The sequence below is a fragment of the Acipenser ruthenus genome, chromosome 52 (assembly GCF_902713425.1).
Source record: "Acipenser ruthenus chromosome 52, fAciRut3.2 maternal haplotype, whole genome shotgun sequence".
NCBI classification, from domain to species: Eukaryota; Metazoa; Chordata; class Actinopteri; order Acipenseriformes; family Acipenseridae; genus Acipenser; species Acipenser ruthenus.
The window spans coordinates 125,523-197,611 of NC_081240.1; the positions used below are offsets into that span (position 1 = coordinate 125,523).

General features: G+C 46.0%; 2 protein-coding genes across 2 annotated transcripts in view; one reads left to right on the forward strand and one right to left on the reverse strand.

Annotated features, from left to right (window-relative positions):
• Nucleotides 1-8,299, forward strand: part of LOC117418846 (adenylosuccinate lyase) — a 14,856-nt gene extending 6,557 nt beyond the window's left edge. Inside the window, exons 6-13 of the mRNA XM_059016130.1 lie at nt 236-282; nt 773-863; nt 2,146-2,215; nt 3,934-4,081; nt 4,823-4,913; nt 6,068-6,157; nt 7,278-7,454; nt 8,161-8,299. Coding sequence (XP_058872113.1) covers nt 236-282; nt 773-863; nt 2,146-2,215; nt 3,934-4,081; nt 4,823-4,913; nt 6,068-6,157; nt 7,278-7,454; nt 8,161-8,247 — 801 coding nt within the window. The 3' untranslated portion in view covers nt 8,248-8,299. The remainder of the gene's footprint in view (nt 1-235; nt 283-772; nt 864-2,145; nt 2,216-3,933; nt 4,082-4,822; nt 4,914-6,067; nt 6,158-7,277; nt 7,455-8,160) is intronic.
• Nucleotides 8,300-27,567: 19,268 nt separating this feature from the next.
• LOC117969738 (voltage-dependent calcium channel gamma-2 subunit) lies at nt 27,568-55,420 on the reverse strand. Its single transcript, XM_059016090.1, has 5 exons — nt 55,364-55,420; nt 47,542-47,704; nt 42,795-42,878; nt 33,025-33,165; nt 27,568-29,695 (listed from the first exon to the last, which is right to left on the reverse strand). Exons 1-5 carry the CDS (start codon nt 55,418-55,420, stop codon nt 29,160-29,162), a joined length of 981 nt encoding a protein of 326 aa, XP_058872073.1. The 3' UTR covers nt 27,568-29,159.
• Nucleotides 55,421-72,089: the final 16,669 nt, after the last annotated feature.

Genomic DNA, 72,089 nt, shown 5'->3' on the forward strand with positions numbered 1-72,089 from the left:
TAGTGTGGCTTAGCAGTTGGAGAAAGACTGAGAGGTTGGCACATTGTGGCCTAGTGGTTGGGGCTGAGCAGCTGGGAATAAGGGAGGCAGTGTGGCCCAGTTGTTAGAGCTGATGGACTGGGACAGAGGGAGGCAGTGTGGTCCAGCGGTTGGCGAAGGACTGAGGTGGGAGCATTGCAGCCTATTGGTCAATCTGTCACATTTTATCTTCAAATATCTTATTTTTGTTTTTAAGGTTGAAGAGCTTGACAGACTGGTAACAGAAATGGCTGGATTCAAACAGTACGTGTTTTCTTTTTTGTTTATTTGGAGAGGTGGGGCAGTTGAACAGTCAATAAAGCGAGGGATATTTTGTAAGACTAGGGGGAGCCTTGCACGGCTAGGAGCGATGCGAGTCGTGTTTCCTGTTTGGAGCGAGGAACAGGTCTAATGAACCTTGACTGGCAAAGCGTGATGTGTTTTGAAAGGCCCGCTGCACTGCGGATCACGTCCATCGTTCCCTGGAATATTAAAGAAACAGTCGTGTGCAAATGTATCGGAACACCTCATTCATATCCTTCATAATCCTACCTGCATGAAATTGAGATTTCCACATGCACAGCAGAAGCAGTCGGGTGTTGTGATGAGTTTGCACACGTGTGTGTTTTTCCGAGTACCTGCTGTGTAAACGCACTGATCTGAGAGACGTTGAATGTAAAGTGACGTTCGGTGTTTTCGCAGGGAGTCATGTTTCTTCGCTTGGGTAACAGTATGCTGTCATCACTCTCTGCAGGGCGTACCTGGTGACCGGACAGACGTACAGCCGCAAGGTGGACATCGACTCCCTGTCTGTGCTGTCCAGCCTGGGGGCCACCGTGCACAAGGTGAGTGACCCAGACAGCTTCATGTTCGCATTCAAGGGCTCCCTGTCTGCGCTGTCCAGCAGTGATCCAGACAGCTTCATATTCACATTCAAACATCCACATGCCCATTCTCTCCAGGGAGGCGTCGCTATACGATTCCTTCAGACAGGAGATCTGGAGGAGCTGCAATCACAGCTATACGATTCCTTCAGACAGGATCGGAGATCTGGAGGAGCTGCAATCGCAGCTATACGATTCCTTCAGACAGGAGATCTGGAGGAGCTGCAATCACAGCTATACGATTCCTTCAGACAGGAGATCTGGAGGAGCTGCAATCGCAGCTATACGATTCCTTCAGACAGGAGATCTGGAGGAGCTGCAATCGCAGCTATACGATTCCTTCAGACAGGAGATTTGGAGGAGCTGCAATCGCAGCTATACGATTCCTTCAGACAGGAGATCTGGAGGAGCTGCAATCGCAGCTATACGATTCCTTCAGACAGGAGATCTGGAGGAGCTGCAATCGCAGCTATACGATTCCTTCAGACAGGAGATTTGGAGGAGCTGCAATCGCAGCTATACGATTCCTTCAGACAGGAGATTTGGAGGAGCTGCAATCGCAGCTATACGATTCCTTCAGACAGGAGATCTGGAGGAGCTGCAATCGCAGCTATACGATTCCTTCAGACAGGAGATCTGGAGGAGCTGCAATCACAGCTATACGATTCCTTCAGACAGGATCGGAGATCTGGAGGGGCTGGAATCACAGCTTGGGTTGTCTAGAACTACCCTTCTATTTATACTGAAAACACACTTTAAAATAACATGGCATCCCTGAACTCTATTCCCTTTTCTCTGTTCTTACGAAATAAACCAATTTCCGTGGCAGCAGGTCATTGTGCTTCTCAGCCGGCCATCGCTGTACGATACACACCACAGTTTAAACACAGGTCAGTACATGCGCGTTCTCTAGCCACAGCTCAATATAACACACGCGTCGCGACCATGTCTTTTGAACGGGTCCTTCGTACGGTCATGTCCTCTTGGCATGTTTATCTTCTACACCTCGTTCACTGAGCGCATCACTCAAACGCCCACGTTTTCCTAATCGCACTCGGAGCTGTGCAGCTCTCTCACTGCAGTGGCTGGTCCACTTGCTGCACACGATCATCACATTTCCTCTACGTTATGTAACCCATTGCTGCTGGTACGGCTGTGCCGCCAGCGTAAGGGCTTTTGTGTCTGTTCGAGCCGTCCTGTGTTGCCTTTTTTGAATTGCATCTCCTTCCTCTTTCCTCCACAGATCTGCACCGATATCCGTCTGCTGGCCAACCTGAAGGAGCTGGAGGAGCCCTTTGAGAAGGACCAGATTGGTGAGGGAGTCATTCAGGACTAGCCTTCTCAATCATACAGAGTCTGAGCCCTTTGAGAAGGACCAGATTGGTGAGGGAGTCATTCAGGGCTAGCCGCCTCATTCATACAGAGAATGAGCCCTTTGAGAAGGACCAGATTGGTGAGGGAGTCCTTCAGGACTAGCCTTCTCATTAATACAGAGTCTGAGCCCTTTGAGAAGGACCAGATTGGTGAGGGAGTCCTTCAGGACTAGCCTTCTCATTAATACAGAGTCTGAGCCCTTTGAGAAGGACCAGATTGGTGAGGGAGTCCTTCAGGACTAGCCTTCTCATTAATACAGAGAATGAGCCCTTTGAGAAGGACCAGATTGGTGAGGGAGTCCTTCAGGACTAGCCTTCTCATTCATACAGAGTCTGAGCCCTTTGAGAAGGACCAGATTGGTGAGGGAGTCATTCAGGACTAGCCTTCTCATTAATACAGAGAATGAGAAAGTTTCCAAACGAGAGGAGGCCCCATTCGGACCATCTTGCTTGTTTGGTTGTTAGTAGCTTATTGATCCCAGAATCTCATCAAGCAGCTTCTTGAAGGATCCCAGGGTGTCGGCTTCAACAACATTACTGGGGAGTTGGTTCCAGACCCTCACAATTCTCTGTGTAAAAAAGTGCCTCCTATTTTCTGTTCTGAATGCCCCTTTATCTAATCTCCATTTGTGACCCCTGGTCCTTGTTTCTTTTTTCAGGTTGAAAAAGTCCCCTGGGTTGACATTGTCTATACCTTTTAGGATTTTGAATGCTTGAATCAGATCACCGCGTAGTCTTCTTTGTTCAAGACTGAACAGATTCAATTCTTTTAGCCTGTCTGCATACGACATGCCTTTTAAACCCAGGATAATTCTGGTCGCTCTTCTTTGCACTCTTTCTAGAGCAGCAATATCTTTTTTTGTAACGAGGCGACCAGAACTGAACACAATATTCATAGGTGAGGTCTTACTAATGCATTACTTCCAATCAACATTACTTCCCTTGATTTAAATTCAACACAATATATCCGAGCATCTTGCATAGAGGTCTTACCTTGCAGGTTGTATAGTGACCATCGTGGGTCTGCAGGTTTTGAGGTCACTTCGCGGGTCACTTGGGTGGTCTGTGAATCGATTCCTCTTGTCTTGTGCTCCGCAACTCACGTTGCACTTGAGAAAAAAAAGCTTTGCAAATCTGCCTTAATTTATTTTTCTTACCTGAAACCGTTTGCAAGTCCAGTTTAGAGAAGGGGATGGATTTTAAAGGACAGTGAACAGCTGGTTTAAGAGCCCAATTCAATTATTTTAAAATCCAAGAACACTTGATTTTAGATTCAGATTTGTCAAAGACTTCATTGGTAACAGCCAGGTAGGTCAGTCCCAGGACTGGCGTGTGTTTTTAATGGACAGGGTTTAAGAATGAAATCTCTTCTGCCTAGATGATAGAGGGACTTCATCGAAGTGCCTCATGATCCAGATCAAATGAACCCAAGTCCCCGTCCTATCCTGTGATTCGGGGCTCTTGTTGTGCTAAGAGGGACGATGGATCTAAAGGCTGCTTCTGTCTCACAAACTCTGTTAAGTTCCTGAAAACAGAAAAGGCTCCACATGCGTTATTATTGCAATTCCCCCCCAAACCCTTTTCCAGCTGTTGGTTAAATGATCTGGTCCTGAGATTAGAAGACAGCGTTGACTGATTTTTAACCCCTCGTGTCCCAGGCTCCAGCGCCATGGCGTACAAACGCAACCCCATGCGCTCGGAGCGCTGCTGCAGCCTGGCCCGCCACCTCATCACCCTGATCATGGACCCGCTGCAGACCGCCGCTGTGCAGTGGTTTGAGAGGACGCTGGATGACAGCGCCAACAGGTACCAGATACATCTGCCATTGGTTTAATCAGCACAGGCACATCTCCGTGGTACAGCACTAATACAGTGAGAGAGAGAGAGAGAGAGCAAGGGAATCCATGCTCCATGAAATAACAGTAAAATAATTCCAAACAATTACTGTACAGCCAGAAATCTGTAAGTGTGGAGTAGTGGTTAGGGCTCTGGACTCTTGACCGGAGGGTCGTGGGTTCAATCCCAGGTGGGGGGGACACTGCTGTTGTACCCTTGAGCAAGGTACTTTACCTAGATTGCTCCAGTAAAAACCCAACTGTATAAATGGGGAGTTGTATGTAAAAATTATATCTTGTAACAATTGTAAGTCGCCCTGGATAAGGGCGTCTGCTAAGAAATAAATAATAATAATAATAATTTATTAACCCTCCCCCCCCCCCCCCCCACTCATTTGCATCTATTAAACCAGTTTGTGCTTTTTAATCAGGCATCTTAATCTACTTCTAAAAAGCCTCCTGCGTTTCGCCGTTTGTTACAATGTGTTCTTTTTCTCTTACAATTTAAGATTGATTGCATATTAAAGTCATCAGTTAAGTTAGATAGTCTCTGACTTGCGTATTTTGACAGTGCTCCAGTGGTTTGATCTCGCAGGCACGGCAGATCGAACCGGACGCAGCGGGGGGGGGGGGTTTGAATAATCTCTCCATCCCGAAGGGAAGGAGCTTGCACGGTCCGGCTGAGTGTAACTCTCCTCTCCTCTCCTCTCAGGAGGGTTTCCTTGCCCGAAGCGTTCCTCACGGCGGATATCATCCTGAGCACGCTCCAGAACATCTCCGAGGGGCTGGTCGTCTACCCCAAGGTGAGAGGCTCTTCCCTGCTCGCTGCACACCCCCCCCCCCCCCCCCCGATAGAGTGAACTCCTGTTGCTTCATGAAGGCGAACGAAACCTGTTTAGTAATGTTATGTTATCGTATTGTGCTCCAGAGAAACAGTTTGCTTTAAAATAGGACTGTGTGTGTGTGTCCTGGGCTTCCAGTGAAATCTCGCTCTCTCTCGCTCTCTCTCGCTCTCTCTCGCTCTCTCTCGCTCTCTCTCGCTCTCTCTCGCTCGCTCTCGCTCGCTCTCTCTCGCTCTCTCTCGCTCTCTCGCTCTCTCGCTCTCTCGCTCTCTCTCTCTCCCTCTTTCTCTCCTCCCTCCCTCTCTCTCTCCTCCCTCTCTCTCTCGCTCTCTCGCTCTCCCTCCCTCCCTCCCTCTCTCTCTCCCTCCCTCCCTCCCTCTCTCTCTCCCTCCCTCCCTCCCTCTCTCTCTCCCTCCCTCCCTCTTTCTCTCTCCCTCCCTCCCTCTTTCTCTCTCCCTCCCTCCCTCTTTCTCTCTCCCTCCCTCCCTCTTTCTCTCTCCCTCCCTCCCTCTTTCTCTCTCCCTCCCTCTTTCTCTTTCTCTCCCTCCCTCTTTCTCTCTCCCTCCCTCCCTCTTTCTCTCTCCCTACCTCCCTCTTTCTCTCCCTCCCTCTTTCTCTCTCCCTCCCTCCCTCTTTCTCTCTCCCTCCCTCCCTCTTTCTCTCTCCCTCCCTCCCTCTTTCTCTTTCTCTCCCTCCCTCTTTCTCTCTCCCTCCCTCCCTCTTTCTCTTTCTCTCCCTCCCTCTTTCTCTTTCTCTCCCTCCCTCCCTCCCTCTCTTTCTCTCCCTCCCTCCCTCCCTTCCTCCCTCCCTCTCCCTCCCTCTCTCCCTTCCTCCCTCCCTCCCTCTTTCTCTTTCTCTCTCTTCCTCCCTCTCTCTTTCTCTCCCTCTCTCCCTCCCTCCCGCTCTCACTCTCTTTCTCTTGCTCTCTTTCTCGCCCTCTCCCTTTCCTCTCTCTGTCCCTCTCCCTCTCTCACTCTCTCTCTGTCTCTCTCGTGCTCTGTCTCTCTTCCCCTCTCTCTATCTCTTCCCCTCTCTCTCTCTCTCTCTTCCCCTCTCTCTCTCTCTCTCTCTCTCTCTCTTCCTCTCTCTCTCTCTCTCTCTCTCTTGTGTTGCAGGTGATTGAGAGACACATCCGTCTTGAGCTGCCCTTCATGGCCACTGAGAACATCATCATGGCCATGGTGAAGGCAGGAGGCAGCCGACAGGTGGGTGGCTCCTCCAGCGCGGGGCTGATTGTATGTGTGTGTGTGTGTCGCTGCTCATCTCCAGTGTGTTTTACAGGATTGTATGGGTGTGTGTGTGTGTGTCGCTGCTCATCTCCAGTGTGTTTTACAGGATTGTATGGGTGTGTGTGTGTGTGTCGCTGCTCATCTCCAGTGTGTTTTACAGGATTGTATGGGTGTGTGTGTGTGTGTCGCTGCTCATCTCCAGTGTGTTTTACAGGATTGTATGGGTGTGTGTGTGTGTGTCGCTGCTCATCTCCGGTGTGTTTTACAGGATTGTATGGGTGTGTGTGTGTGTGTCGCTGCTCATCTCCAGTGTGTTTTACAGGATTGTATGGGTGTGTGTGTGTGTGTCGCTGCTCATCTCCGGTGTGTTTTACAGGATTGTATGGGTGTGTGTGTGTGTCGCTGCTCATCTCCAGTGTGTTTTGCAGGATTGTATGGGTGTGTGTGTGTCGCTGCTCATCTCCAGTGTGTTTTACAGGATTGTATGGGTGTGTGTGTGTGTCGCTGCTCATCTCCGGTGTGTTTTACAGGATTGTATGGGTGTGTGTGTGTGTCGCTGCTCATCTCCAGTGTGTTTTACAGGATTGTATGGGTGTGTGTGTGTCGCTGCTCCTCTCCAGTGTGTTTTACAGGATTGTATGGGTGTGTGTGTGTGTCGCTGCTCATCTCCAGTGTGTTTTACAGGATTGTATGGGTGTGTGTGTGTGTCGCTGCTCATCTCCAGTGTGTTTTACAGGATTGTATGGGTGTGTGTGTGTGTGTGTCGCTGCTCATCTCCAGTGTGTTTTACAGGATTGTATGGGTGTGTGTGTGTGTGTGTCGCTGCTCATCTCCAGTGTGTTTTACAGGATTGTATGTGTGTGTGTGTGTCGCTGCTCATCTCCAGTGTGTTTTGCAGGATTGTATGGGTGTGTGTGTGTCGCTGCTCATCTCCAGTGTGTTTTGCAGGATTGTATGGGTGTGTGTGTGTCGCTGCTCATCTCCAGTGTGTTTTACAGGATTGTATGGGTGTGTGTGTGTCGCTGCTCATCTCCAGTGTGTTTTACAGGATTGTGTGGGTGTGTGTGTGTCGCTGCTCATCTCCAGTGTTTTACAGGATTGTCATGAGAAGGTTCGTGTCCTGTCCCAGCTGGCGGCCGCTGTGGTCAAACAGGAGGGCGGAGACAATGACCTCATCGCCCGAATTCAGGCTGACCCCTACTTCACTCCCATCCTGGGACAGCTCGACTCCCTCCTGGACCCCAAAACCTTCACTGGACGAGCCCCCCAACAGGTAATGCTCCCACTGGAACCAAAGGCCTGCCTCCATCCCAGTCCGTTGGCTCTAACCCCTGGAGCCACACTGCTTCCCTTCCTCCCTCTCTCCCTCCCTCCCTGTCTATCCCTCCCTGTCTCTCCCTCCCTCCCAGTCTCTCCCTCCATCCCTCTGTCTCTCCCTCCGTCCCTCCCAGTCTCCATCCCTGTCCCTCCCTCCCTCCCTCCCTCCCAGTCTATCCCTCCCTCCCTCCCTCCCTCCCAGTCTATCCCTCCCTCCCAGTCTGTCCCTCCATCCCTCTGTCTCTCCCTCCCTGTCTCTCCCTCCGTCCCTCCCAGTCTCCATCCCTGTCTCTCCCTCTGTCCCTCCATCCCTCTGTCTCTCCCTCCCTGTCTCTCCCTCCGTCCCTCCCAGTCTCCATCCCTGTCTCTCCCTCTGTCCCTCCCTCCCTCCCTCCCAGTCTATCCCTCCCTCTCTCCCAGTCTCTCCCTCCATCCCTCTGTCTCTCCCTCCCTGTCTCTCCTTCCCAGTCTCCATCCCTGTCTCTCCCTCTGTCTCTCCCTCCCTCCCAGTCTCTCCCTCCCTCCCAGTCTCTCCTCAGTTCTAACCCCTGCAGCCACACTGCTTCCCTCCCTCCCAGTCCTCTACTGTAACCACTGGGGCCTCACCTGGACTCTCTGTCCTGGGATCAGTCCTAAAAGCCTTTCCCCTCTCCCTCTCCCAGGTTAAAAAGTTCCTGTCCGTGGAAGTGCGCCCCCTGCTGTTGCCGTTTGAGAGCGAGATGAATGTGAAGATCGAGCTGGAAATCTGAACGCACTGGAGTTTTGTTTTCACAATAAAAGCTTCCTGGATGACCAGTCGAAGTGCGAGGCCGTGTGATTTGTGTTGTATGAAGCAGGAAAGACATGCTGTCCCCTTTATTTAGGATCTAGAAACACTTTAGGAGATTTTATCAAGGAGCACCTCCACACAGGCCATGTCCTTTATTTAAATACAGCCCATGAATTGACGTTTAATAGAGGCAGGGACGTTTGGTTTTGGTTTAGCTGTTTAGTTGTCAATCAACCAATTAATTGTAAAAAAATAAAACAGAAATCAATACCGAAGAGATACTTGTTTTTACATTTCTCATCAATCCCATGATTGGAGCCGCTTTTTAAAAGTAACCAAAAATCTAACTTTTGAATTATTTAATGACAAAATGTCACATATTTGTATCACAATTGTTGTTTGAGGGATTTGCCGATGTTCTCCTGAAATTTTACATGGTGTATCTTATTACTGTGTATTTACATTGTAGTAAATGCATGTCTACTCGCATAATTACAATGTTATTACACAGAGCTGCAATGTACTTGCTGTGTAAATCCTTTAGCAGGATAAATGGAAGCGCACAGTCCTGTCAGAAAGGGGTTAGGGTTCTATCATTTGCACATTAAATACATTTTAAATACATTTTCCTTTGTGCGAGGGGTCAGGGACCTAGAGGCCCCCAGCGGGGTCCAGGGGCATTTCATCGACACCCTTCATCTGTCAGTGAAGTCAATTTTACACCTAAAAAGATGACAGTGTTAATAAGTGGGGAGCCGGGTTCATGAACAATCACACTGTTAGTTGGATGGGGGAATGTAAATACACATGTAAAGAATTATGTGAGGACTGGTTTAGGCTACCAGTAATCTGTGTAATAATTAGAACTAATCGGAGCACATGCTAAACTGGAAAATGCTGCCAATCTCACTGCTGGGTAGATTGAAATCATTTGGAAGGTGTGTGAACGATGCATCAGCTGCAGAGTCACTTACAACTACGTCTCACCCGAAAGACGGAGCACAAGGAGGTGAAGCGACTCGCTCAGGGTCACACAGTGAGTCAGTGGCTGAGGTGGGATTTGAACCGGGGACCTCCTGGTTACAAGCCCTTTTCTTTAACCACTGGACCACACAGCCATCAATAAAATGTGTGACAGTGTTTATCAAAAAAAGTTAGGATTATACAATGATTATTTAAAACCGGAGAACAGAGATATATCATCGAGAGAGACAAATAACAAGGCGTTGACGTCACAAATAACAAGGCGTTGACGTCACAAATAACAAGGCGTTGACGTCACAAATTCACTGTAAGGAAGACCATCCTTCCTAATAATAATAATAATAATAATAATAATAATAACTGTCGTCATAATCTTTGTTAGATAGCGTCTTTCATTATAAGGATCTTAAAAGCTCTTACAAAGAAAAAGCCGTAAAAAAAGACCATGCAACTGCAGATCACAAATAAAAACTAACAGCCAAACACGTGTGTCCTTTTTAGATGCAATACAGTGTCACAGATCACTGAAATAAGAAACAAGCAAACAGAATGCTTAATTAAAAACAATACAACTCAGATAAACTAGTAGATCGCAAATAAAAAATAACGATAATATCGATGATGGAGGCAGTTTTGGAAGAAAAAACAAGGTCAGCTGTTATGTTAATTTTTATTTAGTTTATTTTAGAAATGTCTTAACCGACTCAGCACGTTATTATCAAGTGATAACATTCTTTACAAAAAAAATAAAATCGCCCAAAACAGTTATCATGTCAATTTCAGTTCACGCTGCCTACTGTTCAAGATCTATAACAATGACCAGAGTTTGGAAAAATGGTGTTTCGCCAAAAACAGTGGCTAGACTGAGTCCACCCTTCCAAAAACGTGAGTGGACCGCGTCCACCCCCCAGTCTAGCACTAAAATGCATATATGCACCAGCTTTACTTTAGACCTGGGCAAAGGTGTATTAGTTTGATATATTTTTAAGTGTTTTGCACTGCGTATTCCATATACATATAAGCATTTCAAAATGCATGTTTGGCTTGTATAATCTAGTTTAAATAAAATAAAAAACAGACAACTCTTCTCATTTTAGGGAGGGAAAACAGCGTTCTTAAATTTGCTATCGTGGCAGCATGGCGCAGTTCATTAGGCGTCCACGAGGTGGCAGCGCTGCACTGCTTTCGAATCTAGCATTATAACAAGGACGCTTTTGACGCAATCGGCCTCTGAGCTCCGCCAGAATGAGAATCCTTCAGATCAGAGACTGGAAAGCAAGGGTGTGTTCTAAAGCATTGGAGAAAGCCCTGTATTCAATTACGCATGCGCATTACATGTATTCCTTCTGTGGTGTCCAATGATTTTCTCTCTCCTATATAAGATTTTCAGTGATGTTAAAATCTTCAGTTAAATTAGTCAATCACTCATTTATTTTTGACGCTTTTCCGAGATCTTCAGTTCTGGTGGTTTGATTTTGCATGCACAATTCGAACTCCAGAAGCCCTGGGGAGTTCTGATAGATTTGCACACTGCTGCTCTGTAGCTGATGATAGATAATGCAACATGAACGACAGACTGTATCAAGCGCTCTAAATACTGCGGGTCCCTCTAATTACCGGGCGTCGCTCTTCCCCGACACAGCCTGCGTTTGATCCCGGCTCCGTCGAGGCACCGTGACAGTCCTGTATTGATCCCTCCCCCTCTCTCGTTCTGATTCTGTACTGAAATCGCAACGACGATCATTTTTCCGGACCCCTCTCCTCTCCCTCCGTTATCAATCAGTCTCTGCAGCGGCTGCCCTGTCAGAGTGCTGATAATGAACAGCCCTTTTCAATCACGCTGTCTCTGCTCGTTTCTTTTCTGAACCGCAGTGTTTTTTTTAGCTCTCGTTGCGGGGAATGAAGAGAGGGCTGCCAGAGGCACTGACTCCACCTCCAGCTCCAGGGCTGGGTGGCACGCTCGGAATCATTGTCATTATTAATTTCTTAGCAGACGCCCTTATCCAGGGCGACTTACAATTGTTACAAGATATCACATTATTTTTACATACAATTCCCCATTTATACAGTTGGGTTTTTGCTGGAGCAATCTAGGTAAAGTACCTTGCTCAAGGGTACAGCAGCAGTGTCCTCCACCTGGGATTGAACCCACGACCGTCCGGTCAAGAGTCCAGAGCCCCTGACCACTATTCCACACTGCTGCCCACAGCGTTGAGGCTGGCAGTGTTTGAGAAGCTCTGTTGAAACCCATGATGTATTTGAACCAGATTAAAAAAAACCTTCCTGTGTAACGATGCACACAAGCATCCTGGAGTGATCCAAGCACTGAATCAGGGGCTGCTCTTCAGGGATTGAACCCAGGTCAGTTCCCTCGCTGTGCGCAGACAGGGGCTGCTCTTCAGGGATTGAACCCAGGTCAGTTCCCTCGCTGTGCACAGAAAGGGTCTGCTCTTCAGGGATTGAACCCAGGTCAGTTCCCTCGCTGTGCACAGACAGGGGCTGCTCTTCAGGGATTGAACCCAGGTCAGTTCCCTCGCTGCGCACAGACAGGGGCTGCTTTTCAAGGATTGAACCCAGGTCAGTTCCCTCGCTGTGCACAGACAGGGGCTGCTCTTCAGGGATTGAACCCAGGTCAGTTCCTTCGCTGTGCGCAGACAGGGGCTGATCTTCAGGGATTGAACCCAGGTCAGTTCCCTCGCTGTGCACAGACAGGGGCTGCTCTTCAGGGATTGAACCCAGGTCAGTTCCCTCGCTGTGCACAGACAGGGGCTGATCTTCAGGGATTGAACCCAGGTCAGTTCCCTCGCTGTGCGCAGACAGGGGCTGCTCTTCAGGGATTGAACCCAGGTCAGTTCCCTCACTGTGCGCAGACAGGGGCTGCTCTTCAGGGATTGAACCCAGGTCAGTTCCCTCGCTGTGCACAGACAGGGGCTGATCTTCAGGGATTGAACCCAGGTCAGTTCCCTCGCTGTGCACAGACAGGGACTGATCTTCAGGGATTGAACCCAGGTCAGTTCCCTCGCTGTGCACAGACAGGGGCTGCTCTTCAGGGATTGAACCCAGGTCAGTTCCCTCACTGTGCGCAGACAGGGGCTGCTCTTCAGGGATTGAACCCAGGTCAGTTCCCTCGCTGTGCACAGACAGGGACTGATCTTCAGGGATTGAACCCAGGTCAGTTCCCTCGCTGCACACAGACAGGGGCTGATCTTCAGGGATTGAACCCAGGTCAGTTCCCTCGCTGCGCACAGACAGGGGCTGATCTTCAGGAATTGAACCCAGGTCAGTTCCCTCGTGGTGCACAGACAGGGACTGATCTTCAGGGATTGAACCCAGGTCAGTTCCCTCGCTGCACACAGACAGGGGCTGATCTTCAGGGATTGAACCCAGGTCAGTTCCCTCGCTGCGCACAGACAGGGGCTGATCTTCAGGAATTGAACCCAGGTCAGTTCCCTCGTGGTGCACAGACAGGGTCTGCTCTTCAGGGATTGAACCCAGGTCAGTTCCCTCGTGGTGCACAGACAGGGGCTGCTCTTCAGGGATTGAACCCAGGTTGGGGGACAGGCTGCAGTGTAATCAGCAGAGTCCTGGGGGACAGGCTGCAGTGTAATCAGCAGAGTCCTGGGGGACAGGCTGCAGTGTAATCAGCAGAGTCCTGGGGGACAGGCTGCAGTGTAATCAGCACAGTCCTGGGGGACAGGCTGCAGTGTAATCAGCACAGTCCTGGGGGACAGGCTCAGCCTCAGCTCTGAGATTGCAATCCATCCCAGTTAGACTGCTTCTCAACCAGGTTCCATAGCAGGAGGAGGGGTGCTCAGCATTGTAAAGTTGGTCGCTTTTCTGGAAGGAGAATCCGCCCCTAACCAACACATCATCCCCCTACCTCAAAAATTAAAACTATGTGAGTAGGTTTTTTCCTTCCCTGAGTGCTCAGCGGTTCATATTTAGTTCTACATAAGAAACATAAGAACATAAGAAAGTTTCCAAACGAGAGGAGGCCCCATTCGGCCCATCTTGCTCGTTTGGTTGTTAGTATCTTATTGATCCCAGAATCTCATCAAGCAGCTTCTTGAAGGATCCCAGGGTGTCGGCTTCAACAACATTACTGGGGAGTTGGTTCCAGACCCTCACAATTCTCTGTGTAAAAAAGTGCCTCCTATTTTCTGTTCTGAATGCCCCTTTATCTAATCTCCATTTGTGGTCCTTGGTCCTTGTTTCTTTTTTCAGGTCAAAGAAGTCCCCTGGGTCGACATTGTCTATGCCTTTTAGGATTTTGAATGCTTGAATCAGATCGCCGCGTAGTCTTCTTTGTTCAAGACTGAACAGATTCAATTCTTTTAGCCTGTCTGCATACGACATGCCTTTTAAACCCGGGATAATTCTGGTCGCTCTTCTTTGCACTCTTTCTAGAGCAGCAATATCCTTTTTTTGTAACGAGGCGACCAGAACTGAACACAATATTCTAGGTGAGGTCTTACTAATGCATTGTAAAGTTTTAACATTGCTTCCCTTGATTTAAATTCAACCCTTCTCATAATATATCCCTAAATCATCTCATGATAAATCATCTGCAATTGCATCAATAAATCATTCGTTGCAGATTCTCTGAGCTGAATTCACATTGCAGACGCTCTGCGTGGTAAACTCAGCATTCACCCTGCACACACAGGTATGCCCAGAGATGCACAGCACACCGCCTGCCTGTCTGTGTCAGTGCTTCATTGTGCATGCAGACTGTGTGGCCTGGATGCAGACAGTTTCAAATGTACTGACGAGGTTTGGTGCTTTGAGTGTAAACTGCTGTCCTGCCCTTGGATTGAACATTCATTTAGCAGCACCAAGGAGTGCACTCTGCATGGTAGGATCCCAACCCCTCCTTACTGCTGCCGTACCCCCTCCCCTCACCCCTCGCCCCTCGCCCCTCGCCCCTCACCCCTCACCCCTCACCCCTCACCCCTCGCCCCTCACCCCTCGTCCCTCACCCCTCGTCCCTCAACCCTCACCCCTCGTCCCTCACCCCTCACCCCTCGTCCCTCACCCCTCGTCCCTCACCCCTCACCCCTCATCCCTCGTCCCTCGCCCCTCGTCCCTCACCCCTCACCCCTCACCCCTCACCCCTCACCCCTCACCCCTCACCCCTCGTCCCTCACCCCTCGTCCCTAAACCCTCACCCCTCGTCCCCCTCTCCTCACCCCTCACCCCTCGTCCCTCACCCCTCACCCCTCACCCCTCATCCCTCGTCCCTCGCCCCTCGCCCCTCGCCCCTCGCCCCTCGCCCCTCGTCCCTCGTCCCTCTCCCCTCGCCCCTCGCCCCTCGCCCCTCGTCCCTCACCCCTCGTCCCTCGCCCCTCGCCCCTCGCCCCTCGCCCCTCGTCCCTCACCCCTCGTCCCTCACCCCTCGCCCCTCAAGCCTCACCCCTCACCCCTCACTCCTGATGCTCTGCCTCTTTGTCTCTTTGTTCTGTTTAATTTAAACAAAGTGCCTCCACCAGCACTTAAACCGCAAGCTCGCGCACACAGCGATACCTGTCCAAAATGGGCTCCCTGCCAGCCCTGCAGCTCAGTGTTGAGGGATGGAGGGCGTGGCTCGTGTTCTTCAATGGGGTCGGGGGTGGGGGTGTCTATTTTAGACACAGCAGCACACAGCCCTGCAGCTCAGTGTTGAGGGATGGAGGGCGTGGCTCGTGTTCTTCAATGGGGTCGGGGGTGAGGATGTCTATTTTAGACACAGCAGCACACAGCCCTGCAGCTCAGTGTTGAGGGATGGAGGGCGTGGCTCGTGTTCTTCAATGGGGTCGGGGGTGAGGATGTCTATTTTAGACACAGCAGCACACAGCCCTGCAGCTCAGTGTTGAGGGATGGAGGGCGTGGCTCGTGTTCTTCAATGGGGTCGGGGGTGAGGATGTCTATTTTAGACACAGCAGCACACAGCCCTGCAGCTCAGTGTTGAGGGATGGAGGGCGTGGCTCGTGTTCTTCAATGGGGTCGGGGGTGAGGATGTCTATTTTAGACACAGCAGCACACAGCCCTGCAGCTCAGTGTTGAGGGATGGAGGGCGTGGCTCGTGTTCTTCAATGGGGTCGGGGGTGGGGATGTCTATTTTAGACACAGCAGCACACAGCCCTGCAGCTCAGTGTTGAGGGATGGAGGGCGTGGCTCGTGTTCTTCAATGGGGTCGGGGGTGAGGATGTCTATTTTAGACACAGCAGCACACAGCCCTGCAGCTCAGTGTTGAGGGATGGAGGGCGTGGCTCGTGTTCTTCAATGGGGTCGGGGGTGGGGATGTCTATTTTAGACACAGCAGCACACAGCCCTGCAGCTCAGTGTTGAGGGATGGAGGGCGTGGCTCGTGTTCTTCAATGGGGTCGGGGGTGAGGATGTATTTTAGACACAGCAGCACACAGCCCTGCAGCTCAGTGTTGAGGGATGGAGGGCGTGGCTCGTGTTCTTCAATGGGGTCGGGGTGAGGATGTCACCTGATCAAATCCAATAGCTCGTATCTTATTAGTCCTTCGATTAACAATACAATATTCTATCTCACCTCAATCCATTCCGTCCTCGCTGTGCACCAGAGTCCGCCTCCTCCTCCCCAGCCTCCACTTGCTTTTTGGATTCATCTAATGGGGAGGGCAGCTATCCTGCCTCCCTGCCCACGGCTTCCCTTCCTCTCTGTGAGTTCATTCATGGGCAGGGGTACCTCGAAAGGCAACGCCAAGGAATGTAATGTAAAATATGTAGAATGCAGTTGTGTTGTCTAGTCTATGTTTTAATAAATAATCTATCGCATGAGTTTCCTGACCAAACACTCCTTCCTGATTTGTGAATCTCAGAGCAGGTTCTTGTCCTATACAGGGGCTGTATAAGAACCTCAATGATCCCTATACAGGAGCTCTATAAGAACCTCAATGATTCCTATACAGGAGCTCTATAAAAACCTCAATGATTCCTATACAGGAGCTCTATAAGAACCTCAATGATCCATATACATGAGCTCTATAAGAACCTCAATGATTCCTATACAGGAGCTCTATAAGAAACTCAATGATCCCTATACAGGGGCTCTATACAGGAGCTCTATAAGAACCTCAATGGTTCCTATACAGGAGCTCTATAAGAACCTCAGTGATTCCTATACAGGAGCTCTATAAGAACTTAAATGATTCCTATACAGGAGCTCTGTAAGAACCTCAATGATCCCTATACAGGAGCTCTATAAGAACCTCAGTGATTCCTATACAGGAGCTCTATAAGAACCTAAATGATCCCTATACAGGAGCTCTATAAGAACCTCAATGATTCCTATACAGGAGCTCTATAAGAAACTCAATGATCCCTATACAGGGGCTCTATACAGGAGCTCTATAAGAACCTCAATGGTTCCTATACAGGAGCTCTATAAGAACCTCAGTGATTCCTATACAGGAGCTCTATAAGAACCTCAATGATCCCTATACAGGAGCTCTATAAGAAACTCAATGATCCCTATACAGGGGCTCTATACAGGAGCTCTATAAGAACCTCAATGGTTCCTATACAGGAGCTCTATAAGAACCTCAATGATTCCTATACAGGAGCTCTATAAGAAACTCAATGATCCCTATACAGGGGCTCTATACAGGAGCTCTATAAGAACCTCAATGGTTCCTATACAGGAGCTCTATAAGAACCTCAGTGATTCCTATACAGGAGCTCTATAAGAACCTCAATGATCCCTATACAGGAGCTCTATAAGAACCTCAATGATCCCTATACAGGAGCTCTAGAAGAACCTCAATGATCCCTATACAGGAGCTCTATACAGGAGCTCTATAAGAAACTCAATGATTCCTATACAGGAGCTCTATAAGAACCTCAGTGATTCCTATACAGGAGCTCTATAAGAACCTCAATGATCCCTATACAGGAGCTCTATAAGAACCTCAATGATCCCTATACAGGAGCTCTATAAGAACCTCAATGATCCCTATACAGGAGCTCTATAAGAACCTCAATGATCCCTATACAGGAGCTCTAGAAGAACCTCAATGATCCCTATACAGGAGCTCTATACAGGAGCTCTATAAGAAACTCAATGATTCCTATACAGGAGCTCTATAAGAACCACAATGATTTCTATACAGGAGCTCTGTAAGAACCTCAATGCTTTGCAAAAGACTGCCGATCTCAATGAGGTGTGGACAGCTGTCCTCCGCATGATTACCTGCTAGTTAAGGAATGACATGTAGGTCATTTTTGCCGTTATAAATGTGAACATGTAGGCGTCTATCTGAATTATACACTTGGCAGGCTCCTGCAAAACCTGGTTTAAAATAGATTCTCCTTGAGCAGCCTGCCCTGTGGTGTTTATTGGAGATCAAGGAGAAAGGCTGATTTATGGGGTCCATGTGCTGCACAATCCTTCCCCTTCCTCTCGTCCCAGCTCAGCACTCCCGGAGAGGAGCAAGGATCGCTGGAGCAGAGATGCAACATCGCCCAGTCTCAGCCAGTCATTCATAAGAACATAAGAACATAGAAAGTTTCCAAACGAGAGGAGGCCCCATTCGGCCCATCTTGCTCGTTTGGTTGTTAGTAGCTTATTGATCCCAGAATCTCATCAAGCAGCTTCTTGAAGGATCCCAGGGTGTCAGCTTCAACAACATTACTGGGGAGTTGGTTCCAGACCCTCACAATTTTTTTATACACTATTTTCTGTTCTGAATGCCCCTTTATCTAATCTCCATTTGTGACCCCTGGTCCATGTTTCTTTTTTCAGGTTGAAAAAGTCCCCTGGGTCAACATTGTCTATACCTTTTAGGATTTTGAATGCTTGAATCAGATCGCCGTGTAGTCTTCTTTGTTCAAGACTGAACAGATTCAATTCTTTGAGCCTGTCTGCATACGACATGCCTTTTAAACCCGGGATAATTCTGGTCGCTCTTCTTTGCACTCTTTCTAGAGCAGCAATATCCTTTTTGTAACGAGGTGACCAGAACTGAACACAATATTCTAGGTGAGGTCTTCCTAATGCATTGTAAAGTTTTAACATTACTTCCCTTGATTTAAATTCATCACAATATATCCGAGCATCTTGCTGGCCTTTTTTATAGCTTCCCCACATTGTCTAGATGAAGACATTTCTGAGTCAACATAAACTCCTAGGTCTTTTTCATAGATTCCTTCTTCAATTTCAGTGTCTCCCATATAATATTTATAATGCACATTTTTATTGCAATATCTGTGTCAATACTGTCTGCGGGTTTAATGTCAATTTGCAGGTCTGACCCGTGGAATGTGGGTCACTTGGGTGGTCTGCACAATTCTCATTGCCTCCCTCCCAGTCCCTCAGCTCAAACCACTAGACCACACTACCTCCCAGTCTTTTAACTCTATCAGGTAGTGCTATGCAGCCTGAACTCTAACCACTGGGCCACACTGCTTCCCTTTCCAGCCCACAGCTCTAATGGTCAAGCCTGTCTGCCTCCAAGTGAAAAGTCTGATGCTAATTAAAATGCGAGGGAGCCCGTCGCTGCTACAAATTGAAAACATATTGATTTTACTCCTGTTTCCTTTTCGTCGCATAGATTCAGGGCTCTGGGGGTCTGTAAGCTGCTTGGTCCATCACACAGCCTGGGTGGGGGGGGGCAGATTCCATTAAAATCACAGCCTACATGCCGGGAAATTTAATGAATTAACTAATCGCTGAGGAAGATAAAAAAATAATGAGCCAAGTGCTTGAACTGTTTCTGTAAATATTTTTGCATGATATAACCCTAACCCTGTCCATAACTCTAACACTAACCCTAACATAGCAGTGTGGAGTAGTGGTTAGGGCTCTGAACTCTTGACCGGAGGGTCGTGGGTTCAATCCCAGGTGGGGGGGGACACTGCTGCTGTACCCTTGAGCAAGGTACTTTACCTAGATTGCTCCAGTAAAAACCCAACTGTTTAAATGGGGAATTGTATGTAAAAAATAAAGTGATATCTTGTAACAATTGTAAGTCGCCCTGGATAAGGGCGTCTGCTAAGAAATAAATAAAAATAATAATATATCATGCAAGATGCACACAGCTGGTTTCACAACGCTGGGGTCAGTCCTCATGAAGAAGGTGCGATTGTGTGGAACAGATGTGTGGAATTCGACTATCTGAAGATTTCGACTGCCTTAGTCATTTATTTCAGAGCGTTTCAGCTGAGCAGAAACAAAACACTGTGTTCACTTTTCTTTCACAAGAAAAATTAATGATGTGTAATTGCACATGTATTTACTAAGTAACTAATGTGCAAATACACAGTAATTACAGACGCAAGGGAAAGAGTTACCTTTTTATGTGTAATTAGTAATTTGATTAACTTATCTTTAATCAAAGTCAAAAACAGAAAGAGAGACCTCAAATGGTTTTGTAAAGGATTTTATTTATAAACACATGAAAAGATGTTCAGGCTGCAGTTACGCAGTTGATCCTGCAGAGGGAGCGCACTCCGATCGGTTCTGGATGCTCGTGTGTTAAAACTCAGGGCTTCATATGCATGAGCTCTGATGGGGGGGGGGGCACGACTTACAGCGGGTTTGTGAATGTGAGAAAGGAGAGCCCTGATTGGCTGGCGGTGTTCTGAGGATTTCTAACACTGAGGGGCTGGCTGGCTGGCTGGCTGGCAGTGTGAGATGCTTGTCAGCCTCACAGAAGAGGCGGTTCCTGCTGCTGTGAGATCACTTTAATTAGTGGCTGCCTGCTGATGTGCTTCCCTGACACTGCAGTGCCTGCCTGTGCAGAACATGATCAGAACAGCAGCAGCATCGTGGGGTACCAGGAACCGAACAGCAGCCCACGAGAGCGGCAGCATCGTGGGGTACCAGGAACCGAACAGCAGCCCACGAGAGCGGCAGCATCGTGGGGTACCAGGAACCGAACAGCAGCCCACGAGAGCAGCAGCATCGTGGGGTACCAGGAACCGAACAGCAGCCCACGAGAGCAGCAGCATCGTGGGGGTACCAGGAACCGAACAGCAGCCCACGAGAGCAGCAGCATCGTGGGGTACCAGGAACCGAACAGCAGCTCACGAGAGCAGCAGCATCGTGGGGTACCAGGAACCGAAAAGCAGCCCACGAGAGCAGCAGCATCGTGGGGTACCAGGAACCGAAAAAGCAGCCCACGAGAGCAGCAGCATCGTGGGGTACCAGGAACCGAACAGCAGCCCACGAGAGCAGCAGCATCGTGGGGTACCAGGAACCGAACAGCAGCCCACGAGAGCAGCAGCATCGTGGGGGTACCAGGAACCGAACAGCAGCCCACGAGAGCAGCAGCATCGTGGGGTACCAGGAACCGAACAGCAGCCCACGAGAGCAGCAGCATCGTGGGGGTACCAGGAAACCGAACAGCAGCCCACGAGAGCAGCAGCATCGTGGGGTACCAGGAACCGAACAGCAGCCCACGAGAGCAGCAGCATCGTGGGGTACCAGGAACCGAACAGCAGCTCACGAGAGCAGCAGCATCGTGGGGTACCAGGAACCGAACAGCAGCCCACGAGAGCAACAGCATCGTGGGGTACCAGGAACCGAACAGCAGCCCACGAGAGCAGCAGCATCGTGGGGTACCAGGAACCGAACAGCAGCCCACGAGAGCAGCAGCATCGTGGGGTACCAGGAACCGAACAGCAGCCCACGAGAGCAGCAGCGTCGTGGGGGTACCAGCAACCGAACAGCAGCCCACGAGAGCAGCAGCATCGTGGGGTACCAGGAACTGAACAGCAGCCCATGAGAGCAGCAGCATCGTGGGGTACCAGGAACAGAACAGCAGCCCACGAGAGCTCAGTTAGCCCTGGACAAGGGCGTCTGCTAAGAAATAAATAAATAAATAAATAAATAAATAAATAATAATAATAATAATAATTCTACAAAGCCTTCATTCTGAGCTGTGTGATCCCATTTTTTTTTTTATTTTTTTTTTTTTATTGAAACACTTTTTTTATTTTTATTTAGAGTGCCCAATTATTTTACCCCCGATTTTCTCCCCAATTTTTTCTCCTTGGACCCTTTGTCATCATATACTGAACTTTCAAATGTACCTTTGTATTTTTTTTTTCAATGCGATTAATTGTATTGTTTTACAAACACATGAAAAGATGTTCAGGCTGCAGTTACGCAGTTGATCCTGCAGAGGGAGCGCATTCCGATCGGTTCTGGATGCTCGTGTGTTAAAACTGAGGGCTTCATATGCATGAGCTCTGATGGGGGGGGGGGGGGCACGACTTACAGCGGGTTTGTGAATGTGGGAAAGGAGAGCCCTGATTGGCTGCCGGTGTTCTGAGGATACCAGCACTGTATGTGATACACCGGCGGTACCCCCCCCCCCCCCCCCCCCCCCCTCCCTCGCTGTGTCCGCGATCAAACGATTCTGGAGCTCGCTGTCAGAGCTCTGATGTGCTGCAGGGGAGAGAAGATCACCCGCTGGGAGCAACAGATACAGCGAATAAAAAAAAAGTCAATGATTTGAGAGAGAGAGAGAGAGAGAGAGAGAGAGAGAGAGGAGAGAGAGAGAGAGAGAGAGAGAGAGAGAGAGAGAGGAGAGAGTGTACAAGATGCATTACTTGTAGCCACTGTATATATATATATATATATATATATATATATATATATATATATATATATATATATATATATATAATTTAATTTAATTATTTTCTTTGATTATTATTTATTTATTTTATCAATAACAGTACTATTTTCCCATCAATTTTATCACTTTTTTTTTACTGTACTTTATAAATCAGTTTGTAATAATTATATATATATATAATTATTATTATTTATTTCTTAGCAGACGCCCTTATCCAGGGCGACTTACAATTGTTACAAGATATCACATTATTTTTACATACAATTCCCCATTTATACAGTTGGTTTTTACTGGAGCAATCTAGGTAAAGTACCTTGCTCAAGGGTACAGCAGCAGTGTCCCCCACCTGGGATTGAACCCACGACCCTCCGGTCAAGAGTCCAGAGCCCTGACCGCTACTCCACACTGTTGCCCTCATATATATATATATATGTATTGTATAATTGCTTTGGCAACACCTGCTATTGTAAGTCATGCTAATAAAGCACCATTGAATTGAATTGAATTGAATTGAGAGAGAGAGAGAGAGAGAGAGAGAGAGAGAGAGAGGAGAGAGAGAGAGAGAGAGAGAGAGAGAGAGAGAGAGAGAGAGAGAGAGAGAGAGAGAGAGAGAGCAGCAATGGAGGACATGAGAGTGGGAAAGGGGGAGGGAGAGAGTGAGAGAGAGAGATAGGGGGGCTGGGAGGAAGAGGAAAGGAACACAAACAGAGGGAGAGAAAGAGAGAAAGGGTTTGAGCAGGAAAGGCAAATCGAGGACAACAGAGAGAGAGGGAGAGAAAAGAAGGATGATAATGATGAATGGAGAGAAAGAGAGGAAGCACACAGGAGGTCAAGGAGGGTGGGGGTAGGTGGAGAGAGAGAGAGAGAGAGAGAGAGAGAGAGAGAGAGAGAGAGAGAGAGAGAGAGAGAGAGGAGAGAGAGAGAGAGAGAGAGAGAGAGAGAGAGAGAGAGAGAGAGAGAGAGAGAGAGAGAGAGAGTGAGGTGGGTTAAGAGAAGAAGGGAAAGGTTATGAGTTCAGATTCATCAATGTATCTTGAACTGACAATGTCAAAACAAAACAGCTTTCAAATGTTAAACAGTTTTGGAAGCTGTTTGATTTTCGTGAATGTTTTTGGATGCCTTTATGCTGGACGAGTCGTTGGTGGACAATAGATTTTGCGTGCCACTGAAATACCAAAATAAAGCTGTTTCTAAAAGCATTCATTTTTAATCAGATGTTATAGTTGGTGTCTTTTTTTAAAAAAAGACTGGACAATTAATTAACGAGTAAATAATAAAGACCAGCACATATCTAATTATCTTTTATAGATTAAACAAATTCAATTTGCTAACTAATCGATTCATATCTTCTATCTCTCTCGTTGTCTTGTTTATGAAAACTGTTTCAGAGAATAATATAGTTGTGTTCTTTGTACATTGTAATTGTCTTTCTATTATTTTCCCAAGACCCACTTGTACCTCAGGCCTCAGTCTCAATGGGTACATCTCCTGGTTAAGTAAATACATACATGAGAGAACACCGAGGGCTAGCGAGGGTGTGTCAATACTTCTGGGCCAAGCTGTGTAAAAGATCTCAGTGCAAATGCAGAATCACACTGCAGAGGGTCTCTGACTGGAGTGTAGTCCTACCTCACTCAGCTTGAACTGAGCAAAACATGTAAAATGGCTGCTGCTGCTGCAGGGGGTGCTGGGAAATGAAGTTTTTATTACATTTTTTAAAACATCCTGTGTAGTATGAGGCCCTTTCGGTACAGCTTCAATCGCTCGGGTTTTTAGAAACGTTTCCTAACACCTCGTTAGTAAAACAGCATTCTAACACGTTCTGTTATCAAGATCATTAGGCAACAGTTTCTCTAATGGTTAAGTGTCTTTAATTACTGTGTATTTACATTGTAGTTATTTAATAAATACATGTGTACTTACACATAACTGCAATGTTAGAATGCATAGTTACAAAGTTTGTATTTTTTGTTACCAGTTTGTATTTATGTAGTAAATACAGCTATGGCCAAAAGTTTTGCATGTATATTAACATAATTGTATAGATCTTTTATTTAAAATTCTCTCTGCCTCGCTTCTCCCACGCAACTCCACTGGCTCCCGATCACCGCTCGCATCCAGTTCAAGACTCTTGTACTAGCCTACAGATGCCTTGACCAGACTGCACCCAGCTACCTCCAGACCCTCATCTCTCCCTACACCCCCACTCGACCTCTCCGCTCCTCCTGCACTAGAAGACTGGCTCTACCTCCGCTACGCTCCCCTGCCTCCAGAGCCCGCTCCTTCTCCACCCTCACCCAGGTGGAATGACCTTCCTACAGATGTCAGGACTGTCCAGTCCCTGACCACCTTCCGGCGCCTCCTCAAGACTCACCTCTTCAAACAGCACCTGTAGAAACTCCTCTTTTCCCTCTGGACACTTTATCACTCTTCCTTAAATGCGATTTGCTTGCTCTTATCTGCTCCCTATTTTACTGCTACAAAATGATATCGCAAAAGTTGACTGGAAGCCATAATAGTGGTACAGTATTTCAGGTTAGATTTTTAATCACATTTTTAAAGTTTTGTCAGTTTTTTCATATATATGGAAAACTACAAAGCAGTGTATAATGTAATATGAAATATGTTAACGTAACATAATTCTATAGGGTGATACAAAAGGTAGTAAGACCTCACCTAGAATATTGTGTTCAGTTCTGGTCGCCTCGTTACAAAAAGGATATTGCTGCTCCAGAAAGAGTGCAAAGAAGAGCGACCAGAATTATCCCGGGTTTAAAAGGCATGTCGTATGCAGACAGGCTAAAAGAATTGAATCTGTTCAGTCTTGAACAAAGAAGACTACGCGGCGATCTGATTCAAGCATTCAAAATCCTAAAAGGTACAGACAATGTCGACCCAGGGGACTTTTTCAACCTGAAAAAAGAAACCAGGGGTCACAAATGGAGATTAGATAAAGGGGCATTCAGAAAATAGGAGGTGCTTTTTTTACACAGAGAATTGTGAGGGTCTGGAACCAACTCCCCAGTAATGTTGTTGAAGCCGACACCCTGGGATCCTTCAAGAAGCTGCTTGATGAGATTCTGGGATCAATAAGCTACTAACAACCAAACAAGCAAGATGGGCTGAATGGGGCCTCCTCTCGTTTGGAAACTTTCTTATGTTCTTAAAACCAGCTGTATAAAGATCTTAAAAGGTTTGGTGTTGATCATCTGGGCACAGTCACTAAAACACTAGAGTGGAGGTGATGGGATGGGTTTAAATAAACACATTCGATTTCCCTGTAAGACTGGGTAGATTCTTGGCTGTACAGGTATTTGTAAAGATTGATAGGATTCCCTTCCTCTTGGTGTTGTTCAGCTTTGCACTGTAGATCACAGCTGATGAAGATCTCTGAATGCTGGAAGTGCTTTCATGGAGATCTCAGAGAGGAGCAGGGCAGTGACACTGAGGGGTCCTTACAGTACAGCCGACCTGTGGCTCGCTGCCATTCAAAGGAACGCATGTTATACCAAACATGTGGTTTCATTTGATAGCGGTTGGTACTACACCGAGAAAAGAAAGTTCTCAGTTTGTTTCCCTTGCTTTCCAGGAAATACGCTCCTGATTCACTTCCTAGGTCCTTTCAACCCAGTAAAGGCGAGTCCCTGCTGGTCCCCAGCAGGCACTGTGATGTGTAACCGAGGAGGATTTTGACAGACTCACCTGTGATGAAGACTGCAGGCAGGAAGCTGGGCTCCAGAACGCTCGGGCCTGTGGGCTCCGGCTATCCTGTACTGAAAGTCCTGTACAAATCCCCTGTATGCATGCAGGCAGCTGATTACAGGGAACCCAGCACATGTGTAACATGTTGTCTTATGGGAAATGCAATAAAGAAAGTCAGTTTATTTCACTGGAAATAAACACGATTCTGAACCTGGGCCTGCCATCACCGGGGGGAACCGTTGCCGGGGGGAACCGTCACCGTAGCTACACCCTGACCCCTTTACCTTTGCAGCTGGTAATACAGTAATCTAGATATACATAGAGACTAAACTGCAGACCCCACGCGTTTAGAATTGGAAACAGGAGCTTCTAAAACTGAACCAGACACCAGACACCCATTTGTTGTGTAAAAACACTAACTACTCTTTGGCGTTGTGCCGGGTCGCTGGTTCGAGCCCAGCCTCCGTCCCATCACAAGTTCTCTTTCCCTTCACGGTTTAACATCTCTCTGAGGCAAATCCTACCATGTCTTGTTTCTACGGCAACACCGCTTTGACGCACGCGCTCAGTAGAGTGTCTAAACGCTGACCGCTGTAGTGTGCGCGAGACTGGGCTCATTTATATTTTAAACTTTTCACAGCTGTTCGTTGATGAACCTGCTTTTAATACGGGGTCTCTGCAAGTTGCTGTTTCTGACCTGTTTAAAATGATCCGAGCTGGATTAGCTGTGCGCTATCCCTGGTCACACAGATGAGAAGACGCACCTTCACACCCTTCTCCAGGTTCAGGTGTTTCATAGTGGGGTGCGGAGCTGCTGTGCAGGGAAAGGAACTAGACTGAGCACATGAATATACAACCGAAAACAGGTAATCTTGTTACAAGATATCATATTATTTTTACATACAATTCCCCATTTATACAGTTGGGTTTTTACTGGAGTAATCTAGGTTACTCTAGTAATCCAGGGCAGCAGTGTCGAGTAGTGGTTAGGGCTCTGGACTCTTGACCGGAGGGTTGTGGGTTCAATCCCCAGTGGGGGACACTGCTGCTGTACCCTTGAGCAAGGTACTTTACCTAGATTGCTCCAGTAAAAAAACCCAACTGTATAAATGGGGAATTGTATGTAAAATAATGTGATATCTGTATAATGTGAAATAATGTATAATGTGATATCTTGTAACAATTGTAAGTCGCCCTGGATAAGGGCGTCTGCTAAGAAATAAATAATAATAATAATAATAATAGGCAAAGTACCTTGCTCAAGGGTACAGCAGCAGTGTGTCCCCCCCACCTGGGATTGAACCCACGACCCTCCGGTCAAGGGTCCAGAGCCCTGACCGCTACTCCACACTGCTGCCCAGTGTTCTGCTCCACACAACTTCAAACCTTTTTTTTTAAATAGCCTACTTACTGTCACAGTTCAGACAATAGTGGTTGATATAGAAAATATGGTAACACATTACATTAAGTGTGTCTAATTACTGTGTATTTACAAAGTAGTATTTCTTCTTGGAGACTCAAATTGTCAATAAAAATTGACCGTGTGTCACTAACTGATAGTTGTCAAGTCACAATTTTTCTTCGTGCCTGTGTGTGGGTTCAGCCAATGATTTTGCATTTTCTGATCTCACCTGATTTCACGCTCATTGTTAAATTAAGTATGGCTACAGGTGGACGCATGAGGGAATTCTGCAAACATTTTCAAAAGAAACATTACAATTACTCTCTGAGTCACACTCGCGTTTTACTGTGTCAACTGGCAAATTGCTAGTGTGTCGCTGGTTATAGGATAGAGCTAAATAACACCCTTTAAAAGAACAGGACTCAGACACAGTCTCTATAAAAAATAACACCCTTTAAAAGAACAGGACTCAGACACAGTCTCTATAAAAAATAACACCCTTTAAAAGAACAGGACTCAGACACAGTCTCTATAAAAAATAACACCCTTTAAAAGAACAGGACTCAGACACAGTCTCTATAAAAAATAACACCCTTTAAAAGAACAGGACTCAGACACAGTCTTTATAAAAAAAAAACTTTATTTTATGCCCTGGAAATTGTCATTCTTTGTTTTTAAATCTTTTTGTTTCAAATTGTAACAGTCTGAAAAAAAAAAAACACATATGAGCAAAATAAATAAACCAACAGAATGAATTTGTTTTTTATGAAACTGACGAGAGTGAGATATCTCCATCTGAATGTCTTCCTCAGGTCTCTCCTTTCCTCTAAACCAGACACTTCCCTCAATAAAGGTCTTGCAGTAAAATTACCGCACCCTTAAAGCCACTTTAAATTTAAAAGACAAAACCGTTCCTGTGCCTCGTGCGGTTCCTAACTTCGAAAAAGCTTTCTGAAGTTCCACAAACTTTAATTCTGAGTTCATTTACCTTTGCTTATCTTTTTAGCTTAAATCCGGACATAGGTGGCAATACTTTCGCTGCCTCACAGGGCTGTCCGTGAGAACCGTTCTATAGAACCGCTTTTCAAAAAGAACCCAAAACCTGATTAGCTTTCCTGTCCCGCAGTTCTCTGACTCTCACAAAGCCTCTGGTTTGTATTGATTGATTCTTTCGATTTGAAAGATCCCCTCTCTCTCTCGTTCTCATCCAGCTCAGAGTGTCTCATTCTGGTCTTGTCTTATGGTGACGATCTCATTAAAGTGAAAATAATCGAAAACAGAAGCGAACCGATGAAGAAACAGATCGAAACAAACACTGAGGCGGCATATCATTTCTGAAATATATCCCAAGCACAACAGAAAACCGTTTCTCCATCCTTTAGCTTGAAATTCCTTTTTAATTAGTTTCTTCAAGAGCAGAGCGGCTGAATTTTTTATTTTTTAGCATGCATGTAAATTCTTTTGTGATTTTTTTATTTTTTTTGAGTCCGAAAACTGTTCCTGTAGATCAGGTAAACAGCCTCTCTCTCTTTGAAAAAAAAAAAACAAGGTCCTTTTAAAAGAATAGAATTTGTCGTTTCGTTGTTAAGTTCTAAATAATAATACTCTGTTGAATCTTCACAGTTTGAGTTCCTGCATCTCCGGTGAGAAGCGTGTTGGTTTTTGTTTCATGTTTCCTCCCCTTCCTGATGTTTTTTATTGAAAGTCTTGCTTAGTTTTTTTTTTTGCAGTGTGAGCCCCCAAAGCATCAACTTCCCATCTCCGAAATTCCATTCCACAGTTAGATGCAGGAAAAATAAAACAAGGGACTAAACAAAAGCCTTGATCTCCCCCCCCCCCTCCCCTCTCCCCCCCCCCGAAACTTTTCCACCCCCACGGAAATCATGAATAAAAAACTTTTCTTCTTTGTCAGAAAAAAAGTTGAGGTTTCAAGACAAGAATTCATAAAGACTTCCGACAGCCTGCCATCTATCTTAGTCATCAATAATATCATTTATTATCATTAATATCTTTTTTTTACAAACATTTTCTTATTAAATAACAGTAGATGGGATTTCATGCATGTTTAAATCCTTATCTCTTGAAATACTTCAGCTCGGTTGGATTCCACGTGGGACCTTCGCCTCTCTCTCTCTCTCTCGCGCTCTCTCTCTCTCTCTCTCTCTCCGCTGGGATCGCGGTGTGACCGCGCGGCCTGGCTCTCTCGCTCTCTCCTCACACTGGAGTGGTGCGTCGGTTCGCCGTGTTCGTGTGCAGAGACTCTTTCAAGTCCTTTTGGATGCAGTTGTGCACCTGCAGGAAGTTGTGGTCCCGCTCCGAGTTGTACGTTGCTGTCGGAGTGGAGGTGGATTTCAGGGGGTCTCGGGTCAGGGTGTACATGGAGATTTCGGTGGAAGGGAGGGTGTTGAAGCCCTTGAGGCCGACGGGGGAGGCGTCCCGGGAGCGCGAGGGCTCGGTGGAGCGGGAGCTGGAGCGGCTGCGGCGACGGTAACGGTAGCGATAGCTCGGGATGCGGGTGATGGCGGAGGACTGCAGGTAGTCCGTGGCTCTCGTCCCGGCTCTCAGCTGCTTGTGTCGGTCGATGAACATGTGCACGGCCAGCACGCCCACCATCTCGGCGATGATGAAGGACAGCGCCCCGAAGTAGAAGGACCAGCCGTACGAGTAGCTGTTCTTCTTGGAGTCGCTCTTGGAGGGGTCCCCCGCGTTGGCCGATATGTACACGATGATCCCAATGATGTTGCTCAGTCCTGCGGAGACACAAAGAGAGAGAGAGAGAAGGAAAGGGGTTTGTGGAGAGCTTTTGTGCATGACAAGTCAAACCTGTGTGACAGACCGCTGCATGAGGGATCACGTCTACCTTCCGCGAGCACAGACTGAACCCCAGTCCCTCAGTCCTCCTGAACCCCCGTTGCTAGTTGAGTGAAACGCTCCGTTTTCCATGCCATGCGAGTTTGACGGGTGTTGGCGGTTATTTCCCAGCAAGCTTTGCAGCGAAAGTCTCGTTCATTGGCTTACCGAAAGGATGGACCCTACTGCTTTGCTTCTGATAATCCGGACAATTCTTTTGTTACTAAAATAACGACACGAGAATATTAAAAGAGAGAAACCTGCTCATCCCGGTTGAGAATTAAATATTCACGTCCCATTCGTCACTTGATTGGTCAGTGATGTGCTTCCACCCATCCTGCTAGGGCAGCAGTGTGGAGTAGTGGTTAGGGCTCTGGACTCTTGATCGGAGGGTTGTGGGTTCAATCCCAGGTGGGGGGACACTGCTGCTGTACCCTTGAGCAAGGTACTTTACCTAGATTGCTCCAGTAAAAACCCAACTGTATAAATGGGTAATTGTATGTAAAAATAATGTGATATCTGTATAATGTGAAATAATGTATAATGTATAATGTGATCTCTTGTAACAATTGTAAGTCGCCCTGGATAAGTGCGTCTGCTAAGAAATAAATAATAATAATATGGGAAATGGTCAGAAAAAAAAATCAGGGGCAGCTCGGATTGGCACCCAATGAGGGTCGGCCGAATGAATGAGCAACGTCAGGGGCAGAAGGGTTTTCAACCCAGTTGAGGTGTGCACGGGCAGCAGTGTGGAGTAGTAGTTAGGGTTCTGGACTCTTGACCGGAGGGTTGTGGGTTCAATCCCAGGTGGGGGACACTGCTGCTGTACCCTTGAGCAAGGTACTTTACCTAGATTGCTCCAGTAAAAACCCAACTGTATAAATGGGTAATTGTATGTAAAAATAATGTGATATCTTGTAACAATTGTAAGTCGCCCTGGATAAGGGCGTCTGCTAAGAAATAAATTTATGGAAACGAGGTATTACTGTCGACAGTGGCCTGATGAATTTGAATGCGATCCAGTGTAAGTATGTCACTTTGATAAAGGCTACCATGTGACCTGACTCTGGGGTAATTCTGCAGGCGAGAGCGGACACTGTGTTTTCACCAGCTATGAATCAATATGTAATAACCTTGATATCACACTGACGTGGGCTCCGTTTGCATCCCGGAGGACTTTCTGCAGAACGTTTTCTACTGTTTGTGTGACTTTAACTTGCTGTTCTGTTTCTACAGAAAACAATAAATCAGGTCACTCCCTCTTATTAAAACCGATCCACTGACTGAGCTGTCTTTTCTAACACGCTTCCTACACTATGCAGGCATGCCGCCCGGGTGCAGGATGCATTTGAAATATCCCTCCTGCAATGAGAAGAGGTTGCATTTCAGATGTGTGTAGAAGCAATTCCACACAAGCATCAGAGTCACCGGACCCCCAGCAAGGCTTTCTTAACATTGTTTAATTTTCTGAGAGTCACATCAAACAACGTTGTTTCATTTTATTATTTGTTTATTTAGCAGACGCCTTTATCCAAGGCGACTTACAGAGACTAGGGTGTGTGAACTATGCATCAGCTGCAGAGTCACTTACAACTACGTCTCACCCGAAAGACGGAGCACAAGGAGGTGAAGTGACTCGCTCAGGGTCACACAGTGAGTCAGTGGCTGAGGTGCGATTTGAACCGGGGACCTCCTGGTTACAAGCCCTTTTCTTTAACCACTGGACCACATAGGGTAATAGAAAGCATTACTAAAAGTTAAGGAAGACGCCTCTTTGTCTAAACAACTGAACCTGTGGGTATCCCTAACGTCAGTGTGAGGTCTAACAACCCAGTCAAAGGAGACTGGTGTAACCCCCGTCCATTCAGGATGACTGCCCTGCTAGATGGTTGATGGAAACGATGCCTGCATGCCCCTCCCCTTGAGTGAGGTCAGTAGTTCTGGCCTCTCCCCTTGAGTGAGGTCAGTAGTTCTGGCCTCTCCCCTTGAGTGAGGTCAGTAGTTCTGGCCTCTCCCCTTGAGTGAGGTCAGTAGTTCTGGCCTCTCCCCTTGAGTGAGGTCAGTAGTTCTGGCCCCTCCCCTTGAGTAAGGTCAGTAGTTCTGGCCCATCCCCTTGAGTGAGGTCAGTAGTTCTGGCCTCTCCCCTTGAGTGAGGTCAGTAGCCCTGGCCCCTCCCCTTGAGTGAGGTCAGTAGTTCTGGCCTCTCCCCTTGAGTGAGGTCAGTAGTTCTGGCCCCTCCTCTTGACTGAGGTCAGTAGTTCTGGCCTCTCCCCTTGAGTGAGGTCAGTAGTTCTGGCCCCTCCTCTTGAGTGAGGTCAGTAGTTCTGGCCCCTCCCCTTGAGTGAGGTCAGTAGTTCTGGCCCCTCCCCTTGAGTGAGGTCAGTAGTTCTGGCCTCTCCCCTTGAGTGGGGTCAGTAGTTCTGGCCCCTCCCCTTGAGTGAGGTCAGTAGTTCTGGCCCCTCCCCTTGAGTGAGGTCAGTAGTTCTGGCCCCTCCCCTTGAGTGAGGTCAGTGGTGTTAGAAACAGAACAAACGGCTTTCGTGTTTAAAGACACCTCACGGTGACACTGCTGCCTGGATCACTTGCTAAGTAAGTTCCTGCTAACATTACTTCATCATCCTATGTGGATATTGCTGTCCTTGCAAAGGAAATAAATAGATTCAGTGCTATTAGCTCAAATAAACTCAATTATTATTATTATTATTATTATTATTTATTTCTTAGCAGACGCCCTTATCCTTAGTCAATCCGCTGAGCCAGGCCACTGTGCTGCTGGGCTCATTAGTGCTTGAATGGGCACATCGTGGAAAATCAGGGGTTGCATAAGCTGGTATTGGTACAGGTAGTGAACACAAAAATGTTAACCCCTGGGTAAATGAGGGACGCCACGTATATTGAAAGCAAGGACTTCCACACAGGTGTGGCTCCTGCGTTAATTAAGCAAATAACATCCCAGGGTTTAACCCTGTAGTTTAACATTACAGGGTTAAACTATTACAACTACAATAAGCCAGGGAAATAGGCCAAGGTGGAGAACAGCTTTGAAGCCACGTGCTGTAAAACACTGCAGGGCACTGATAGCGCTTCACCTGCAGTGGCACACTAAGCTGTATTTAAAACATGCTTTTCCAGAGATTTTATTTTTTTGCAGTCCCCAGTGCTGCCTTCCGTTCGAACTTACAAAGCAAAACTCAATATACTGTATTGAAGAAAGACTATGCGTGCCTACCTGCAGAGACAAAGAAGATGCCGGCGCTCAGAATAATGTTGTGACGCGACTTGTAAAACTCGCTGGCTGCAATGCACAGACCGCCCATGAAGAGGAGGATGACACTCAGGATTGGAAAGATACTGGAGGCACGCACCGCGCCTGTGGAGAGACAGAGAGAGTCAGAGAGGGAGGGAGGTTACTGTTGAAGATACTGGAGGCACACACCTGAGGAGAGACAGAGAGAGTCAGAGAGGGAGGGAGGTTACTGTTGAAGATACTGGAGGCACGCACCTGAGGAGAGACAGAGAGAGTCAGAGAGGGAGGGAGGTTACTGTTGAAGATACTGGAGGCACGCACCGCGCCTGAGGAGAGACAGAGAGAGTCAGAGAGGGAGGGAGGTTACTGTTGAAGATACTGGAGGCACACACCTGAGGAGAGACAGAGAGAGTCAGAGAGGGAGGGAGGTTACTGTTGAAGATACTGGAGGAGCACACCTGAGGAGAGACAGAGAGAGTCAGAGAGGGAGGGAGGTTACTGTTGAAGATACTGGAGGCACGCACCTGAGGGGAGACAGAGAGAGTCAGAGAGGGAGCGAGGTTACTGTTGAAGATACTGGAGGCATGCACCTGAGGAGAGACAGAGAGAGTCAGAGAGGGGGGGAGGTCACTGTTGAAGATACTGGAGGCATGCACCTGAGGAGAGACAGAGAGAGTCAGAGAGGGAGGGAGGTTACTGTTGAAGATACTGGAGGCACACACCTGAGGAGAGACAGAGAGAGTCAGAGAGGGGGGGAGGTCACTGTTGAAGATACTGGAGGAGCACACCAAACCTGTGGAGACACATTTGCAGATGATAGCAAACTTAGGGGAGTAGTGGACATTGAATCCGCAGCCCAGCTAATTCAAAGGGATTTGGAACCTTCTCTATAACTGGGCAAACTTTTGTCAAATGCAGAAATGTAAAGCATTGCATATTATGCATACTAATCCAGGTTATAAGCATTAAATAAACGGGATGGAAATAGAGGACGAGAGCTTTGAAAAGGATCTCAGGGTTATAGTGGAGTCATCATTCGAGAGGCTATGCTAAGATTATACAACACTCTAGTTACACCCCACCTAGAATACTGGGTGCAGTTTTGGTCACCTCACTACAAAAAAATACATCTTTGCACTGGAGAAGGTAGAGAGAAGGGCAACTAGGCTGATCCCAGGACTGGAGCTATGAGGACCGGTTAAAATAATGAAATCTCTTCAGCCTGGAATAAAGAAGGATGAGCAGGAATCTGAGCTGCAATTCTACCTCCTGACCAGGAAGGGCGCTAAGTACGGTTGGTGGCACGCTTTCACAGAGGCGGCCCGACTCCATGGTTGGACGGAACCGGAAGTCGGCCATCTTGGAGAAAAAGCGTAGTTGCGAGGCTGTGAAACAAATCCATTGTGATCAGCTGTGGGGCAGCGATGGGATAGAGCGAGGTGCTGGGCTGATCACAGGGAGGGGTTTGGAAGTACAAAGAGGACACAGCTACATGAGGACTGCCCCTTACTCTGAACATAAGAACATAAGAAAGTTTCCAAACGAGAGGAGGCCCCATTCGGCCCATCTTGCTTGTTTGGTTGTTAGTAGCTTATTGATCCCAGAATCTTATCAAGCAGCTTCTTGAAGGATCCCAGGGTGTCAGCTTCAACAACATTACTGGGGAGTTGGTTCCAGACCCTCACGATTCTCTGTGTAAAAAAAGTGCCTCCTATTTTGTGTTCTGAATGCCCCTTTAGCTAATCTCCATTTGTGACCCCTGGTTTCTTTTTTCAGGTCGAAAAAGTCCCCTGGGTCGACATTGTCAATACCTTTTAGGATTTTGAATGCTTGAATCAGATCGCTGCGTAGTCTTCTTTGTTCAAGACTGAATAGATTCAATTCTTTTAGCCTAACATGCCAGAGTGCTGTTGTTTGTTTAGTTTTTGTATAAATACAAGGAATAGCTTTCAGGTGAAGTAGTAGGATCTAAATAACACTGGGAACATTTACAAAGATGTGAGAGTCAATGCTTTTAAATGGGTTAGAATGGTGTGCTAACAAGGGATGAGCTGAAAGGCCTTTTCTCCTTCAAAAACTCTTCTTATCTTCTTAAGATCGATATGCAACTAACCATGCTCGCTGTTACTAATAGGAACTTCTTTAAAAAGACTATGCAGCTGACTATGACATTCATTAAAAAGACTATCCAGCTAACTATGCTCACTGCTACTTGGTTCTTGAGGATGATTATACAGCTTACCGACTGGCTATTACTGGCAGCTCTCCTAACCCTACCCCCTGCTCCCTTACTGCTAGGCTATCTCTACAGTTAATACAACACGATGTATATCTGGTCCATTTCTCTGTGTTCTTTACCCAATGCTGTTGCCAGACACTTGAGGGAGAGCGTGTGCGTTTCCATAATTGCTGTATAAAAATAGCATTGTAGCTCAACATGATGCCTTTCGTTAGCTGGGTCATGAAAAAAAAAGGGACCAGAAAACTGAACTTTCAAAGATTAGCGTCCCTTATGGCTTGAAGCATATTTAAGACAGCGGACCTGTAATAATTATTAATTGTTTATTTAGCAGACGCCTTTATCCAAGGCGACTTACAGAGACTAGGGTGTGTGAACTATGCATCAGCTGCAGAGTCACTTACAACTACGTCTCACCCGAAAGACGGAGCACAAGGAGGTGAAGCGACTCGCTCAGGGTCACACAGTGAGTCAGTGGCTGAGGTGGAACCGGGGACCTCCTGGTTACAAGCCCTTTTCTTTAACCACTGGACGACACAGACTCCTATAAGCTAATGCAGCTTTTTAAACTATTGCAGAACTTCAGGATGTCTCATAAGCTCTGAGCGGTGGCAACCGCGTGTTTATTGGGCTTACAGAGTGACACAAGAGACAAAGAAAGTAGCTTGTGAGGCTGAAAATAGAAATCACAAAATGATATTAAAGGTAAGATTCACGGGAATATCCTTCAGCTACATAACCTTGTTGTTTTGAAAGTCCAAACCCGTTTACAGAAGAGCTAAGAATTGCAGGGCCTAAATATGAAACCCATGACTTGAGTTACTAAGTACCCAGCTAGAGAGCACTGAAACCCGGGCTGAATAAGTGGAACGCGCCAGTGGTAGTGGATGTCACGAACAGGTGAGCTGTTAGTTTTTATACCAGATTTTCTAAATGGAGTTAGAACACCCCGTTGCTTCTGTATATAATACAGCAGGGTGCACATGTATTAGAACACCCCATTGCTTCTGTATATAATACAGCAGGGTGCACATGTATTAGAACACCCCATTGCTTCTGTATTTTTCATCTGCTGTGCGTATGAATTCAAACCACTGTCACTGAAAAGTGTTTGGAGACCAAGAAATGGACTGTGAAAGCAAGCAGAGACAAGCCAATCGCCGAAGCAGCTTCACTCCCCTGAGTGTTTAAGAGAGTCACTGATAATATGATGTTATTTACATAAGAACATAAGAAAGGTTACAAACGAGAGGAGGCCATTCAGCCCATCTTGCTCGTTTGGTTGTTAGTAGCTTATTGATCCCAGAATCTCATCAAGCAGCTTCTTGAAGGATCCCAGGGTGTCAGCTTCAACAACATTACTGGGGAGTTGGTTCCAGACCCTCACAATTCTCTGTGTAAAAAAGTGCCTTCTATTTTCTGTTCTGAATGCCCCTTTATCTAATCTCCATTTGTGACCCCTGGTTTCTTTTTTCAGGTCAAAAAGGTCCCTGGGTCGACATTGTCAATACCTTTTAGGATCTTGAATGCTTGAATCAGATCACCGTGTAGTTTTCTTTGTTCAACACTGAATAGATTCAATTCTTTGAGCCTGTCTGCATACGACATGCTTTTTAAACCCGGGATAATTCTGGTCGCTCTTCTTTGCACTCTTTCTAGAGCAGCAATATCCTTTTTTGTAACGAGGTGACCAGAACTGAACACAGTATTCTAGGTGAGGTCTTCCTAATGCATTGTAAAGTTTTAACATTACTTCCCTTGATTTAAATTCAACACAATATATCCGAGCTTCTCGTTGGCCTTTTTTATAGCTTCCCCACATTGTCTAGATGAAGACATTTCTGAGTCAACATAAACTCCTCGGTCTTTATCATAGATTCCTTCTTCAATTTCAGTATCTCCCATATGATATTTATGATATTGAATCTCTACAGACCCAGGGTTTTCATGCTGAATAAACTCAGAGAGAGTAACAATTGTGACTGTTTAAAACGTGCTTTCAAAAGTTCTCAACAAACTGATGCAATTGTAAGTGTCGCAGTTGTAGTACACCTCATTATAATATTTGAGAGCCTCATTTGCATTATCTCCACCCACTTTGTGTGACTTTATGCAGGAACGCCCAGAATTACATATTCATCTAAGGTTGAACCACAAAGAAAAACTGCTGCCGCAAAGCATTTCCGAAAAATTCGACTCTTTTGCGACTCTCGTGACACTTCAGCACATCTGCCCCTTAGTGTTACTGTGCGATTTACACAGAGATGTAGATCAATCCTCAGACACTTCAGTCGTGAGTCTAGACTTTTAAAACCACATTTAAGACACATATTCTTAGCTTTGCTTTTGCTAAGCTGATTTTAAACGGTGTTTCAGCAGCTGCTGGAGCGAGATGCGTGGGTTGAAACCTGCTAGTGTAGTTAATATTGTATTGGCTGGGAACATTTTCACTAGTTTAGCCATCTTAGTGCTTTTTAATTCCATTTTGTGGTGGTTAATATTTTGTGAATTTTTGTGGGGAAGCTATAAAAAAAAAGGCCAACTAGCTGCTCGGATATATTGTGTTGAATTTAAATCAAGGGAAGTAATGTTAAAACTTTACAATGCATTAGGAAGACCTCACCTAGAATATTGTGTTCAGTTCTGGTCGCCTCGTTACAAAAAGGATATTGCTGCTCTAGAAAGAGTGCAAAGAAGAGCAACCAGAATTATCCCGGGTTTAAAAGGCATGTCGTATGCAGACAGGCTAAAAGAATTGAATCTATTCAGTCTTGAGCAAAGAAGACTACGCGGCGATCTGATTCAAGCATTCAAAATCCTAAAAGGTATAGACAATGTCGACCCAGGGGACCTGAAAAAAGAAACCAGGGGTCACAAATGGAGATTAGATAAAGGGGCATTCAGAACAGAAAATAGGAGGCACTTTTTTACACAGAGAATTGTGAGGGTCTGGAACCAACTCCCCAGTAATGTTGTTGAAGCTGACACCCTGGGATCCTTCAAGAAGCTGCTTGATGAGATTCTGGGATCAATAAGCTACTAACAACCAAACGAGCAAGATGGGCTGAATGGGGCCTCCTCTCGTTTGGAAACTTTCTTATGTTCTTAATACGAATCAAACCTTGGTCAAATTTTATCACTACTATAATTCTAGTAAGAGAAGCATCTTTATATTAAAATACTTCCCAGCAGTGGGATTCGTTGCTGTGATCTGAAGATCTGTAAACTTTTTCAAGTACGGCCGCTGTGTCTCTCTTGCAATCTCTCGCAGTCCTTTCACAGCCCACTGTAACAGCTTTGCAGTTCAGGAGCGAACGCTGTGCAGTGTTACCAGAACAGATTCAAAGTCAAGGTAAAAGACACACTCAAACTGGTTGGCTGAAGGCTGAAACTCTAGGTGTGTATTTTAATTAAACTAATTTAATTGTATTTTCAAATGCTTTTGACACCATGCTTTTTTTTTTGGCAGACTGCTAACTTAAGCCACGCACATTTTCATAGTTACAGAGACCGAAGGAACAGAGAGTTTCTGACAGTCTGTCTATTGGATCGGTCGTCCACACAGCACAAAGCTAAGTGCTAATTACTCTGTAACTCTTGCCAACTCCGGCATGGCAAAGTTATGTTTGAAACAGCAGTTTTGTTTGAGGGCGCTGTTGCTGTTGTAGATCCACGTCGTTCGCACATGACTCTTGTTAACCAGAGAACACAGTGTGTGTCCTTCCGCACCCCTGCTGCCCACCAACATGCACACTGAGTGGGTTAGGACTAGGGGTAGGGGTAGGGTTAGGGTTAGGGAAGTTAGGGTTCGGTTTAGAATTAGGGTTGGGGATAGGGTTAGGGTTACATCATGCAAAAATATTAAGAACATTGTAACTATGCATGAATAGTTATAAATTATAAATTATAAATTCTACATTCTAGTCTGTCAGCTTTAGGGGTGTGCACCTGTGATTTCTGCCTCTTCATTCTCTGGCAGCAGTGAGTTGAAGGGAAACTCTCCAAACCACAGACAGACGAGACACAGACTCCAGCTGCACACCCCAGGGCCAACGAGATGCTCGGATATATTATTATTATTATTATTATTATTATTATTATTATTATTAGTTTATTTAGCAGACGCCTTTATCCAAGGTGACTTACAGAGACTCGGGTGTGTGAACTATGCATCAGCTGCAGAGTCACTTACAACTACGTCTCACCCGAAAGACGGAGCACAAGGAGGTGAAGTGACTTGCTCAGGGTCACACAATGAGTCAGTGGCTGAGGTGGGATTTGAACCGGGGACCTCCTGCTTACCAGCCCTTTTCTTTAACCACTGGACCACACAGCCCCCTATTGTGAGAAGCGTTGAATTTAAATCAAGGGAAGTAATGTTAAAACTTTACAATGCATTAGTAAGACCTCACCTAGAATATTGTGTTCAGTTCTGGTCACCTCGTTACAAAAAAGGATATCGCCGCTCTAGAAAGAGTGCAAAGAAGAGCAGCCAGAATTATCCCGGGTTTAAAAGGCATGTCGTATGCAGACAGGCTAAAAGAATTGAATCTATTCAGTCTTGAACAAAGAAGACTACGCAGCGATCTGATTCAAGCATTCAAAATCCTAAAAGGTACAGACAATGTCGACCCAGGGGACTTTTTCGACCTGAAAAAAGAAACATTTTGGACATTCGGATTGTGCAGCGCCTTGGGACACTTCGCTGTGAAAGGCGCTATATTTAAAGTTATTATTATTATTATTATAGGAGGCTTGAGAGAAACGTGTGTGTTTTAAAACTTGACTCTGCCATGCACTGTTAAATAGAAACATCCACACGCGGGAGTTCATGCGATTAAGTTGTAAAGATTCATGAGAATAAAGTGTTTTTATCAAAAGCGTTTCTCAGCTTCGATTTTACTCTGATCTCAGAGAGTGGAGGTTCAGTCCGCTGTCTGCTTGGGCTTCGGTGGGACTGTTGGGTTAAGAAATGGAAAAACAGATCACTAAATACGACGGCCGTGTTCAGGAATAGGATAAGAGCCCCTCTATGATGCAGTCGACACATATCAGAGTTTAATGAATGTAAATCGGGGGTTCACGTGTGCCGGACGAGGATTAGAAACAGTTTTCAAATGAAAGAAAAACAAGGTTCTTTTCTTGTGGTGAAAAAAAGCAGTATGCGTAACAAAAAACGCTATCCCCTTCCATGAAACGAATGACGAACGTGTTCTGGAACGATATATTTTAGGATGCAACGTCCATGAGGGATTTTGCAGCCCAAAACGGTTCCTCAGATTAGTCCTATTAAGTAGTACTATGTAAACACACAGGAATTCGAGATGCTTAATGGATTATTTTTTGTTCCTCTATCTTTTTAAACACGCTCCAGTAGCTACCACTTCACTTGCTGAATAAAACGAATCCAGTTTAACTCAGGGGGGGAATGCAATTGCCTGTGTTTTTTATCTCAGCCAGCCTTTATTAGCAGCCTGATCCCCTGGTAGTTGCCAATAAAATTTAAAAATACAGCAGAGAGTGAGCGAGAGGGAGGGAAGGGCAGGGAGAGTCCCAGACGCCTCACTGATCAGATGGTTTAATTGGATAAAAGAGAGAAGATTTAAGACCACGAACGCAAACTCATCCCAGCAGCTCACATAATTGTTTAATAATGTATTCAAGGAGGCTTCTCGCTTTGCGATTCTTCGCTGAGAAACAACAGCCTGAGCCAGCATCTTCAAGGAGGAGAGCGCCCCTCAATCAGGACCCCATTCAGTCCTGATCTCTCCCTCACAGCTCTGCAGGGAGGAGAGCGCCCCTCAATCAGGACCCCATTCAGTCCTGATCTCTCCCTCACAGCTCTGCAGGGAGGAGAGCGCCCCTCAATCAGGACCCCATTCAGTCCTGATCTCTCCCTCACAGCTCTGCAGGGAGGAGAGCGCCCCTCAATCAGGACCCCATTCAGTCCTGATCTCTCCCTCACAGCAGAGTGAATCCTCCTCTCTGTGATAGACAGGGGGGTGGCAGTGAATCCCTCCTCTCTGTGATAGACAGGGGGTGGGTGGCAGTGAATCCTCCCTCTCTGTGATAGACAGGGAGGTGGGTAGCAGTGAATCCTCCCTCTCTGTGATAGACAGGGGGGTGGGTGGCAGTGAATCCTCCCTCTCTGTGATAGACAGGGGGGTGGCAGTGAATCCTCCCTTTCTGTGATAGACAGGAGGGTGGGTGGCAGTGAATCCTCCCTCTCTGTGATAGACAGGGGGGTGGCAGTGAATCCTCCCTCTCTGTGATAGACAGGGGGGTGGGTGGCAGTGAATCCCTCCTCTCTGTGATAGACAGGGGGGTGGGTGGCAGTGAATCCCTCCTCTCTGTGATAGACAGGGGGGTGGGTGGCAGTGAATCCCTCCTCTCTGTGATAGACAGGGGGGTGGGTGGCAGTGAATCCCTCCTCTCTGTGATAGACGGGGTGGGTAGCAGTGAATCCCTCCTCTCTGTGATAGACAGGGGGGTGGCAGTGAATCCTCCCTCTCTGTGATAGACAGGGGGGTGGCTGGCAGTGAATCCTCCCTCTCTGTGATAGACAGGGGGGTGGCTGGCAGTGAATCCTCCCTCTCTGTGATAGACAGGGGGGTGGCAGTGAATCCTCCCTCTCTGTGATAGACAGGGGGGTGGGTGGCAGTGAATCCTCCCTCTCTGTGATAGACAGGGGGGTGGGTGGCAGTGAATCCCTCCTCTCTGTGATAGACAGGGGGGTGGGTGGCAGTGAATCCTCCCTCTCTGTGATAGACAGGGGGGTGGGTGGCAGTGAATCCTCCCTCTCTGTGATAGACAGGGGGGTGGGTCGCTCAGTCAAACAGGCAGCGTTAGACCTTGTCAGTACTTCTTGGGTGTGCTCTTGTACATGAGGAATAACTTTTTAATATATTATATACAGAAGCTCTAGTCGAACCCCACTTAGAAATTCTGTTTAATAATACATTACTGCACTTAGGGAGGTGAATGCAGCAGTGTGGAGTAGTGGTCAGGGCTCTGGACTCTTGACAGGAGGGTCGTGGGTTCAATCCCAGGTGGGGGGGACACTGCTGTTGTACCCTTGAGCAAGGTACTTTACCTAGATTGCTCCAGTAAAAACCCAACTGTATAAATGGGGAATTGGATGTAAAAATAATGTGATATCTTGTAACAATTGGAAGTCGCCCTGGATAAGGGCGTCTGCTAAGAAATAAATAATAATAATAATAATAATAATAATAATAATAATAATAATAATAATAATAATAATAAAGGCTCATCCCAGGATGTATTGGCATAAGAATGAAGTCTCTCCAGTCCTAAAATAAAGGCAGGTAAGGGGGTTTGAAATGAAGTTTACAAATACACCTAAATGACAGACCCAGGTCACAGAATCAGATTTAGCACAGAGTAGGGTGAAGAAGGGCTGAAAACAGGAAGCAGTCAGCAATCCAATTCCTGTTAGATAACCCCACAGGGCGACACTTGGAAAAGAAAGGCTAACTGAAACGTCACTTACGTAAGAAATATTCAGCGGTGTCGGCTTCATAGTCTGTGTCTTCGGGAAAGTGGTCTATCTGTTTACACAGCCCTTTAAAATTCCCTGGAAGAGAAGAGGAGACATTCAGCAAACTGTGCAGAGTGAGGTGCTGCTAGCAGTGGAGCATGGCTGTACAGGGAGGTAACCACGACTGTGAAACCCATCGATTTCCTTTTATTGTGCTGAACTGGTTCGAAATGCAGCAGGCAGAGTGCTGACTCCCACACCCTGGTTCTTAAACCACTGCAACAGCTCCCTGTTCAATTCAGCATTGATTTATAAATTCTGCTTACTACTATTAGTATTTGTTTATTTAGCAGACGCCTTTATCCAAGGCGACTTACAGAGACTAGGGTGTGTGAACTATGCATCAGCTGCAGAGTCACTTACAACTACGTCTCACCCGAAAGACGGAGCACAAGGAGGTGAAGTGACTTGCTCAGGGTCACACAGTGAGTCAGTGGCTGAGGTGGGATTTGAACCGGGGACCTCCTGGTTACAAGCCCTTTGCTTTAACCACTGGACCACACAGCCTTGATTCAGCAAAGCTGCCTCGAACTAGATCTCCCGGAACCCGGTTTCAAGCCACTGTTCCTGAAAACGTGGCTCTGTGTTCCCTCGGCTTTAGTATCCACCCACCAAACTTGATATTGAAATAAAATTAATTAATCCTGCGCTGAACAAACAGAGTTTAGACTTTACACATTTCAAAGTGTCTCCCCTCAATGCTTGTTTTCTGACACAGATTGTGAATATTTTGGTGTAAAGCAAATTATGTATGATAAGAATTACTGGGAGTATACAGTATACAAGCCCTTTTCTTTAACCACTGGACCACACAGCCTCCTGTGAAGGCCCTTGGTGGTTTTTGTGCCTTTATATTTACAGGAGCTGTTGGTACATCCTGTTGGTACAGTTTGGTTCCTCTGCTCCCTGCCTTTAGAACTGTTCCTGAGTCTTATCGGGAGTGCTGGCACAGTCAAGTCTTTAAACTTTCAAAACAGATTTGTTTGCGTCGGCTTATTCTTGAGCTGGATTGACTGGCCAATAGCTTTTACATTTTCTATTTTGTAGAGTTTTTATTGTAAAGCGCACTGGGATGCTCTGCTTGAAGAGCGATCTATAGGGGAGGCAGTTTTATAATAAGGAAAGCATCACACTCTCAGCTTTCTAATACTGGAAGGTTGTGAAAACTGTCTCAGAAACTGCATTGTCTAAGGAAGTGAGTTGTTTAGACATGTTACTGTAAGGTTTATGAATTAAGTTATGGAATTAACTACTTTGTTGCACTATAAGGATGTTTCTAATACAGAGAATGAGAAAGTTTACAAACGAGAGGAGGCCCCATTCAGCCCATCTTGCTCGTTTGCTTGTTAGTAGCTTATTGATCCCAGAATCTCATCAAGCAGCTTCTTGAAGGATCCCAGGGTGTCAGCTTCAACATCATCACTGGGGTTCCAGACCCTCATAATTCTCTATGTAAAAAAGCGCCTCCTATTTTCTGTTCTGAATGCCCCTTTATCTAATCTCCATTTGTGACCCCTGGTCCTTGTTTCTTTTTTCAGGTCAAAAAAGTCCCCTGGGTCGACATTGTCCCTACCTTTTAGGATTTTGAATGTATTAGTTCCATTTTACTCTACTGTATACTCCCAGTAATTCTTATCATACAGAATTTGCTTTACACCAAAATATTTACAATCTGTATCAGAGAAAAAACATGTTAGAAAACAAGCCTTGAGGGGAGACACTTTGAAACGTGTAAAGTCTAAACTCTGTTTGTTCAGCGCAGGATTAATTTATTTTATTTCAATATCAAGTTTGGTGGGTGGATACTAAAACTGAGGGAAGACAGAGCCACGTTTTCAGGAACAGTGGCTTGAAACCTGGTTCCGGGAGATCTAGTTTGAGGCAGCTTTGCTGAATCAAGGCTGTGTGGTCCCAGTGGTTAAAGAAAAGGGCTTGTAACCAGGAGGTCCCCGGTTCAAATCCCACCTCAGCCACTGACTCATTGTGTGACCCTGAGCGAGTCGTTTCACCTCCTTGTGCTCCGTCTTTCGGGTGAGACGTAGTTGTAAGTGACTCTGCAGCTGATGCATAGTTCACACACCCTAGTCTCTGTAAGTCGCCTTGGATAAAGGCGTCTGCTAAATAAACAAATAATAATCAAACCCCAAGTCTCCCTGCCTGGTGTGCCGTGCAGGGCCAAGCCACAAAAAGTGTCTCCATGTCCCCTCAGGTTAGTGAAAGTGTGACACATATCCCTGGAAAACAAATCCAGTGGGTACATGGAAGATCTTAATGGGTTCACTTTTTGCATGATATAACCCTAACCCAAACCCTAGCCCTGTCCTTCTCCCTAAACTCTAAACCTAACCCCCCTAACCTTTTTCTGCTGCTGTCTGTGTAAAAAGTGTTACACGTTGAAACTATGCATAATAACATTGTAATTGTGTGTAAGTACGCATGTATTTGCTAAGTAACTAGGGCAGCGGTGTGGAGTAGTGGTCAGGGCTCTTGACTCTTGACCGGAGGGTTGTGGGTTCAATCCCAGGTGGGGGGGACACTGCTGCTGTACCCTTGAGCAAGGTACTTTACCTAGATTGCTCCAGTAAAAACCCAACTGTGTAAATGGGGAATTGTATGTAAAAATAACGTGATATCTTGTAACAATTGTAAGTCGCCCCTGGATAAGGGCGTCTGCTAAGAAATAAATAATAATAATATATCAAAATGATGTTCCTATCAGGTTTTTTCTCAATCCTAAAACTCTAGGTGATGCAAATCATTTAGCCACAGCTGTAGTTTTCAATTTAAATGATCCGCATTCAAAACCAAAGAAAAAAACATTTAAGATCTTAAATGTGCCGGATTGACTGTTGTTTGTGCTCATAAAAGATAAGAACATTTTGATTTTAAAAGACCTTGCATTTAAGGCAGGAAAGATATTGCAGGAAAAGACCGTTTAAACATGTATAGAGCATTTAAGCTTCAAATTTCATTTTGAATGTCTTTTATTTAGCCTTCCTTTACCTTTTCTTTGATGATGTGATTCTTTCAAAGAGCTACAATATCATGTCCCTAAACCCCTGATTTAGATTCTCAGGGCAGGATTTTCAAAAGTTTGTAAATGACAAAAATTTGTAAACTTTGGCATTTTCAAGCAGTCGTTATGCCTGTTTCTTTATTAAATAATCATCCTAATGTGATTTCTGAAACAATACACCCTTGATTATTATTTATTTCTTAGCAAACGCCCTTATCCAGGGCGACTTACAATTCTTACAAGATATCACATTATTTTTACATACAATTCCCCATTTATACAGTTGGGTTTTTTACTGGAGCAATCTAGGTAAAGTACCTTGCTCAAGGGTACAGCAGCAGTGTCCCCCCCACCTGGGATTGAACCCACGACCCTCCGGTCAAGAGTCCAGAGCCCTGACCGCTACTCCACACTGCTGCCCAGTGTAATGTTACTAAGAAATTATCACTGCAACTGTAGCCTATTTGAATTCTGCATGCTACATTACATGACAGCTGACAAATAATGTAGGTTTTTTTAAATTATACAACTCAGATCTTGGTATAGGTGATTGTGTATTTGCAAGGCGTCCTTGGTTTTAAACAGCTGCTGTGTTAATGAAGGACAGGCATCAAAGACACGTGGATTTTGCCTAGACTTCTTTTCGTAATGCTGTCAGACTCTCCCCACACTTTATATACAGTGTGCATTTTCACCTTCACCTCTGAAGAGATTGAAACAGACTCCCACACACACACACACACAACACATTACTGGAAAATAACTAATGTACATATAATGCTTTCAACTGACTATTCAGTACTGAATATAAAAAACAAACGCTTTTGTGAATAATTCGACAAGGGGTTTGCAAACACCAGAAGAAACTAGACATTAAATTATTATTATTATTATTATTATTATTATTATTATTATTGTGCTTTGCTTTACTTTAATTTGATTAATGATTTCTCTTTTTTTTTTTTTTTTTTTTTGATAGTTGACCGCGTCCTGAGCGGAAGACGAGCCCGCTAACGAAAGTCATTATTAATACAATTAAGAACAAGATTATATTTTTTATCTTGGTCTTAATTGTATTCATATTTGTACTGTGATAATTTAAATGTATTTTATTTACGACTGTAATTCGTTCTGGACAAGGGCGTCTCCTAAGAAATAAATAAATAAATAAATAAATAAATAATAATAATAATTATAAAGTCAAAGTCAACTATCACACGGTACAGCCATCATCTCTATTAGGAAATTATTTGTACCATTGTTTTCTTTAAAAAAAATTAAAAAAAACACCTTTAAACTTACATTTTCCTTGAATTTATACTGATTCGTCAGGTATCTTTCCGCTGAGTAAAGACGTTCTGAGAAAATAGTCCCAAACTTTTTTTTAAAAAAAACGAGTTTGTCATACATATAAAGAGAAAAACAATTAATTTTTATTTAGAAAATCGATTTACATTTTTTTTATATACCTCGTTAGGGTTTTTAGGGTTGTTTATAATGTGGACATTGCTTGAGGAATGAACGAAGCAGTTACTGGGCAGTCCGTGTACGATGGACTCTGAACTACCGATACAATCTCTCATTAAATACCACTCTGAAATGGCTGCTAACTCGCCATGTTTCTACCTTCATCCAAAGCCTTTCCCTCCTTTTATTTGAACGAAGCGACATTACTGAACTGACCGCGTCTCGCTTCGTTGAAAGATGCTGCGTGGACGCCAGTCTCTCCGACGGTCTGTGATTGGCTCTCGACCGCTGCAGGTACAGGATTGCTTGCTTTCGTAACTGCAAAAGTATTGATTGGCTGATTTTGGCGGTTAATAAAATTTATTTGGACCAATCGTGTCTTTGTTTAGTATTCACCGTCCAATAGATGTGAACTACGCTTAAAAACATATGAAAACAGCCTGCAGTCGCGCGGGTTGATTTTAAATCTGAGTCACAGTTGGTGCCGAGACGTTCCAGCGGGAAATCTCCCGCTAGAACTGGAAGCTGATTGGCTGACGGCACCGACTCGATTTAGGATCCGAAACTGGGGCGTTTGGGCGGGAACGCGTGATTAGAGGAAACCACCCAACAATTAACGATAAAGAAATTGCGTATTGGGTTTGGGGAGTTCTGTCACAATTATAAAAGCTTAATAAATCTATAATGAAGTGTTACACACATGGTATACATAACAGACAACCACAAACACAGGACAGGAAGTGATGTAGGTCACCTGCCGCTTTGAAAATCGCTTGGTACTAAAGCTCTCGTTGCTATACCGCGAGTTCGTTACAATAACACTGTGTTCGTGTCAGTATTGATCCACCTCATGCATCACATTCAATATTCGTGTCAGTATTGATCCACTGAGTTCTTCGAAGCTCATAAAACTCGTTTTTCTTTCTCTGTGGTTATTATTATTTGTTTATTTACAGACGCCTTTATCCAAGGCGACTTACAGAAACTAGGGCGTGTGAACTATGCATCAGCTGCAGAGTCACTTACAACTACGTCTCACCCGAAAGACGGAGCACAAGGAGGTGAAGCGACTCGCTCAGGGTCACACAGTGAGTCAGTGGCTGAGGTGGGATTTGAACCGGGGACCTCCTGGTTACAAGCCCTTTTCTTTAACCACTGGACCACACAGCCTCCTCCCATTAAGACATTGCACGCATCTGCACACGTTGCACCAGGGTCAGTGCTTTGCGTAAAAGGCTCCTCTACGTTAGCATATCAGATTACCCAGAATCCTAAACATAGATTTCAGACAGAAAACAAACAGGGTTCATTAGGGTCATATCGCACCACATCCCCGTTCCTTTAAATCTGACAGGCGAGAATTAAACCGTTTACAAAAAATGAACCGTATGAAAAAAACCTCTTTATACCTGACATGTACAACAAAGACAAATGCTTTCCTGCATATCCAGCTGCTTTACAAACGGCGAAATGCTAAAAACACTAGCGTTCTGAACGAAACAGCGTCATCGCTCGTGTACATCCGGTTAGTCTAAACACTAAAATTGAGAAATAATGAAAGAAACTGAAAGGCAGTGACAAACGTTTCGACGAGAGGAAGAGAATTAGTGCGCTGGGTGTGCTGGATCCTATATTACTTTGATGAACTAAGACTGCTGTTACAGAATATTTCAAAGCATCCCTCTTGTGATCCTATTATAATGAGAAGTTCATTGCCATGAAGAGACTCCAGCAGTGGATCACAGCAAAGACAAGGGTGCAAATGCATTATTAATGGCCAGATAGATTACAAATAAAATAGAAAAACAAAACACAGAGCTACAGGTAGTGGACAAAAAAATGGAAACCCCAATGTAAAGTCACTCAACAGGGCGTTGGGCCGCTCTGGTATCCCGCTCTGTGGAGTCCTCGTCGGACCGTTTTTGATGAAACTGGCCGCTCGCGCCCCAGGTTGAAATCCGCAGTTAGTTGATCTGCAGTCGCTCGCCTGTTCTGCCTTTGCGCTTGGAATGAACGCACGGATATCACGATCCTGGAGTATGCGCTTCCGCCCGCTGTTGCCCTTTGCTGATGATGTCATTCCCTCGGGGTTCCATGCCACACCTTAGACACCGCTGCTCGTGAAACATCAGCAAGTTGAGCTGTCTCGGTCACTGAAGCTCCTGCCAAACGCGCCCCGACAATCACCCCTCTTTGAAAGTCACCGAGGTCTCCTCTTGCAGCCATGCTAGCCAGAATTCTAGGCAACCAGGCCTGTCCAGGATTTTTCTACATGCCCCTAAGCATGCTGGGATGTGATTTGCTTAATTAACGCATGAGCCACACCTGTGTGGAAGCCCTTGCTTTCAATGGGTTTCCATTTTTTGTCCACTACCTGTAGATTTATTTTGATACAAGACTACAAGTCATGAGTTTCCCTGCTGAAGTTGTGTCGGGACAGCCACACAGTGGATCAGACGGTCTTTGATAGAGGGATGATGGTGCTCTAGGTGGTTGGCAGGTGCTTCCATATGCTGGACTGCAGCAAATGTTAGAAAGGACCAGTCTGAAAAGTAGAGACTCTATAGACCATCATGAATAAGTGGCTTGCTGTAGAGTTTCACCCCAACTCCTCTAGAGGTAGTAACCATCGTGAAAGGGGCGCGTATCCCTCCAGGACAATGGAAAAATACTGCAGACCTGACTCACGCATCCAATCAGGGTGGTCCTGGATGCAAATGGGGAGTCATGCACCCTATGGACGGTGGCAGGGGGTTGTCCAGCCCCAGTAGATTACTACAGAGAATTCAATGCACCTTCAGTTTCTCCCATGTGTAAAAAATGATGAGGCTGGCATTGATTTAATTTGCCTGCACTGCAGAGAGGGAGAGCGAGGCAGGGACGAGAGGGAGCGAGAGAGAGGGAGAGGGGGGAGGAGAGGGATGGGGGAGGGTAGGGAGAGAGAGAGAGAGAGAGAGAGAGAGGGGGAGGAGAGGGAGAGCAAGAGAGGGGGGAGGAGAGAGAGGGGGAGGAGAGGGAGCGAGAGAGAGAGAGCAGGGACAGGGAGAGGGAAAGGGAAGAGAGAGAGATGGGGGAAAAATGAGATAGCACAAAGGCAGTGGCTAAATGCCTCTTGTTTACGCTTTGTTGAGGAGCGTGTTAGTTTCACACACACAGAGACACACACACACACACACAGAGACACACACACACACACACTGACACACACACACACACACGCACACACACACAGAGAGACACACTCGCACACACACACACACACACAGAGACACACACACACAATGACACACACACACTGACACACACACACACACACACAGAGACACACACACACACACAATGACACACACACACTGACACACACACACACACACACACACACTGACACACACATACACACACACGCACACACACACAGAGAGACACACTCGCGCACACACACACACACAGAGACACACACACACACACACAGACACGCTCGCGCACACACACACACACACACACAGACACGCTCGCGCACACACACACACACACACACAGACACGCTCGCGCGCACACACACACACACACACACACACACAGAGACACGCTCACACACACACACACACACACAGCCCCTGGGGAGTTGAATTATTAATGGAAACTCAAGCAGCAGGCTTAACTCCTTCAGTGCTGAGAGACAGGCAGGCTCCCTACACTGTGAAGTCCTGAAGAGCCCGCATCGTGTCCACATGAGTTATAACAATACCTGAAAGAGGCACTGAAACTTGCTGTGCCGTTTCCTCTCTTCCTCGGATAACTTGCAATAACTTGCAGAACGTTTTTCAGCATCGTGATCTGCTTCGGGAAGCTCTGATCTGTCCCTGATGTTCTGCCAGGCTCTGAACTTGCTCTGAGCTTGTCTAGAGAATACTAACTCCCATGGACAGAACCGACTTCCTCAGTCCATTCAAACCACGCAACCTTACAACTCTGCAGGCCCTGTCTGTCTTACACATAGACAGCTAGGGCTAAAAGTTTAGCGTCACCTAGAATTCTAGGACTTAGATATAATAAAGAAATTTATATATATGAACAGTTAACATCATGTTGTCAAATAAACTACAAAATTCTATCGCAAAAGTCTACCAGAAGCCATAATAGTAGAACAGTATTTCATGTTAGATTTCGAAATGTCACCTTGTTCAATTTTTTGTCAGTTTTATGTTAAGTATATGGAAAAACTACAAAGTGGTGCGTAATTCAATATTATTATTATTATTATTATTATTATTATTATTATTATTTATTTCTTAGCAGACGCCCTTATCCAGGGCGACTTACAATTGTTACAAGATATCACATTATTTTTACATACAATTCCCCATTTATACAGCTGGGTTTTTACTGGAGCAATCTAGGTAAAGTACCTTGCTCGAGGGTACAGCAGCAGTGTCCCCCCCACCAGGGATTGAACCCACGACCCTCCGGTCAAGAGTCCAGAGCCCTAACCACTACTCCACACTGCTGCACAAAAACTTCAGAAGTAGCTCTATAGTGTAACAAATGGCAGGTCTGAACCCTACTCAATAAAAACAAGGGTGCAATATTCTGTGTGAGTGCAAATGGTGATAAAGGGGCATTCAGAACAGAAAATAGGAGGCACTTTTTTTACACAGAGAATCGTGAGGGTCTGGAACCAACTCCCCAGTAATGTTGTTGAAGCTGACACCCTGGGATCCTTCAAGAAGCTGCTTGATGAGATTCTGGGATCAATAAGCTGCTAACAACCAAACGAGCAAGATGGGCCGAATGGTGAACACTAATGGTAAACTGTGTGGTCCAGTGGTTAAAGAAAAGGGCTTGTAACCAGGAGGTCCCCGGTTCAAATCCCACCTCAGCCACTGACTCACTGTGTGACCCTGAGCGAGTCGCTTCACCTCCTTGTGCTCCGTCTTTCGGGTGAGACGTAGCTGTAAGTGACTCTGCAGCTGATGCATAGTTCACACACCCTAGTCTCTGTAAGTCGCCTTGGATAAAGGCGTCTCCTAAATAAACTAGTAATAATAATCCTTGTTCTGATCATCAGAGAATGCATTTTCTGTGGGAATAGGACTTAAGAAGTTTGAGATCGACTGCGCTGGAGGAACCCCTGGGGACCTCGTCAGCAGAGATTTTGAATTGATTTGGGAAACACTTCATCAGAAGAGTCCTGCTGTATCACAACACTGACAAGGAGATCCCGCAATGTATCACTTTACAAACCAGGAAGAGAAACCAAAGAAAATGCTGACGGAAATCACCACAACACCCCAGCTAACATGCGGCTGTCTGACCTGTCTCTTCTGATTGATAGAAACACGCTCTCCTTAAATTTCCCATCTCGTGCCAGAGAAGAATGCTGTTGATTCTGTGATCTTTGCTGGGTTACAGTTTCCTTTATGAATACTGGGCTTTTACAACATACATTTATTTCTCTTTGTACGACTATAGACTCTCCCGTTGGTACTGAAAATCCGAGCCCCTTCCTTGAGATGCCTGATGTCTGACCCTGATTCTCTCTCCCTCGGATTAGGGTTAGGGATAGGTTCTCCCTCTCTCTCCTCTCTCTCCCCCTCTCCCCCTCTCTCTCCTCTCTCTCTCCCCCTCTCCCTTTCTCTCTCCCTCTCTCCCCCTCTCCTCTCTCTCTCTCTCTCTCTCTCCCTCTCCCCCCCTCTCTCTCTCTCTCTCCCTCTCTCTCTCTCTCTCCCTCTCCCTCTCCCTCTCTCTCTCCCTCTCCCCCTCTCTCTTTCCAGCTCTCTCTCCCCTCTCCCTCCCCTCCCCCCCTCTCTCTCTCTCTCTCCCTCCCCCTCTCCCCCTCTCTCTCTCCCTCTCTCTCTCCCTCTCTCTCTCCCTCTCCCCCTCTCTCTCTCTCCTCCTCTCCCTCCCCCCTCTCTCTCTCTCTCTCTCTCTCTCTCCTCTCTCTCTCTCTCTCTCTCTCTCTCCCCCTCTCCCCCCTCTCTCTCTCTCTCTCTCTCTCTCTCTCTCCCCCCCCTCTCTCTCTCTCTCTCTCCTCTCTCTCTCTCTCTCTCTCTCCTCTCTCTCTCTCTCTCTCTCTCCGCAGTTTTACTGCATTTTAACTGCAGTGTGTGTGTTTTTTTTTACACGGGTCGGTTGAAGCCATGCTAATTTCAAGATCGATTCTGTTCCAACTTCTCACTGCTGAATCAGCAAAGCGGGACTTTGACATCCTCAAGATTCACCTTGAGCACCTATCACAGTCTTGCACAGCAGTGTCATTCATCGCTGTCTGTTTGCTGTTCTTACATCGCTGAGCCTTCAGTGCCCTGGGATCAGTTATATATTCCCTGAGAAACCTGTTTGCTGGGGCCCCTCCCACTGAGGCCATTAGCCACACCCCCACCGCTGTGAACAACACAGCAGCACAAGGAGGCAGTTCAGATAGGAAGGGTTATAAACACCCCATGATTGTTATATACAGCGACTTTAACGCAGACGTTAAATTAATTGAAATAGTGGTATTATTATTTGTTTATTTAGCAAGGCGACTTACAGAGACTAGGGTGTGTGAACTATGCATCAGCTGCAGAGTCACTTACAACTACGTCTCACCCGAAAGACGGAGCACAAGGAGGTGAAGCGACTCGCTCAGGGTCACACAGTGAGTCAGTGGCTGAGGTGGGATTTGAACCGGGGACCTCCTGGTTACAAGCCCATTTCTTTAACCACTGGACCACACAATTTACCATTAGTGTTCACCATTCAGCCCATCTTGCTCGTTTGGTTGTTAGTAGCTTATTGATCCCAGAATCTCATCAAGCAGCTTCTGAAGGATCCCAGGGTGTCGGCTTCAACAACATTACTGGGGAGTTGGTTCCAGACCCTCACGATTCTCTGTGTAAAAAAGTGCCTCCTATTTTCTGTTCTGAATGCCCATTATCGCCATTTGCACTCACACAGAATATTGCACCCTTGTTTTTATTGAGTAGGGTTCAGACCTGCCATTTGTTATACTATACAGCTACTTCTGAAGTTTTTGTGCAGCAGTGTGGAGTAGCGGTCAGGGCTCTGGACTCTTGACCGGAGGGTTGTGGGTTCATTCCCAGGTGGGGGACACTGCTGCTGTACCCTTGAGCAAGGTACTTTACCTAGATTGCTCCAGTAAAAACCCAACTGTATAAATGGGAATTGTATGTAAAATAATGTGATATCTTGTAAGAATTGTAAGTCGCCCTGGATAAGGGCGTCTGCTAAGAAATAAATAATAATAATAATAATAATAATAATAATAATAATAATAATATTGAATTACGCACCACTTTGTAGTTTTCCATATACTTAACAAAAAACTGACAAAAAATTGAACAAGGTGACATTTCGAAATCTAACATGAAATGCTGTTCTGCTATTATGGCTTCTGGTAGACTTTTGCGATATAATTTTGTAGTTTATTTGACAACATGATGTTAACTGTTCATATATATAAATTTCTTTATTATATCTAAGTCCTAGAATTCTAGGTGATGCTAAACTTGTAGCCCTAGCTGTCTCTGTGTAAGACAGACAGGGCCTGCAGAGTTGTAAGGTTGCGTGGTTTGAATGGACTGAGGAAGTCGGTTCTGTCCATGGGAGTTAGTATTCTCTAGACAAGCTCCGAGCAAGTTCAGAGCCTGGCAGAACATCAGGGACAGATCCGAGCTTCCCGAAGCAGATCCCGATGCTGAAAAACGTTCTGCAAGTTATTGCAAGTTATCCGAGGAAGATAGGAAACGGCACAGCAAGTTTAGGAACCTTCGTTCAAAGCCGACCATAAAATGAATGCTTGGTGTAATATACCCCAGGACTCTCTCAATACAGTAACCGCTTAGGCTCTCATGGTCCTTGGAAGCAGGTCTCCAGAGGTTCAAGGCTAGTGCTGTACCCCACATGTGCTGCCGAGCCCTCGGCTGACAATCCCTGTGATGCTGACAGGAATGGGGATGTGATTAAGCCTCTCGCTCCAGTGCGGTCTGGAGAGTCTCGCCTCTGTGAGAGTGTTTCACGCCTGTCTCCCCCACACCTGCGCGTCCCAGGCCAGAGAGCCAGGAGTGTGAACTCTGATAGGGCTGCCAGTCATGAGGACGGCTAAATTAGACCAGATCTGATCCACTGCGACAGCTCCAATAACTCTGTCTGTCCAGTGCTCACAGCATCTCACAGACTCCAGTCAAGGAGGTCCTGTCTGTCTGTCTGTCCTGTCTGTCTGTCTGTCTGCCTGTCTGTCTGTCTGTCTGTCTGTCTGTCTGTCCAGTGCTCACAGCATCTCACAGACTCCAGTCATGGAGGTCCTGTCTGTCTGTCTGTCTGTCTGTCTGTCTGTCTGTCTGTCTGTCTGTCTGTCTGTCCTGTGCTCACAGCATCTCACAGACTCCAGTCAAGGAGGTCCTGTCTGTCTGTCTGTCTGTCTGTCTGTCTGTCTGTCTGTCTGTCTGTCCAGTGCTCACAGCATCTCACAAACTCCAGTCATGGAGGTCCAGACGCATCTCTCCTTTTAAACACATACCACAGCGCCCCCTGGAGCCCTGACAGGACAGACTCATCTCTCCTGATTAAACACACACCACAGCACCCCCTGGAGCCCTGACAGACAGACGCATCTCTCCTGATTAAACACACACCACAGCACCCCCTGCACCCCTGACAGGACAGACGCATCTCTCCTGATTAAACACACACCACAGCGCCCCCTGCACCCCTGACAGGACAGACGCATCTCTCCTGATTAAACACACACCACAGCACCCCCTGCACCCCTGACAGGACAGACGCATCTCTCCTGATTAAACACACACCACAGCGCCCCCTGGAGCCCTGACAGGACAGACGCATCTCTCCTGATTAAACACACACCACAGCGCCCCCTGCACCCCTGACAGGACAGACGCATCCCTCCTGATTAAACACACACCAGCGCCCCCTGCACCCCTGACAGGACAGACGCATCTCTCCTGATTAAACACACACCACAGCACCCCCTGGAGCCCTGACAGGACAGACGCATCTCTCCTGATTAAACACACACCACAGCGCCCCCTGGAGCCCTGACAGGACAGACTCATCTCTCCTGATTAAACACACACCACAGCACCCCCTGGAGCCCTGACAGGACAGACGCATCTCTCCTGATTAAACACACACCACAGCACCCCCTGCACCCCTGACAGGACAGACGCATCTCTCCTGATTAAACACACACCACAGTGCCCCCTGCAACCCTGACAGGACAGACGCATCTCTCCTGATTAAACACACACCACAGCGCCCCCTGCACCCCTGACAGGACAGACGCATCTCTCCTGATTAAACACACACCACAGCACCCCCTGCACCCCTGACAGGACAGACGCATCTCTCCTGATTAAACACACACCACAGCGCCCCCTGGAGCCCTGACAGGACAGACCGCATCTCTCCTGATTAAACACACACCACAGCGCCCCCTGCACCCCTGACAGGACAGACGCATCTCTCCTGATTAAACACACACCACAGCGCCCCCTGCACCCCTGACAGGACAGACGCATCTCTCCTGATTAAACACACACCACAGCGCCCCCTGCACCCCTGACAGGACAGACGCATCTCTCCTGATTAAACACACACCACAGCGCCCCCTGCACCCCGACAGGACAGACGCATCTCTCCTGATTAAACACACACCACAGCACCCCCTGCACCCCTGACAGAACAGACGCATCTCTCCTGATTAAACACACACCACAGCGCCCCCTGCACCCCTGACAGGACAGACGCATCTCTCCTGATTAAACACACACCACAGCGCCCCCTGCACCCCTGACAGGACAGACGCATCTCTCCTGATTAAACACACACCACAGCGCCCCCTGGAGCCCTGACAGGACAGACGCATCTCTCCTGATTAAACACACACCACAGTGCCCCTGCACCCCTGACAGGACAGACGCATCTCTCCTGATTAAACACACACCACAGCGCCCCCTGCACCCCTGACAGGACAGACGCATCTCTCCTGATTAAACACACACCACAGCGCCCCCTGCACCCCTGACAGGACAGACGCATCTCTCCTGATTAAACACACACCACAGCACCCCCTGCACCCCTAACAGGACAGACGCATCTCTCCTGATTAAACACACACCACAGCGCCCCCTGGAGCCCTGACATGACAGACGCATCTCTCCTGATTAAACACACACCACAGCGCCCCCTGGAGCCCTGGCAGGACAGACGCATCTCTCCTGATTAAACACACACCACAGCACCCCCTGCACCCCTGACAGGACAGACGCATCTCTCCTGATTAAACACACACCACAGCGCCCCCTGGAGCCCCTGACAGGACAGACGCATCTCTCCTGATTAAACACACACCACAGCGCCCCCTGCACCCCTGACAGGACAGACGCATCTCTCCTGATTAAACACACACCACAGCGCCCCCTGCACCCCTGACAGGACAGACGCATCTCTCCTGATTAAACACACACCACAGCACCCCTGCACCCCTGACAGGACAGACGCATCTCTCCTGATTAAACACACACCACAGCACCACCTGCACCCCTGACAGGACAGACGCATCTCTCCTGATTAAACACACACCACAGCGCCCCCTGGAGCCCTGACAGGACAGACGCATCTCTCCTGATTAAACACGCACCTCAGTTCACTTCATCCATGACCGAGTCTCTTTGCTTGTTAGATTTGATGGAAGCAAACTGACAGGCTGGAGGATTGCAGACTGATTCCCCAGGAACAAAACAAACCCTCTGAAAAGAGCATCAAATACCCGTTTAACATAAAGTGTGCCTCTTTCATGTAGGAAAGTGTGAGAGATGCGAAGTGCTGGTAATAGACATTAGATTTACTGGAAATGTTTTTGTTAGTAAAATGTACTTTTAAGACACTGCTGAAGGAAACTACCTAATAAGTGAAACAGTGGCAGAATATCTGAAAGCATGACGCATGCAGATTAGACCTCACCTAGAATATTGTGTTCAGTTCCGGTCACCTCGTTACAAAAAGGATATTGCTGCTCTAGAAAGAGTGCAAAGAAGAGCGACCAGAATTATCCCGGGTTTAAAGGGCATGTCGTATGCAGACAGGCTCAGAGAATTGAATCTGTTCAGTCTTGAGCAAAGAAGACTACGCGGCGATCTGATTCAAGCATTCAAAATCCTAAAAGGTATAGACAATGTCGACCCAGGGGACTTTATCAACCTGAAAAAAGAAACCAGGGTCACAAATGGAGATTAGATAAAGGGGCATTCAGAACAGAAAATAGGAGGTGCTTTTTCACACAGAGAATTGTGAGGGTCTGGAACCAACTCCCCAGTAATGTTGTTGAAGCCGACACCCTGGGATCCTTCAAGAAGCTGCTTGATGAGATTCTGGGATCAATAAGCTACTAACAACCAAACGAGCAAGATGGGCTGAATGGGGCCTCCTCTCGTTTGTAAACTTTCTTATGTTCTTATGTTCTTAAGTCATTGGCATGTTACAAGGAACACACGGGGCTTGAGAGGTCACAGCCATTCTGCAAAACCCTTTACTAACCAAATTCACCAAGATTGACGTCCCTGCAGAAGGAAATTAAGAAGGATCTCTTGTTGAAGATGATAGACGATGCTATGGGGTTCAACTGCTGTACCATCTGTTAAAATGTGTCCCACACACTCAGAACATTCGACACGGAGAACGTCACATACACCCTTCATCAGAAGCCTGAGGAGCTGAGGCAAACTCCCTGTGTGGGTGGACATTGAGAGCAGTGGGGAGCAGCTTTCAAACAGGCTGCATGTTCTGTGGCTTTCGTGTGTTGTCATGGTTACGGAATCAGAACCTTTAGGGATGACAGGAGGCCGTTCCACCCATCTGAGCTCGTCCACTTCCTCCTAGCTGAGTGATATCAGAACTTTGGGGAGGGCTTAAAATATAATTGGAAAACAGCGGTGTGGAGTAGTGGTTAGGGCTCAGGACTCTTGACCAGAGGATCGTGGGTTCAATCCCAGGTGGGGGGACACTGCTGCTGTACCCTTGAGCAAGGTACTTTACCTAGATTGCTCCAGTAAAAACCCAACTGTATAAATGGGGAATTGTATGTAAAAATAATGTGATATCTTGTAACAATTGTAAGTTGCCCTGGATAAGGGCGTCTGCTAAGAAATAAATAATAATAATAATAATTATAATAAAGGTTGCTATAAGATCTAATAGTCTAAAGTGGTTTCAGATAGTAGGTCGTTTTGTTTTGAGTTAGATAAATAAATACCGCACTTAAAGAGTGTGGCAGGGTGAACTCTGGCCTCCCGACAGGTGGATTCACAAAAGGAAGCGTCTCGTGCGACCTTACCAAGATGGCGCACACCTTAAGCATAGGGTCCGGTTGCTGCAACCATCTTGGGAAGGTCAGAAACACAGGTGTTTCAGGTTGCGCTAATATCAAAGCTGTGTTAGGTCACACGCACAACTGAATAGAAGATTCTTGCTATTGTTATCAAACTCCAGGGCACTAGAGCGGACATTTTGAAACAGACTTTAAAGTTATGTGTAAAAAGTTAACAGGATGTTAACAATGAGAAGAAAATTGACAGGTACGTTATTTAAACGGTTGTAGCATGTATAACGCTATGTTTTAATGTCAGATAGACATTAAAACATAGCACCCTTTCTCTTAGGGAGGAAGGGAGGGAGGGAGGGGAGGGAGGGAGCAGTTCAGTCTCCGTGCCTCAAGCCTGCCCTGGACTGGAGGGAGCACCCTTTCTCTTAGGGAGGAAGGGAGGGAGGGAGGGAGCAGTTCAGTCTCCATGCCTCAAGCCTGCCCTGGACTGGAGGGAGCACCCTTTCTCTCAGGGAGAGAGGGAGCAGTTCAGTCTCCATGCCTCAAGCCTGCCCTGGGCTGGAGGGAGCACCCTTTCTCTTAGGGAGGAAGGGAGGGAGGGAGGGAGCAGATCAGTCTCCATGCCTCAAGCCTGCCCTGGACTGGAGGGAGCACCCTTTCTCTTAGGGAGGAAGGGAGGGAGGGAGGGAGCAGTTCAGTCTCCATGCCTCAAGCCTGCCCTGGACTGGAGGGAGCACCCTTTCTCTTAGGGAGGGAGGGAAGGAGGGAGGGAGCAGTTCAGTCTCCATGCCTCAAGCCTGCCCTGGACTGGAGGGAGCACCCTTTCTCTCAGGGAGGGAGGGAGGGAGGGAGCAGATCAGTCTCCATGCCTCAAGCCTGCCCTGGACTGGAGGGAGCACCCTTTCTCTTAGGGAGGAAGGGAGGGAGGGAGGGGAGCAGTTCAGTCTCCATGCCTCAAGCCTGCCCTGGACTGGAGGGAGCCCCCTTTCTCTTAGGGAGGGAGGGAGGGAGCAGTTCAGAGACAAAACCATTAGTCTTTATCATACAGACACCTTTTCAACATTCCTTTATTAAAATCCTTCGTTCACTGTCTGTTTCGCATCACCTAGAATTTTAGGATTGAGACAAAATAATACAATTAGATCTTTCATTTAACATCGGGTACCCAAACAAAACTACAAAATGATATCTACCAGAAGTCATCATAGTAGCACATGGACTCTTGACCGGAGGGTCATGGGTTCAATCCCAGGTGGGGGGGACACTGCTGCTGTACCCTTGAGCAAGGTACTTTGCCTAGATTGCTCCAGTAAAAACCCAACTGTATAAATGGGGAATTGTATGTAAAAATAATGTGATATCTTGTAACAATTGTAAGTCGCCCTGGATAAGGGCGTCTGCTAAGAAATAAATAATAATAATAATAATAATAATAATAATAATAATAATAATAATAATAATAATAATAATTAGATTATGCTGTTGTCATTGCCGATGTCTTCGTTCAGTCCACAGAATGGATTTGTTCATCACTGGGATCCTTTAAGTTGATCAACACTTTGAGATCTCGCAGCTACTAGGAACTGGGTGAGCACTGACGGGCCGAATGGCCTCCTCTCGCTTCTACATGTTCTTGTGGGTTTTGTGTCCTTCTAACACATCACAAGCCGTTTCACGATAACAAGCACGCTACAGCGTGTTGAGTTTCTAACATGTTAAACGATTTCTATCAGTAGAAACACTCGGATCCTTTAAGACTTGACAGAGTTCTGGGATCAGTCAGATATTCGGACCCGGATGAATGGCCTCCTCTCGTCTGTATGACACAAAGATTCAGTTATAAGAAGCAGCCACATTGGTCCTGCTCAATCAACCAGCTTCTTAGACCCAGGCAGAATTAACACAGCCCCCTCCCCAGCCACAACTGTCATTGCACTGCACCCAGCTCCCTCCTATCTGCAAGCACACAGTCTCTACTCCTGTCTCTGCCTCGATACACACAATACAGACAATGTTGTTGTTGCTGCTGCTGCAAGTCTAGAGTCAGAGCAGGATGGAGTTGCTGTGTATTGGATCCTGCTGTGACACGTGTGCTTACTGCAGAGCTAGACTGTGTGTTTATACACACACGCATGCACACACACACACACACACACACGCACCCGCACACACACACACACACGCATGCACGCACGCACGCACACACACACACACACTCAAAGACACAGAAACAGATACAGACACACACTCACATAGACACAGCTACAGACACACACACACGCACACACTCACAGAGACACAGATACAGATACAGACACACACACACAGACACACACACACACAAACACACACACACTCACAGAGACACAGATACAGACAGACACACACACAGACAGACACAAACACTCTCACAGAGACACAGATACAGACACACACACACTCACAGATACACACTCAGACACAGATACAGACACACACACACACACACAAACTGACTCACACACACACTCACAGATACACACTCAGACACAGCTGCAGACACACACACACGCACACACTCACAGAGACACAGATACAGATACAGACACACACACACAGACACAAACACTCACAGACATAGAAACAGATAGACACACACACACACACACACACACTGACTCACACACACACTCACAGACACACACACACTCACAGATACACACTCACAGACACAGATACAGACACACACAGACACAAACACAGATACAGACACACACGCACACTCACAGACACACACACACTCACAGACACAGATACAGACACACACAGACACAAACACAGACACAGATACAGACACACACACTCACACACACTCACAGACACACACACTGTGACACAGACACACACACACTCACAGATACACACTCAGACACAGACACAGATACAGACACGCACGCACACACACACACTCACAGACACACACACACAAACTGACTCACACACACACTCACAGATACACTCACAGACACAGATACAGACACACCACGCACACACACGCACACACTTAGAACCCCCTGGAACGAAACAAATTTTGTTTGACTTGATCTTTCTTTAAAAAAGCAATTTTACTGAAATACCGGTAATCTCTCATCTGAAGAACCAACGGCGGTACCCAGGAAACACAGCAGCATCTCCTGCTCTCTATCTCTCATCTGAAGAACCAACGGCGGTACCCAGGAAACACAGCAGCATCTCCTGCTCTCTCAGAATGAAAGCTGCTGAAGAATGTCACGTTAACACATTGAATTACACACCGCCTTGTAGTTCTTCATGAAACGAAAACTGCGAACGTGTAACACTGTTCTGCTGTTACAAAGCTTATGCCTGTAGCTGCATAATGCTGTACCCTTGAGCAAGGTACTTTACCTAGATTGCTCCAGTAAAAACCCAACTGTATAAATGGGTAATTGTATGTAAAATAATGTGATATCTGTATAATGTGAAATAATGTATAATGTGATATCTTGTAACAATTGTAAGTCACCCTGGATAAGGGCGTCTGCTAAGAAATAAATATTAATGTGGCTAGACAGTGTGGAGTAGTGGTCAGGGCTCTGGACTCTTGACCGGAGGGTCGTGGGTTCAATCCCAGGTGGGGGACACTGCTGCTGTACCCTTGAGCAAGGTACTTTACCTAGATTGCTCCAGTAAAAACCCAACTGTATAAATGGGTAATTGTATGTAAAATAATGTGATATCTGTATAATGTGAAATAATGTATAATGTGATATCTTGTAACAATTGTAAGTCGCCCTGGATAAGGGCGTCTGCTAAGAAATAAATAATAATGATAGACAGTGATCTATACTAGCAAAACGAGAGTCTGACACACAGTATTGAGGAAGTTCTGTAAATCTGAAAGCCTCGAGGTCTCAGGGTGTCTGTGTATCAACGCAGGTCGCATGCCTGATCAATAATCAGAGCTATACAGTAAAACTAATGCTTGAAACTATGGCACTGAGGGGTAGATTCTCGGTGTTTTTACATCAGGATTAGCCCAAAATGAGCTGAATTTCTACCAATGAAGGTACAGATCTTCTCAAGAGGTACGTGACTCAAGTGTTTTCAAACCTTGCTGTGGATCGCCTCAGTGTTAAAAAGCTGGGGTTGTTCTGGACAGATGAGACACACATAATAACAAGGACTTCAGGTCAATAACATGCAGCCCCGCACCAACGATGAGACACACTGAAAACAATATCCTCATTCCTCTATACTGCGAAAGAAATATATGGACTGCTTTTCTGTCTCTCTCTCACACTCCCTTCTTTCTATTGCCTCTCTCTCTCACTCTCTCTCTCTCAACCGCTAGTGCCATGGCGATTAATTTGCGGCTATTGATTTCATCTCCCAAGCGGGGCTGAGAGAGAGAGAGAGAGAGAGAGAGAGAGAGAGAGAGGAGAGAGAGGCAGACAGAGAGCATGCAGTATTCAGTGTAGTGCTTCGCTGCAGCCAGACGTTTCTTCGTGTAAAAAGGCCAGCTATTGCAGTTAGGATGCGTCAAATTGTTGGGGCGCTAGCGCTCTCTCTCTCTCTCTCTCTCTCTCTCTCTCTCTCTCCCCCTCTCTCTCTCTCTCCCCTCTCTCTCTCTCTCTCTCTCTCCCCTCTCTCTCTCTCTCTCTCTCTCCCTCTCTCTCTCTCCCCTCTCTCTCTCTCTCTCTCTCTCTCCCTCTCTCTCTCTCTCTCTCTCTCTCTCTCAATTGGTGATTCAGAGCATGTCCAAGCCGTCACTCCCAGTGAAGCCATGAGCTCTCTAAGCTGTGTGTGGGGGAGGGAGAGGAAGAGAGAGAGGAGAGAGAGGGGGGGGAGGAGAAAGGAGATAGAGAGGGGGTCTAGCTCAAGCCTGTACTGGCCTGGAGGGAGCACCCTTTCTCTTAGGGGGTGACTGAGGGAGCAGTTCAGTCTCCATGCCTCAAGCCTGGCCTGGACTGGAGGGAGCACCCTTTCTCTTAGGGGGTGAGGGAGTAGTTCAGTCTCCATGCCTCAAGCCTGGCCTGGCCTGGAGGGAGCACCCTTTCTCTTAGGGGGGTGAGGGAGCAGTTCAGTCTCTATGCCTCAAGTCTGGCCTGGACTGGAGGGAGCACCCTTTCTCTCAGGGAGGGAGGGAGGGAGGGAGCAGTTCAGTCTCCGTGCCTCAAGCCTGCCCTGGACTGGAGGGAGCACCCTTTCTCTCAGGGGGTGAGGGAGGGAGCAGTTCAGTCTCCATGCCTCAAGCCTGCCCTGGACTGGATGGAGCACCCTTTCTCTCAGGGGGGGGGTGAGGGAGCAGTTCAGTCTCCATGCCTCAAGCCTGCCCTGGACTGGAGGGAGCACCCTTTCTCTTAGGGAGGAAGGGAGGGAGGGAGGGAGCAGTTCAGTCTCTGTGCCTCAAGTCTGGCCTGGACTGGAGGGAGCACCCTTTCTCTTAGGGAGGAAGGGAGGGAGGGAGGGAGGGAGCAGTTCAGTCTCTGTGCCTCAAGCCTGGCCTGGACTGGAGGGAGCACCCTTTCTCTTAGGGAGGAAGGGAGGGAGGGAGGGAGCAGTTCAGTCTCCGTGCCTCAAGCCTGCCCTGGACTGGAGGGAGCAATCCTTAAAGTTGTGACTCCCACACAGCCATCCAGGAATCGAGAGTACAATATTTTAAAATGTGTTTTTCCCGTTTCTTCTCAACACTAGCATTAGTATCAGGAAAAATACTTGGGGGTCCCCTTACGCTCCCCCAGCAGCAGCAGCAGAATCGTATTATTGTATTCCGAATCATATGATTTAATTATTCATGTACTTGTGTAGTTTATTTGGCAGACGCATGCATGGTGACTTACAGGTGCTACCAGGTAGCACTGCACAGGGTTGCAACGCGAGAATCATATTTAAATACAGCGTAGTTTACAGCAAGTGCAAATAACACTAAAATACAATATGAGCTAGGATGCAACAAGTTAGGATTATAAAGAAATCTGCGATGACGTGTTGGCAGTGCAATAGTGCAAGGAGAGCGCATCAGCTGAGGATCCAGTGACGTAGAGGTCAGGCGAGTCCTGCGCATCGAGGTAGATCAAGCGATCTACAAGTGAAGTCTAAACAGGTTTTTACCCCAATTCGGCTCTTAAACGCATTTTCTCCACTAGCAAACAGACCAATAGCCCATCACCGTTTATTCTGATAAACGTAACTGTTCCACACAGCCAGCGTATGTTCAAGAAGGCACGGGATGCAACGTTGATACAGCATTTCAATTTCAAGATCACTAACATACTTTGCATACAATATTGTTTTAAACTGAGTTGTTAAAGACAGGAGAAAGGCAGGAAAAAAACAACCAAGCGCATTCTAGCGACTTAATTTGTTAAATAAATGACCAACAAAATAATTATATACCGTACAGGCGAAAATAAAAGCAACACATACTGCTGGGGAAGGGATAAAATAATATAAAAACTACTTTTAAACAAAACACTACCAGAAAAAAAAAACAAAAAAAACGTTATTTGTTCCGAGGGAAAGGAAGTGGTATTATAACAATGCAACGAGCATACGGGCGCGCAGTGTCTTCTGGGAATAGTAGTTTTTCTGGTACGCGCTCAAAGATGTTTCCAATCAGCAGGAATGCAGAGGAAAACTACAACTCCCGCAACCCACGCATGTCACAGGATTTTCCACGCTATCGAGCACTGAGAAAAGTGTGTTTTGTGTCTCTCGTCCAAATACAAAACAAAGTTATTGTATTTCTTGCTCTTATTGTATTACTTGTATTGTAACACTTGAAATGTATTTGCTTACGATTGTAAGTCGCCCTGGATAAGGGCGTCTGCTAAGAAATAAATAATAATAATAATAATAATAATAATAATAATAATAATAATAATAGTAATAATAATAATAATAATAATAATAATAATATGCTTTTTACATTTTCCTACAGTTAGAATGGATTTCTTATTCTAGTCCAAACGTCATTCCACTTCACTCTTAATCGCGCATGCTCAGTAAAGCAGTGATTCAGCAGGGGGCGGGAGGGTTTGAGTTGCTCCTCCAATTAAATCCAGGGATCAGACTACGTCATCTGCAAGTTAATGCTAGCATTTAGGAGTAGGAGACGTGCGTTATGTGCGTGCGTGCGTGCGTGCGTGCGTGCGTGCGTGCGTGAAAGACGGGTCAATATATTTAGTATTCCAGCAACAGCTTTACAGTAGGCAAGTAGTTGGCTTCACTCTCAAACCTCCTTAACATTGCAAAGTATAAAGACACATCTGGCTTACCATTGCTAGATCTTATGCTTTCAAACTAGAGAATTCCTTAATAATGTCCGTGAAGTCCAGCTGGCGAAGCAGGTCATTTTCAAATCGACGTCAGACTTAAATGATCAAGTCATTAAATTCAGTAATTCAGTAATCATTAAATTCTCTCTGAGGTGGAAAAATTACTGTCTTTATTCTGGCAAATAAGGTGGCCCTTGCATTATCTGTTTCGTCAGTTTCTCCCTCCTTAAGCTGGCAGTTCAATGGCTGGCTCTCATTTTCCTCCTGTGCTGTTGTGGCTGTGCACTCAGCGCTCTCTGCGTGCTCCTGTGACTCATGGGGCTCTTCCTCACTTTCATTCTTCTGACACGGACTTTTAAAGAATGTAGTTAGTTTTGGGGTACTATATATGGGCAGCAGTGTGGAGTAGCGGTCAGGGCTCTGGACTCTTGACCGGAGGGTCGTGGGTTCAATCCCAGGTGGGGGACACTGCTGCTGTACCCTTGAGCAAGGTACTTTACCTAGATTGCTCCAGTAAAAACCCAACTGTATAAATGGGGAATTGTATGTAAAAATAATGTGATATCTTGTAACAATTGTAAGTTGCCCTGGATAAGGGTGTCTGCTAAGAAATAAAGAATAATAATAATACTATTTATAACCTCCTCGTATTTCTGTGACATTTTTGCTACTCTGCTTATTATTATTATTATTATTATTATTATTATTATTATTATTATTATTATTTATTTCTTAGCAGACGTCCTTATCCAGGGCGACTTACAATTGTTACAAGATATCACATTATACACATTATTTCACATTACACAGATATCACATTATTTTTTACATACAATTCCCCATTTATACAGTTGGGTTTTTACTGGATCAATCTAGGTAAAGTACCTTGCTCAAGAGTACAGCAGCAGTGTCCCCCACCTGGGATTGAACCCACGACCCTCCGGTCAAGAGTCCAGAGCCCTGACCACTATTTTAGTTGAACGCCAGTGGTTCTAGCTAGCATAAGATTCTTTTATTTCATCAAATAACTATGGCATGCCAACAGGACACAAAATGTTTTTAAAAAATAGGCAAATTGTTTATTTTAGTCCTTCCAGCACACATGATATGAAATAAACAGCGGCTCATTTATCGAAGTTATTATTATTATTATTATTATTATTATTATTATTATTATTATTATTACACATTTTGCCGGGAGTTTATTGGTGATAATGTGTTATTATTATTTTTTTAAAAGGGAGTAAATCGCAGTATGAACAGAAAAGCAGCATACCTGCTTCTGTTTACTGTAAACCATCCCAGCTTTCTATATATTATTAAAGAAATGTATCTAGCGTAGGACCAGAGGACACCGTGGGGACACAGAATTAGGACAGATGGGAAGGGACGCGTCTTTGGGTTTCACAGCTCAAGAACAAGGATAGCGACAGCTGTGGCCAAAATTTTTGCATTCGTAAAGTCGAATGGAAACTGATGAATAATGTTCCGTTAACATATTGATTTATATGTTAATCTACATTAATGATTTAGATTCTGGTATAGTAAGCAAACTTGTTAAATTTGCAGATGACACAAAAATAGGAGGAGTGGCAAACACTGTTGCAGCAGCAAAGGTCATTCAAAATGATCTCGACAGCATTCAGAACTGGGCAGACACATGGCAAATGACATTTAATAGAGGAAAGTGTAAAATATTGCATGCAGGCAATAAAAATGTGCATTATAAATATCATATGGGAGATACTGAAATTGAAGATCTATGATAAAGATCTAGGAGTTTATGTTGACTCAGAAATGTCTTCATCTAGACAATGTGGGGAAGCTATAAAAAAGGCCAACGAGATGCTCGGATATATTGTGTTGAATTTAAATCAAGGGAAGTAATGTTAAAACTTTACAATGCATTAGGAAGACCTCACCTAGAATATTGTGTTCAGTTCTGGTCACCTCGTTACAAAAAGGATATTGCTGCTCTAGAAAGAGTGCAAAGAAGAGCGACCAGAATTATCTTGGGTTTAAAAGGCATGTCGTATGCAGACAGGATAAAAGAATTGAATCTGTTCAGTCTTGAACAAAGAAGACTACGCAGTAATCTGATTCAAGCATTCACAATCCTAAAAGGTATTGACAATGTCGACCCAGGGGACTTTTTTGACCTGAAAAAAGAAACAAGGACCAGGGGTCACAAATGGAGATTAGATAAAGGGGCATTCAGAACAGAAAATAGGAGGCACTTTTTTTACACAGAGAATTGTGAGGGTCTGGAACCAACTCCCCTGTAATGTTGTTGAAGCTGACACCCTGGGATCCTTCAAGAAGCTGTTTGATGAGATTCTGGGATCAATAAGCTACTAACAACTAACTTTTGCGATATCATTTTTAAAAAAATTATGCTTCAATCCTAAAATTTTTGGTGATGCAATCTTGGTATTCAGGAAAATATAGTTCTGTCACTTTTATAATCTCTCCATACCTAAGAGTGATGGCGTCGGGCATTATTTTCATATATTGTCGCTATCTCAAAACATTAAATTATAGAACGACATTATTTTGTATATATTTTTGATCTGCATTTGTCTAAACAAGTCAATAATCACGTTAGAGCTCTGGCTTCACCTAGAATTTTAGGATTGAGACTAAACCAAAAATACAAACCATATGAACATCATTGAGATAATCATGTAATCAAAGAAACTACAGCATGATATCGCAACAGTCTACCAGAAGCCATAATAGTAGCACACATTTTTCATTTCGTCAGTTTTTTCATGAAGTATATCGAAAACTACAAAGCGGTGTGCAATTTAATGTTATCATTATTCGTCAGGTTTCATTCGACTTTATGAAGCAAAATGAGTTTGTACTAGAGGGTGATGCTAAACTTTTGACCAGAGCTGTGTACCACCCCTAATAGTTCTATTGAGAATTCTGGTTTCTGGTTCTATATAACCCTTTGTAGTTTGGGCAGCGGTGTGGAGTAGTGGTCAGGGCTCTGGACTCTTGACCGGAGGGTCGTGGGTTCAATCCCAGGTGGGGGACACTGCTGCTGTACCCTTGAGCAAGGTACTTTACCTAGATTGCTCCAGTAAAAACCCAACTGTATAAATGGGGAATTGCATGTAAAAATAATGTGATATCTTGTAACAATTGTTAGTATCTCTGGATAAGGGCGTCTGCTAAGAAATAAATAATAATAATAAGTGATGAGCTGAATGGCCTTTTCTCCTTCCCAAACTTTTCTTATGTTCTAGAACCTCATGCATCTAAGAAAGGTTCTTTACAGAAACTTAAATAACCGTCCCACAGAAAGCCCAAGGAAGCATATTGTTCAAAACAGATGCGTTTAGTGTACTACCAACCTAACAGTGATGCCACGACATGCAAAATAACCACAATAGAAATATCACCGGGTCTCTGCCATGCTTATACAGTCCATCCTGCTGATATACCAAGCCGTGGCTTCACAATGCTTGACTGTACTTATCTGTGAGTCAGTCAGGACAGGCTTGCTTTAAATAACTACCTTTATTATAATGCATAACCTCACAGACTTCCAGAAACACTGAACCCAAACAACGGGTGAAGAACGTTCAATAAAAAATATAGTTGGAGCATCCTGGTGCCTCCTGCTTAAAAACAAACTATAAAATAATACATTTATGTGACGTGTTCATCCCAGTGAACAAAAACACATTAGGCAGAGGAGCATCATATACTCTCCCCCCTCCCCTCCCCTCCCCTCCTCTCCGGGGGGGGGGGGGGGGCTGGGAGTGAGGAGGTGGTGGTGCTGTTTGAGGATGAGGTGGTAAATCGAAAGTACGGCAGGACTGGGTTTGAGAAGTAGGTTTATATACCTTTATAGGTTAATGGGAACTTGGCACTAATTGGCTCGTAGATTGACCAATGAATGTACCAGGCACCTGTATTAATCATACTATAGATTTCCTGCCTGAAAGCCTCACATGCTTTATATTACCCCAGCTTCCATGCTTTTCTGTGCGTTACTACATTGTGCTGTGCTTTCACCATAGCTTTTACCACACAGTGGGCCATGTTCTCAAGGTCTGGACAGCAGTGTGGAGTAGTGGTTAGGGCTCTGGACTCTTGACCGGAGGGTCGTGGGTTCAATCCCAGGTGGGGGGGACACTGCTGCTGTACCCTTGAGCAAGGTACTTTATCTAGATTGCTCCAGTAAAAAACCCAACTGTATAAATGGGGAATTGTATGTAAAAATAATGTGATATCTTGTAACAATTGTAGGTAGCCCTGGATAAGGGCGTCTGCTAAGAAATAAATAATGAACAAAGGTGTTTAATTAACTCCTATTTTCTGGAAAGGGCAAAAAATTCACGCTAAGGCTAGAAAATGAAAAACGAAACGTCTCGCGAGCTCTCAAGAGAACTTGAGTTCTGTGAATTAGATGTTTGGTTCTAGCTTTGTAAAATTAACAGGATTTTTACCTCAAAAAACATAGGAGTTATTTAAAGACTGGAGTAATCGCTTTTGAAACATGGCCCGTTGTTTCTGAGGGTGAGAAACCAAGCAAGCGGGAAAGCCAATCAAACCATCAGTCTGTTCAAAAACTCAGTCTGTTCAAAAACTCGGTCTGTTCAAACCCTCGGTCTGTTCAAACCCTCAGTCTGTTCAAAAACTCAGTCTGTTCAAAAACTCAGTCTGTTCAAACCCTCAGTCTGTTCAAACCCTCAGTCTGTTCAAAAACTCAGTCTGTTCAAACCCTCAGTCTGTTCAAAAACTCAGTCTGTTCAAACCCTCGGTCTGTTCAAAAACTCAGTCTGTTCAAACCCTCAGTCTGTTCAAACCCTCGGTCTGTTCAAACCCTCAGTCTGTTCAAAAACTCAGTCTGTTCAAAAACTCAGTCTGTTCAAAAACTCAGTCTGTTCAAAAACTCAGTCTGTTCAAAAACTCAGTCTGTTCAAAAACTCAGTCTGTTCAAAAACTCAGTCTGTTCAAAAACTCAGTCTGTTCAAACCCTCGGTCTGTTCAAAAACTCGGTCTGTTCAAACCCTCGGTCTGTTCAAACCCTCAGTCTGTTCAAAAACTCAGTCTGTTCAAAAACTCAGTCTGTTCAAACCCTCGGTCTGTTCAAAAACTCAGTCTGTTCAAACCCTCAGTCTGTTCAA

Excerpts from the sequence above, each read along its gene's own strand:
- LOC117969738 (XM_059016090.1), bottom strand. The coding sequence starts at position 55,420 with ATGACTGGCAGCCCTATCAGAGTTCACACTCCTGGCTCTCTGGCCTGG. Across the intron at positions 47,705-55,363 it reads CTCTGGCCTGGGACGCGCAG|ACACGATTGGTCCAAATAAA; the intron begins GTGTGGGGGAGA and ends TACTAAACAAAG. Across the intron at positions 33,166-42,794 it reads CACCGCTGAATATTTCTTAC|GCGCGGTGCGTGCCTCCAGT; the intron begins GTAAGTGACGTT and ends GTCTCTCCACAG.